The 71,256-nt window shown below is 46.8% G+C and overlaps 2 protein-coding genes and 1 long non-coding RNA gene across 4 annotated transcripts in view; 2 read left to right on the top strand and 1 right to left on the bottom strand.

Annotated features, from left to right (window-relative positions):
• Nucleotides 1–22,697: 22,697 nt before the first annotated feature.
• On the bottom strand, nucleotides 22,698–27,479 carry LOC124230748 (uncharacterized). Its single transcript, XR_006886283.1, has 3 exons — nucleotides 27,374–27,479; nucleotides 24,915–25,106; nucleotides 22,698–23,377 (listed from the first exon to the last, which is right to left on the bottom strand). It is a non-coding gene; the product is annotated as an uncharacterized LOC124230748 (long non-coding RNA).
• Nucleotides 27,480–34,145: 6,666 nt separating this feature from the next.
• On the top strand, nucleotides 34,146–52,214 carry SERPINA6 (serpin family A member 6). The gene is made up of 5 exons (XM_046647086.1): nucleotides 34,146–34,247; nucleotides 42,311–42,939; nucleotides 47,815–48,085; nucleotides 50,195–50,312; nucleotides 51,642–52,214. The coding sequence occupies exons 2-5, from the start codon at nucleotides 42,330–42,332 to the stop codon at nucleotides 51,858–51,860; spliced, it is 1,218 nt and encodes a 405-aa protein (XP_046503042.1). The 5' UTR covers nucleotides 34,146–34,247; nucleotides 42,311–42,329; the 3' UTR covers nucleotides 51,861–52,214.
• A 9,698-nt stretch (nucleotides 52,215–61,912) lies between these two features.
• The window catches only part of SERPINA10 (serpin family A member 10), an 11,728-nt gene continuing 2,384 nt past the window's right edge, over nucleotides 61,913–71,256 (top strand). The window contains exons 1-5 of one of the 2 annotated variants that reach the window (XM_046647658.1): nucleotides 61,913–62,132; nucleotides 64,325–65,131; nucleotides 66,381–66,654; nucleotides 69,350–69,500; nucleotides 71,214–71,256. The exon at nucleotides 71,214–71,256 is cut by the window's right edge and continues 2,384 nt beyond it. In XM_046647658.1, coding sequence (XP_046503614.1) covers nucleotides 64,372–65,131; nucleotides 66,381–66,654; nucleotides 69,350–69,500; nucleotides 71,214–71,256 — 1,228 coding nt within the window. In that variant the 5' untranslated portion in view covers nucleotides 61,913–62,132; nucleotides 64,325–64,371. Of the gene's footprint in view, nucleotides 62,133–64,320; nucleotides 65,132–66,380; nucleotides 66,655–69,349; nucleotides 69,501–71,213 lie in introns of both variants that reach the window. The other variant, XM_046647659.1, reaches the window with a different exon arrangement.

Below are 71,256 nucleotides of genomic sequence, written 5' to 3'. Positions count from 1 at the left end.
CACTGTGGGGTTTGGGGAGCTGGGAACTGACCACGGGCTAATGTTTGCCTTAGGAAGATGTGAGTGATAATGAAGGGAAGTCATTGCCCATTGGAATCTAAAGGGCAGCTAATGTATAATAACGGGGCTATAAACAAAGAGCTTTGGCACTGTTAGCTTTTGACCCCCAACGCTATTCTACGAATAAAGACACAAGACAAGGTTGTTTAAAAACCCACAGGAACCCAAGAAACCAGGCATGGCAAAGAGTGGCTGGAGTCTGGTTCTGATCCTGGCACTAACCACTCACAAGATACATCATCCGGGTAAGCCACTGGAACTCAACTTTCTCATTCACAAAGACACAGGTTGTTGGGAGGATTAAATAAGGTGCCACATGCAAAGCTCTAAGCACACAGTAGGTGCTCAAGAAAAGGGGGCAAAAATCCAGAGTGAGGATCGAGATGAGCCTCATGAGGACTGATAAACAGGCTCAAAGGCTTGTTTGTTCAATCAACAAATGGCTATAGGTGAAGGTCAGCAGGGCTGTGAATGTCAAAATCAATACTCGCCTGATAGCAGGTGTTTATTCCCATGAGACTCTGTGAGAACTGGCTATGATCTCTTGCCAATCCTGAGAGAATGCATGGTACAGTAGAAAGAACACTTGCTTTAGAGGCAAGAGAAGGGATTCTAATTCTCACTTTGCCCTGGCCTATGTAACTCTTGGTATGTCTCTCTTACCTCTCCCGACCTCCACTTCCTCATCTGTCAAATGACAGCATTGGACTAGACTAACAATGGTAAACACACGGCTATGGGCAACTCCTTCTGCTCACATCCACAGCAGACATCGCTAATCAACCATGGCCCTGTTTTCATCTTCATTCGGACACAGTCTCAGAATCCTTCTCAAGATAATATGCCAGGAACCACTAGAATACATCCAAGATGGCAGCTTAGATGAAAACCATTTACTGTCCTGTCCTAGATGATCTTTCTTTTTTTAAAGATTTTATTTTTTTCCTTTTTCTCCCCAAAGCCCCCCGGTACACAGTTGTATATTCTTCGTTGTGGGTCCTTCTAGTTGAGGCATGTGGGATGCCGCCTCAGCGTGGTCCGATGAGCAGTGCCACGTCCGCGCCCAGGATACGAACCAACGAAACACTGGGCCGCCTGCAGCAGAGCGCGCGAACTTAACCACTCAGCCACGGGGCCAGCCCCCCTAGATGATCTTTAAAATATTTTCTAGTTCCTGTGTTTGCTGAGCCTGATTCCTTTCTTGGCCAGACATACCTCTATTTTGCATCTTTCAAGACTTTCGTGTGGCAATTATTCGAGATGTCTCACTGTCTAGGGTCTTATATCTTGTTTTATTGTCCTACTGCTCCACATGCCCTTCTCCCAGACCAGATGTCCAATATCCTCACCAGGGCCCTAGGTGTTGGCAACTTCATTATTTTAAGTAACCTGGCTCCGAGTAATAATCCTCTCTCTTTCTCTCTCCCTATCTCCTCTTTCTCTTCTCTCTCTTTTCTTTTCAAATCTCCTAGACACCTCATAGCAGGGTTAATTCATGACATTTATTTCATCGCTTCCTCTGCCCATTCTGAAGACAGTCATGGTTAGCATATTAAAGCGCTCTCAGACAGCAAGAAGGAGTCACAACTGCCTTCTCTACTCAGTCTCCCAAGCAGCCCCACCAATAGCTTGAAACTGATGTATCAGGTAAAAACTATTGCCCATTTCATCCCGTGAAAGTATGCCCAGAGAAACTTTCAAACAAATTATTAAACCAAGAAAAAACTAGCTCTGTGTGTGTGTACGTGTGCATGTTTACAAATAGCTTCAAACCAGTGCCATAGAAATAGCTTTCTTTTCAATGCTCAAGACTAAGTAAGCCTTCAAACAACCCTTCCAATTCTCCTCCTACCTCTGTGGCAACCTCCGAATGTGCCTATTCCTAAGAAGTCGCCTGTCATGGTAGAATATAGATCCGGGCGTCACGTACTTTGCATGCCAAGCCTGCCTCAATCTCTACAAGCTGTTTGCTTTGGATTGAGTAACTTTACTCAATCTTTCCTGGGCTCATCTGCAAAATAGGACTAATGCCTCCTTATTGGGTCATTTTAGCACGTAGAACATATTCTACCATCTAGAAGACATTCAACAAATAAATAACATTGGCTGTTATCCTCGCGTGTATTACTACCATTATTAGTATCATATCTATATTGATCTGTTGGTCCTTAGGCTTTTGCATGGAAAAATAAGATACTGTTCATGCCCTGGAGAAGTGCAAAAGGGAGCAAGGGCAGATGAACAAACTGGAGGAATACCGCTCTGGACTCTGAGCCCTCTTGAGGCACCGCTCAGAGGTTGCTAGGCCAGTGTATCCTCTTCCCTCTTTGTGGCTGCACAAATCCTGCCCACCCTTTAGGACCCAACTCAAGTCCACATCCTTACAGAAGCTCCACCGAGTACTCAAGTCTCTGCTCTATCTGGTGGAGAAGCTTAATCTCTGTTAACTCTAGTTGAATTCTACTAGTTCAACATAAACCTTGTCACCTCAGGGTTCTTTTAGTCAATTGAGGGTTTCCCCAGTCCAGAGTTTCATACACTCTACTACTCGTCCCTGAGGTATCTGAGTATGGAGACAATAGGTATCCATGGCCTCAAGTGAGACACGCATCTTGAAGGCAGTGATCAGATCGCCCTAAATCCTCCCTCAATGCCACCCCAGGCCAGCAGCACAGACTCAGGTCCTGAAGGGTCTGGGGTTGAGCCTTGCCCAGGTCCTCGACGACAAGGTTCACACGCACTATAGTCAGCTGCTCTGTGCCCTCCTGCTGCCCCCTGGGGAGTGCCAGCCAGACGTGGGCAGCATGCTGTTTGTGGATGAGAAGCAGAACCTGCTGCAGAACTTGGTTGATATTTCCCAGAGTCTGTGCCACACGGAGGTCTTCCTCATCTGCTTCGGGAACCACGAGATAGCCAGGGAACGGATGGATCACGTCACGAGGGAGAAGAGCCACGGCAAACTTGGGAATCTTGCTCAGCAGTTGAAGGAAAACACTGTCTTGATTCTGGCCAGTTATATTTTCTTTAAAAGTAAGTAATTCTTGGGGCAGCCTGGTGGCATAGTGGTTAGGTTCGTGTGCCCCACTTCGGCAGCCCAGGTTGGCAGATTCAGATCCCGGGCACAGACTTATACCACTCACCAAGCCATGCTGTGGCAGCATCCTGCATACGAAATAGGAAGATGGGCACGGATGTTAGCTCAGGGCCACTCTTCCTCACAAAAAAAAAATCAAACTAACAAGTAAGTAAGGCTGCAATGACCCCTTTGCAGTTTATTACAAAGTTAATCCATCTTTCGTCCAAGATAAATTTTTCCTCCTCCCTCACACAGCATCACATTCCCTCCTACCTCCCCGCTCACCATTCTATCGATTAACCTCCTCCCTCTCCCATATCTTCATCCTCTCTTCTGGTGCCTTCATGGAAACATTAGAATCCAGTTCCCTCTCTAGCTATATTCCCAGCTCTCTCCTTCCCATCGCAGCCAAAGTTTTAGGAAGGGGTGCCCCTCCCGGACCAGCTACATGATTTGTGGGCCTTAGTGCAAAACCAATGTGTATGGCCCGTGTTCAAAAATCACATTTCAGAGTGGTGACAGCAGAGCGTTAAACATCTTTCAGAGCCCTTGTGACAGCCTGGGTGGCGCCTCCTTGAAGCCAGCCCTGCCCACAAGAGCTGTCCCCACTTGCCTTGGATCCCACCAAACACAAGTCTTGCTCCTGGGCCCATGACTCGTCTCAGATGGTTTTGTCAAGCTCCCTCCCGTCCACCCCAAAAAGAGACTCCTTGTTGAGTCCAGGAGCCTCGTCCTTCTGTATCCTGCTTGCTTTGCTGCCTTTAACTCTGTTTTGTTGACGTCTCCTCCTTGACGCTCTCCCCTGTGGGCTCAGTCAGCATGGCTTTCCTGATCCCCCTTCTACCTCGACTCCTTGGCACTTCTCTCTCTCCTGTGGAGCCATTAAATGTTGGCATTCCGTAGAGATCGTCCTCAGCCATCTTCTTTTCTTATTCTACACAATCTCCCTTGAGCGAGCTCGGCCCCTCCAGCAGCCTCTAACCCTCCAGTACGCGGAAGACTCCCAGCTCTCTATGCTCAGCCCACATCTCTCGTGAGCTCCAGACTCACATCCCCACCAGCCATCGGGTCACCTTCATCCAGGGGTCCAAGAAGCACCTCAACTCAGCACATTCTAAACAAGAAGTGTTTCTTCCCACTATCTCCCCAACCCCCCAAAAACGCCCTCCTCCTGCTCCTTTCCTCTAAGTCCCAGTCAATGACCCCCACTCCATGCACCTGCCCCAACCAGAGACCTTGGGGTCACTGCTCGTCGCTAGCTGGGCAGATCATCGGTGTCTCTTTTCTCTCCCGCACTACGCATCTAAACAGGAACCGCATCTTGTGGATTTCGCCTGCCTAATCTCTTCAAGTTGTCCACCATTGTCCCTCTCCATTGCCACTCTCCTAGCTCAAGAAACGTTACCTCCTACGCGAAGTACTGCAATTGCTGGGCTGGCCTTCCTGTCTGCAGCTTGCCTCTTGCGCCCCACCCCCAATGCATTTCCCACACTGCGGTCAGGGGGACCATTCTGCAGGCCAAATTTGCCTGTGTAACTCCACTGCTTAAAACTTTTCCAAAGCCCTAACCCAATTGTAGCCCTTAGGATCACGCTCCACATCTTTAGGATGGGCCATGAGGCCCTTAAATAACCTGTTCCCAGACAGTTTCTTCAACCACATCTCTTGTCACCCTCCCTACTGTTCCTCTATCCTGAGGTGCCACAAGCTAGCAGCATGAAACAACTCCCCTTTCCTGAATTGCACCATCCCTCTTGCCTATGGGTCTTCACAAGGACCAGCCCTTTGCTTCCCAATTCCCCTCCATTTCCCCATCCGTCAGGTACCCGTCCTTCAGGGCTCAGCTCAGAAGTCGCTGCCCCCAGGAAGACCTCCTTCACAATCTCTGCCACTGGGGCTGCCAGATGCAGGAACAGGACAAAACAAAACATAACGTACGCTTACGTTAAAAAATTATTTGTAGTTTCTCTGGAATTCAAATTTAACTGAGCGGCCTGTATTTTATCTGGCAACCTTACCCATCCCCCTCAAAGTAGGTGTTGGTGGGAAGAAATGTTCTTTGTTTTGAATGTGCTGAGCGTGTGGTGCTTCTTGGACAGTTGGATGGAGGTGACCGGATGGCTGGTGAGGATATCCACCTGGAGCTCATGAGAGGTGTGGGCTGGGTATAGAGAGCTGGGAGGCGTCAGCGTACAGGAGGGTTAGAGGCCGCCGGAGGGGACCAGCTCGCCTCTCCTCTGTATTCTGGTAGTACCACTTCATCTCTGTGATCTGAAGACTTAACACGCAGTGTTATCATTTTCTGGTTATCATCTCTCCCCCGACAAGACTGTGGGCTCCTTCCCACGGCAGGGTGTGTTTGTGTAAAACCCACCTTCACTGGAATCCAGACGCTGTCAAGATGGCAGGGCTCAGAAATGCTGCTCCCGGTTCTCCTCAGTACCAACTGCAGTGCAAAGTTCACCAAGTGGCCCTCAGAGCTGGGCCGCCCAGCTTTTGACCAGGAGCCTCAGCAGCCAGAAGAAGGCAGCTTCTGGCAGAAGCTGCCAGAAGGAAGCACACCCCAAAGGAGGAGGAGGAGGCTCGCCCCAGCCTGCCGAAGCTGCTCAGGCTCTGGGAGCCCGCAGCTGACTTGTACACTGCGTTCAAGCTCCTCCAGCAGGCACCAGGGACGACTATGGAATCATATTTTGTAGACTTGCAGTGAGCACTGTAATGGTAAAATGAGTAGCTAACAATTACTGAGCAGCAATGTGCCAGGCATTGTGGTCAGAGCTTTACTTAGAGCATCTCATAGAATGTTCACGGATACCCAGTAAAGTAGATGTCAGTAACCCTGGTTTACACCTGAGGACATTGAAGGTCCCCATTCCCTCTCTACCTCACCTACCACTACCCTCTCCCTCACTCCTTCTGCTTCAGGCTTCCCCATGTCCCTCCAACATGCCAGACCCATTCCTGCCACTGGGCCTTTGCACATACCATCCCTTCTCTCTGAGATATTCTCCCTGACACACTGTGGGTCATTCTCTTATCCTTTACTCTTTACTCCATGTCACCATCTCACATATTCACATTTTTCATATGAAGACTCTCCTTCCTTGGCATAACTCTCCCCTTGCTTCATTTCTCTCCTTAGTTCTTATCACCTTCTAACATATGGTTTCTCTCTCTTGCTCCTTGTTTCCCCTGGTATGCAAGCTCCCTGGGGACAGCAGTCTTTCGTGCATGGCTGTATTGCCCACACCAAGAATGGTGCCTGGCACATAGTGGCCTCTCCCTAAGTGTCTTCCAAAGGAATGAAATATCCGACATCCGGAGCCCTCTGCCGTGAACGCTGGTGGCCTCCTCTGACACTCACCGTCTCTTATCAGGGCCATAGAAAATCCTCTTTGAGCCAAGACTCATGGAGATCAGACCTTTCTCAGTGAGCAAGCGGGCCACGGTCCTGGTGCCCACGATGCAGCGGGTGGGCTGGTTCCAGCCAGCTGCACGGCTATGTCCTCCGGTTGCCCGGCAGCTGCAACACCACCGCGGTCTTCATTCTCCCGACTCAGGGAAGACCAGGCAGACAGAGGAGGCTCCGATGAGAGGGGATTTGGACACGTGGACCCAGCCCTTCCCACTAAGGTGACACCCCAGCTCCCTCCAACCCTGCGAGCGATGAGGCCTCTCAACAACCGCCCGCTCAGCCTCAGCAACTGGGAGGCTGTGACCCCTCTGTCTTTGGGGCCCATGACGTGAGGGGATGGGGCTAGACTACACCCTAATTGTCAGGCAGGATTCAGCTAACTGCTCCCGCAAGAGATGGAAAGAGGTGTGCCATCACAACAAAATCTTCATCATCCTCTTCCATCTTCCCCTGAGAGATTTATAATTCATCGTAGCATCTCACAGCACTGAGAAGTTGTAAGGGACTGCACGACATTTAACTTCGTTTTTGGGAGTTGAACATGGCACGCATTTTAACAAATGCCCTATAAACAAACGACTGTTCCGTGAGAGCCAGGGTAGGAGAGTCACCAAGGATCTGTCTTCCCACCTCATAAACTGATGCAATCATGGCGACCAGTAAGCCACCCAGCAGGAGCCAGCCCCAGGCCTCTCCACACCTGGTCACGCTTTCCAGCCACCTGCCCTTCCCTGCTCTCTGCCGCACCCCATGATCAACTTGCTCCTTTTCCTGGAACCCTTGAGCTCCCTGCTATTCAAACTGTGGTCCATCGACAAGTATCATTGGCTTCAACTGGGAGTTTGTCAGAGATATGGGATGTCAGGCCCCACCCCACACCTCCTGACTCAGCATCCTTATTTTAACAAGACCTCGGGGGGATTAATATGCACATTAAAGATTGGGAAGCCCCAACCTGGGTCTCAGGGCAGTCCCACCACAGCCAGGGAGAACCGCACTGACCTGAGAGTTGAGGTTTTTGCCAACAGAACTCTCTTGCCCTGGATGCCTTCCCCTAGAGAGGACTGAGGGGTGCCAGCCCTCCTCTCTGTTGCTTGGTTCACGTGGAAGACACCCGGGGCTGTTAGGAGGCCGCTGGCCCAGCGCCTGGTGGAGGGATGGAAGCCAAAGCTGGGAAGACACATTCTCCGCGCTCAGTCTCCTTGTGGCTGTGAACCCAGCGAGCCACAGTCCAGCCGCCCTGCAGGGAGAGCCCGTGTGCTTTTGAGGTGCAGTCATAGAAAGGTGAACCAGAAGGAAACAGGGGATGCTGGACCTCAGCCCTGCCCAGGGCCAACACGCATGCGAGGAAGGAAGCAGGAAAAGCTGCATGTTGGGCCACAGATAGACAGACAGACAGAGATGCTCCTGTTCCGCGGGGCCCAGTGGCAGGCTGCGGTCTTAGACGCAGCAGCACGGCTGGAGGGAAAGGTTCTGCTGTGGGTGCAATCCTTGCTTCTTAGGAACCGTGTGACTTTGGGAAAATCACTTACCCTCTTTGACTCTCCATTTTCTCACTCATAAAGTGGATATCTTTAGCACCCAACCCCCAGGACCACTGTGAGGATGAAATTCAATTAGCTTATAAAGTACCTGGTCCAGATGTGTTCATCGAAGCCGGCCAGTAAATACAACTGATGCTGATTTGATTCCATTAACCTACGTGCAGCAAGGTCGCGGGCCGGGGCCATTTATTAGATGACACTCTTTCAGCTCTGTTTCCTCCTCTCGTTCCCCTGAGTAGCAGGAGAAGGATGTATCTTCCAAAACTCTCTTTATCTGGGAACAATCAACTGGACCAACTCCTGCCCTCATTGGGCATCTCGGATATATTCACGTCCTGTGCAGGCATCAGGGGAGTTTCTCAGCAAACCATCCCCGTGAAGATCTCCATGGTAAGCTGGAAGCCGCCAGTGTCTGGGCCCCTTGTAACACAGCACGCATCTCCTCTCTTCCTCACGCATTCAATACACTGAGGGGCCCTGGCCGCGCCGTTCCCTGTGCTGGGCCTGAGGCACACAGGGCCGGGCCATGAAGGGCTCCCCATCAGGGGCGGAAGCCAAAAGAGGAAATGGCAAGTTATAACACCCAGTGGTGACTTGGGGACTGGAGGGTGCTAGGAGGGTAGCACTGCTTTCCCAAGCTCACTGCTCAGGCAAGCACTGCTGCTCTGGGGAGGAGGGAAGGAGCTGTGGCGAGCCCGAGGCCCGCTGTGTTCCTGCAGTACTGACCCCTCCTGGGAGGGTAAGGACCCTTGTGGCTACAAAGGATGGTGGGAGGTTTCACAAGAATGGGGGCGTACACAAGGACGAGGGGCTGAGGCCTCCTAGATTGAGTACTGAAGTCTTAACACCACTGTGGAATCTCTGGGGAGTAGAAAGAGGAAGTAGCCGGCTTTGGGAAAAGGCAAGTTGGAAGGAGGAGGAGGAGGGAAAGGGGGATGGGGAGGATGGGGAGTGTGGCTCTGCTGTGAGCTGGGTCCAGTTGCAGAAGGGCCTTGTCTGCCAGGCACGGGTGCTCAGTCACGCTGTGAGCATCACTCTGTGACCTGGGGTGGGGGGTACCACCAGCTGGCTTGAAGCAAGGGCTAGATTGGATCTCTGCATCAGGGAGCTCAGGCCACTATCCCATGGAAGGAGACTGCAGAGCCTGAGGGTCTGAGGGTGGCAGGTGGATGAGACAGCAAGTGACAAGCAAGGCAGGTCTCAGAGAGAGGCACTAGAGACCGAAAGAGGGGCTGGATGGGAGAGGCGTTTTGGACATGGAGACGCCAGGACTTGTGTGGCTGGCTTAGGGGTGGGGAGTGATTAAAAAGAAAACATTTCTGAGAGGCAGGGGGGAAAGTGGTGCAAGCCATGTGCGTCACACAAACACAAATGGTGGAGGCAACGGTGAGTCTCAGGGAGCAGGGGGGACCCCGTCATCGATGAGATAGAACAAGACAGCGTGCCCTTCTCACTGCAGAGTGAGGGGAGACCAGCCAAGGGCACACAGCCCGACCGGGACAGGCAGCATCCTTGATCTCTTGTGGATGAAGAAACTGAGTCTCCACTGGAGACAGGATGCCCCAGGTCATGCATCCAGTCTGAGCAGAACCAGCACTCCTGGGCCCAGGCAGTGCTGTCTCTCCACCTGGCTTTACTCACCAGCGTCCAGAGGGTCTGAGCTTACAGCGAGGGTCAGTGTGGTAGCCCCAGAGAAGGGGCGGCTGCTGCTCTGATAAGCGCTCTGAATCTCGGGCCCTCGCAGGCGGTGCACAGGGCAGAGCTGAGCGTGAATGAGGAAGGAGCAGAAGAGGAGGACACCACGGACCCCCGGTTCCTTCCCCAATCCCATCTCCCTCCCATTTCTTTCAACAGACCTTTCCTGGTGTTAATTTTTGAGGAAAACAGCCGCAGCCTCCTCTTCATGGGAAAAGGGACAAATCCCACAGCAAAGTCATAGTCAGGGGACGGGATGGGAGGCCGTGCCTCCCTGCCCCCACCCTCATCATCCTCCCCATGCTGTCCATGTTCTGGGCTCCTGAAGAAAAAGGGAAGCCATGGCTGGAGCCCACTGGCACAAGCACACAGCTTATGAGTCTATCTTCTGGTCTTTGCACAAAAGCCCTCTGAGTTATTAGCCTCGTTTCACAGATTAGCAAACCAAGATCCAGAAGAGTTGTGTGATTATGAGCCAAACTGGTTGCCCCAGTGCCAACCGTCCTGGGAAGATCTCTCTCTCTCAAGATCTTCCACCAGCTTCATGTTCTCTGCTGGCTTCTGGACTTTGACTTCAACTTTTAGTTTTCACATTCCCTTGCCACCTGGAGTGTAGCAGAGCTGTGTTCCTTCAGAGAATCGGCTCAATAAAGAGGCAAATGACAGCCTTGTGTGAGGGTGTTTGGGCGCCACTAGGCAGGCAGTCCCCCCTGGAGGCCTTGGGGAATCCACTGAGAGTGGCCTGGGAGCATGTTTGTGTGGGGTGGAGGGTACGACCACCCTACCATCGCTGCCTGCTGCCATCTGACAGGCCCAGAGGTTTGCAAGGTGTCAGCCGGGTCTCGGGTCCCCTCCACAAGTGGCTGAGAAGACAAGCACACAGAGAACTCCTCAGGGTCTCTTTGATAAGAAAGGCTGCTTAATGTTACTTTGTATTTGGAAGTATTTGTGTATCTCAGCCGCGATCCTGCAAAGGATGACCCAGCACAAACCCTCCCCAAACCCTGCCCAGGAAACTCTCCATGAGGGAGTCCTCCTCGGAAAGAGGCTTGGGGAGCAGCGACTGGAAGTCTCCATCCGACATTCAATCTGTGTGAATGATCTGCGTGAGCATCCTCTGAGCACTAGATGTGCGCCAGGCAGCATCCTCAGGCTGAAAGAGATGGAGGAGACGGTCCCATCCTCAAAGAGCTCATCGTGAAGATGTGCACAGCACACTGCCCACTGCAGCCCCTCCTGGAGTGGGGGCTAACTGTAATCAGTGCAATATATTCTTTCTTGCTACAAAAGTCGGTGGGATGGAATTTTAAGCTGAATGGGCGAGGACCCGAGACTGACAGGGTCTGAATTACTGTGAGAGACGGAGCAGGGTGCAGCCTGATGTCCACTTGGTGCCAAAGAAGAGCTGCACGTTGATGGGAATCCGTGGGAACTTGGTTTTCACGACCGTTCCATAGACACCGTCCCTGCGGCCACAACCTCCCCACAATCTCAAGGATCCCCCTCTCTGTCCACCGCCTCCTTTCTTTCCAGCTCATTCTTTTTGACACCCAACTCCAACAACCCTTCAAGCCCACTGGGATGCACAACTCATTGATCCCACCAGCTTCCACCTCCCTCTCTTCCTCCTCTCCTGGCTTCCTCCTTGAATTCCATGGCCAACCATAGCCTCAGCTCCTTTGCCCTTCTCTGCCTTTTTCACAGCTGCTTGGCAAGACCCTCCCGTCCTCCCTCCATTCCACACCTGTGCTCAAACTGCTGAATGTAGCTAGGGAAAAACACTGACTAGTCTCGTTTTAAATTCGTGATCACTAAACCTCAAGAGAGCCCTGGATCCTGGGCGGCAATCACTCTCTACTCAAGCCCTTTCATGCTGCCACTGTCTTAAGTAAATACTTCGTAGTTTCACCTCTTATCAAACCTCCGACAGCTCCTGCCCCAAATCGCTCTCGGATGGCGGCCTCACTTCCTTTTTCACTGGCAGAATATAGGCAATCGTCCACCCACCCACCCGCAGCTCTGCTCCTGTCTCCAGCTTCCCTCCCATTGCAATGACAGGAGCACCTTGTCATGATCCTGGCTGAGGCCACCCCTCCACCTACGCCCTTGGTTGTATTTTATCTCATCCACTCAGGGACGTCACATCAGCAATCCTGCACTCTATCCCCTCAATCACAAATCTTCCCCGTGTACTAGACTTTTCCTATTAGGATGCAAACGTGCTCTTGTTCCTTCCATCTTAAGGTAGGTAGATGGATGGACAGGTAGATAGGTAGGTAGATAGATAGATAGATAGAGAGCTATGTCTAGGGGCAGATATAGATAGATAAATCACTTCCTCCTCCGGCTGACGCACCATTGCTTGAAAAAGTGGTTTATTCTCCTGTCTCCAAATTAGGGTGACCAGTTGTCCTAGTTTGCCTGGGAATGAAAAGGTTCTAGGACATGAGATTTTCAGTTTTAAAACTGGAACAGTCCCAGGACTTGGATTTTCAGTGCTAAAATCAGTAAAGTCCCAGGCAAACCAGGAACATCTGGGCATCCCACAAAATCCTCTCCTGTCATTCTCTTGAACGTATTCTGATCAGGCCCCCTTCCTCCCCCACGCCCCCTATCCCACCGCTATTATGCCAAACTACTCTTGGCCAGTCACCTGGGGTCAATTGCTAATTCGTCTGTCAATTCTTGTTCGTCATCTTTTCCGACTTATTAGCATTATTTGACATAATTTATCAATTCCTGCTCTAGAAATATTTGCATCATTTTGATTCCAGGACCCCTCTCTGTCCTGGTTATCTGGCATTATCTTGATAGCATCCTTGCTGGTTGCTGTTTCTCAGCCTCCTTTACCGCTCTGCCTCGCCTCCCTAACTTCTCAACATCTGATGCCCCAGGACTCAGTCCTTCAGCCTTTTTTCTCTTCTATCTACATGTACTCCCTAGTTGACCTGATTCAGTCTCTTGGATGTAAAAACTATCTGCATGTTGATGCTCCTAAATTTGTATCTCTAGCACCAAAGTCTACTCTGAACTCCAGAGTCGTACATCTAACTCCATGCTGGCCATCTCCGTTTGAATTCTGATAGTCAACTCAAACTTAATATGTTCACAACTGAGCTCCTGATGCCCACATCCCAAACTGGCTCCACTGACGGTCTTCCCATTGTAGCTAATAGTGATTTCATCTTTCCAGTTGCTTGGGTTCAATCCTTTGGAGTCATCCTTGACCCATCTCTTTTTCTCACACCACACATTGCCTCTCTCAGCAAATACCATCATCCTGACCTTCAAAATACACCTGGAATCCAACTGTTTCTCACAACATCCACCACTGCCCACTGGTCCAAGCCACCATTCTGTCTCTGCTCACCTATTATTACAATTGCCTAAACTAACTCCCTAAATGTGGGAGCCTTAGGTAGGGAAAAGGGAGAGATGAAGGATGTTGAAAATGTACTAATCCAATAAATACCATGTAAAGAACTAGAGGATCAAGTGCAGCTATAAAATTATGCTTATAAGAAATCAACTCATACATTTATGCTCAATTAATTTTCCAAAGAGTTGCCAAGAAAATTCAATGGGGAATGGATAGTCTTTTCAACAAATGAGACTGAGACTGTTGGAAATCCATACACATACACACAAAAAAGAACTTAAACCCTTACTCTACACCATACACAAAAATTAATTCAAAACGGATCATAGACCTAAATGTAAGAGCTCAAACTATAAAACTTCTAGAACAAACCACAGGAGAACATTTTTATGACTTCAGGTTAGATAAAAGTTTCTTAGCTATGACACCAAAAATGTGAGCCATTAAAGAACTTTAAAAAGTGATAAATTGGATTTCACTAAAATAAAATGTTTACACTTCAAAAGATGCAGTTAGGAAAATGAAAAGACAAGCCATAAGTTTCTTACAAAGCTAAACATTGTCTTATCATATGATCCAGCAATCATGCTCTTACATATTTACCCAGCTAATATGAAAACTTTGTACACAGAAAATCCTGCACCCAAAGGTTTATAGCGGCCTTCTTCACAATTGCCAAAAACTGGAAGCAATCAAGATGTCCTTTGACATCTTGGATAAGCAAACTGGTACATTCATACAATGAAATATCATTCAGCGACAAAAAGCTGAAGTGATAAAAAGAAATGAGCTGTCAAGTCACAAAGAGACATGGAGTAATCTTAAACGGACAGTGCTAAGTTAGAGAACTCAGTCTTAAAAGGCTACATATGATAACGATTCCAGTTATACGGCATTCTGGAAAAGGCAAAACTATAGCAACAGTAAAAAGGTCAGTGGTTGTCAAGAGTTTAGGGAGAAGAGGAAAGGATGACTAGGTAAAACACAGGATAATTTTTAGGGTGATGAAACTATTTTGTATGACACTGTAATTGCAGATACATGACCTATGCATTTGTCAAGATCCAGAGAACTTTACAGCACAAAATATTAACCTAAAATATGCAAATTAAAATGAAAACTCATTTAGGAGATTTGAGAATGCCAGAATGGAAAACAGAACATGATAAAACAATCTAACTGGATTCAAATGTATGAAATAATTTCACCGAAGGGAGCAGTGGGGCAGGGTGCGGGGTGGGGAGCAAGGTGCTGACCTAAGCACCTTGGGAAACAAATGAAATGTGTATCACTACAGGCAAAAGAAATTGTTCATAAGCGCTGTACTGTGGTTTGTAAAGTCATTTCCCGCAAGAGCACAGGTTAACAATTCAGATGCTGCAATACATGCATACAGGGAGTGAGCAATTAACCAAATGAAGTAAATGGATAGTGGATGGTGGGAGCCAGGTTGGAGTGGGAGGTTATAGATAAGCAAGAGGAAACTAAAATGATCTATATATTAGAGTTGCAGACGTCCATATGAACTCATGTTTAACTTAATATAGATACAATGGTTACATAAAAAATGTTTATAGATATGTATATATACATGGGTTAATGTACATACGTATGTTCCCCTGCTCTGTCAGCTGAGAGGGTCCAGAAGCAATGATATCCCAGTAATAATGAGCTTGTGTAGTGCCCAGATCTGGGTTTCTAATACCATTCTCCAATGAAAGAAACCAGGACTCCTTGAAGAAATGGCTGATTCTGTGACTGCGGCAGGATATATACAAGATGAGCCTGGAGCATCTTGTATGCCAGAAAGTGAACATGTGATTTTTAAAAACCCCACAGTGAATGGTGGGGGGTATGTCACATCAGTACGGGAGCCAATGGAAAGAGCTCCCAATGTCCGAAGTTGGATCAATTTGAACAAAAAAAAGAAATAATTAAAGTAGATTATAGATTATAATAGCACAGCTACAGATTTCAGGTTATAAGATTATAAGCCAAAGTATAAAATAAATATCCATGTGTCCATACTGATATAAATAAATAAATAAACAAACGGTGGAGAAGAGGCAAATCTCCCAGGAAGACGAATTCCAAAGAATTTGCGTAGGCCCTCCTCCCTCACGGAGGTGGAGCGTAACTGCCCCCTGCTCAAGTTTGGGCTGTGCGTAGTGACTTCCTTCCAAAGAGGGCAGTTCGGAAAGGGGAGGGAAAGAGTAACTAATTTACAGTGGAAAAACAAACCTGACAAGCACGACCTCAGCCGGGGGATCAAGGCCAACATCAACAGTGGTAAGTCATGCTGATGGAATGTCCCCTTGATCTGATGTAATGAAAATGGTAACTCTTTGATTTTCCTCTCAAAAACCCATAACCCCAGGATAATCATGAGAAAAACATCGGATAAATTCCACAAAGGGGCATGCTGTAATATACTTAGCCAGTTCACCTTAAAACTGGCAAGGTCACCAAAAACAAGGAAAGTCTGAGAAACTGTCTTAGCCAAGAGCAGCCTAAGGTGATAGGATGACAAAATGTAATGTGGTATCCTGGATGGGATCCTGGAACAGAAAAAGGATAATAAACAGAAAAGACTCACATTGAAATCTGAGTATAGAGTTCAGTTAAAAATAATGTATCAAGGGCTGGCCCAGTGGCCAAGTGGTTAAGTTCACATGCTCCACGTCGGTGGCCCAGGGTTCATCTGTTTGGATCCTGGGTGTGGACCTACACACCACTGCTCAGGCCATGCTGTGGCAGCGTCCCACACGGAAGAACTAGAATGACTTACAGCTAGGTACTGGGGCTTTGGGGAGAAAAAAGAGAAGATTGGCAACAGGTGTTAGCTCAGGGCCACTCTTGCTAAAAAAGAGAGAGAGAGCAACAGTCTCAAAAAAAAAATTAATGTATCAAAATTGGTTTATTAATTGTAACAGATGTATCATACTAATATAAGCTGTTAATAACATTGGAAACTGGATGTGGGGTTTATGGGACCTCTCTGTAATATCTGCAATTTTTCTGTCAATCTCAAACAGTTCTAAAAAATCCATTGCAAAAAGGGCAAGTTATAGATAGGAGGAAAGATATGTAAATTATATATCAGGTAAAGAACTTGTATCTAGAATATAAAGAAATCTTATAACAACTTAACTCTTATAGCAAGTTAACCCAAATTAGAAAGGACTTGAACACACGTTCACCCAAGAAGACATATGGACGGCTAATAAGCATATGAAAATGTCCTCCAGCAGGTCACCAGTGAAATGCAAATTAAAGCCACAATGAGATACAACTACACACCCACTAGGATGTCGACAATCAAAAAAGCAGACAACACTGAGTGTTGGCAAAGACGTGGAGAACCTGGAACTCTCACACATCACTGATGAGATTGTACAATGATGCTGCCACTTTGCAAAACAACTTGCTACTTTCTTAAAATGTCAAACATAAACTCGCCATGTGACCCACAATTCCGCTCCAAGGAATCTACTGAAAGAAATGAAAACATATATTATACGAAAACAGACTTGTACATGAATGCTTCTATGAAAAACAGCCCCAAACTGGAAACAATCCAAACGTCCATCAACTGATGAGTGGCTGAACAGAATGTGCTCTATCCAGACAGGGGAATACTATTCAGCAACAAATAGGAACCATGTACTGATACGTACTACAACATGCACAAACCTCCAAAACAATATGCTAAGTGAAAGAAACCAGACCAAAAAGACGCATACTATATGATTTCACTAAACGAATCATCCACACAAATGCGCAGAACCACAGAGCAGATCAGTGGTTGCCTTGCTGGAGAGGGGAGTAGGAATTCACTGCAAAAGTGTTTGTGGGATTTTTTGTGATAATGGAAATGTTCCCAAACTGGACTATGGCGATGTTGGTACAACTCTATAAATTTACTAAAATTCATTGAATCGTACACTGACAATGGGTGAGTTTTATGGTATGTACATTATATTTCAGTGAAGCTGTTAAAAAAAGAACTTTGGAGACACATCTAACACTGCGCCTGGAGGAAATTTTGCAGCTTCAAATGCATATATTAATACATAAAATTTAAAAAATCTACGAGGCGATCATCATCTTAAGAAGTTAAAAAAGAACCACAAATGGAGCAAAACAATGAAGAAGAAAGGAAATAATAAACACAACAGAAATTAACGAAATGGAAAGCAGACATAAATTAAGACGGATCAAGAAACCGAAAGGTTGGATTTTTGCTTATGCAACAACCTTAAGGACCCCTTGGTGCGACTAATCAAGAAAAACAGAAAGGGCGCACAAATAACCAAGGTCAGGAATGAAAAATGGGCCATTGCTGTGGATTTGGCTTACCGTTGCTAAAAGGTAATAAGAGAATGTTATGAAAACTGTATCCATAAGTCTTACAGCTGGATGAGGGAGGGTCTTTCTGCTTGCTAGATGGGATGCTGCCAAATTCATGAATCATCCAATAAAGCCAAGTAGATCTTAAAAAAAAAAAATAAAAGCTAGATGAAATGGAAAAATTTTAAAAAAATACTACTTGAAGAAAAAGAAAATCTGAGTAGTTCTCTCACTACAAAAGAAATTAAATCCAGAAATAAAAAATTTCTCCCAAAGAAAATTCTAAGCCCAAATGATTTATCTGGCAAATTCTGCCGAACATTTAAGGAAAAAATAATGTCAAGCTGACACACTTTTCCATGTTTTAGAATAAGAGAGTGCACTCCCCAACTTGTTTAATGAGGCCAGCTTGACCCCATAGCCACACCTGCTAAGAAAAGAGTAAAAGGAAAACCCGTCAACCATTGTGTGTTAAACACGTTAAATTATTTCCACTCATCACCACAATGACCCTCTTAGGGGAGTGAGATTTTTCACCTCATTTAATGAACCAGAACATCGAGCTTTGCGGTGAGGAGGGAGCTTGCCAAAGTCACACAATCAGTAACTGGCTGGAGCAATATTGGAGAAGGTCTGACCGACTCAAAGGTCCTGACAGTTTCTCTCTTACTGACTTGATTCTAATCTCCTGCCTCCTCTGCCCTCAGGGAAGGCAGGAAGTTAGGAACCGAGCCCCAGAGAAGTCAAGTGTCTTGGCCAAAGTCACAGAACAAGTTTGTGACAGAGCAAGAGGCAGAGCTGGGCCCTGAAGCTTCTCCCGAGGGAGATGGTGCGGCCGGAGCTTCCTGCCCTGCCCCATGTTTCCCGGACTTTTTCAGGCTAGTGCCGGCTTATGAATTCATAGACCGTGCCTGGACCAACAGGTGGCATCCACATCACCTCTCCAGACCCCGACCCAACACCCCCAGTGACCCCTCAGCCCCAGAATCTGCCCTGCGGAATTCCTCTAGGTCGAGACGGGAGTGCCCATAACCTCTGCTCTGATGTGGGACAAGGCAGGGAAGGGATGAGCGAAGACGGAAGCAACTGAACTGTGTGGTAAGGGCTTTAGCTAAGGTCCCTGGGTTCAAATTCTGATTCCTCTACTTAGTAGTGTGACTTTAGGTGAGCCTCCTAACCTCTCTCTGCCTCAGTTTCCCATTCTGCCAAATGGGAACAGCAACAATCGTTAGCATTCTTATAGCACTTAGAATATATTGGGCACTGCTCTATGCTCTCTCCGCATATGCAAATGCCATCTTCACAACAACCTAAAGAGACTCTAGACACTGGGATCTCCATTTCCCAGCTGAGGCCTAGAGAGCTTCTGTAACTTGCCCAACATCACACAGCTAAGGTCCGGATTCGAACCCAGAGTCCATGCTGTTGACCGCTATACTATGCTGCTTGATAATAATACCTACCCCATAGGGTTCTCATGAGGATTGAATAGGTCAGTACACATAACATGAGAGCTGGCACCAAGAGAAGGCTCAATAAATGCCAGCTTCCATCCTCCCTTGGCACCAGACCCAGAGCTCAGTGCTTTACGTACGGCTGTAAAACCAGTACAGAGCAGGAAGTGGCAGGTGGCAGTGAGAAGGGAGATGGAAGAGGTGAGCCAATGCAAAACCTTAGCAGCAAATTAATAGCCCCCTCGAGGCTGTGTTCCTGGATGCCGGGAGGCGGAGGGCCCAGAGGGGCTTAGCATCCTGCTTGGTCCAGGAACTGCCCAAAGGCTGAGCTTGCAGGTGGGACCCCAGATGCGAGCCAGCAGGGCTGCAGGAGAGGCAGCCAGGCCATTCTGCTGACACACAACAGCCAGAAAGCAGGCCCTAGGGCCAGCGAGAGCCAGCTCAGGTCCAGCCTCTGAAGCCAAAGATTTAGCCCAACCTACCCACGCCACCCCTATGCTGGCCACAAGAACTGGCAGGCAAACTTCCTTGCCAGCACAGCTCATGATCCCTTGGGTAAACAGCCAGCCAGGCTCAGCAAAGGCCAGCCAAGACTCCTCCCTGGTGATTCTGATCACTGTAGTTCTCTGGCTTGATCTGTCCTGTCCCACGCCAGGCAAGGCCCAGGCCCTGTTTTCCTGGGGACAAGATTTCAGACCACGCTGCCTTATCCACACGGCCGGAGAAGTTAGGAGGCCCTGAGCAACCCTCCCAGTCCCAGCTTCTGTGGTCGGCAGAGTGAGGAAAGAGGAGCCCAGGGCAACACATGTACCTTGGGGTGATTTCAGAGGAGGAAGGTGGTCATCCTTAGAGGGCTTCAGCCAGAAGCTCCTCTCAGGATTTGGGGTGAACCCTGAAAGACTTAATCATTCTCAAATGAGACCCAGATGCAGCAGTGACTGGCCCAGAGAGACCCACTGAACTGGGCCTCCTGGTAAGCGGGGAGCAGGTCTCACTCACCTAAAGGCCACTAGCCAGGGCCTGGGGGGCACAGACCAGTGGTTCTGGGAACACGCAATAAACAAATGGACGTCTGACGCAAGAGTGCTTATGGAAAACTGTTCCTTTATTTTAAAGAATTATTTTTCTATTTTCAGGGGCTAAGAGGTTGACGATTAAAGAAAAGGTCTTCTTGTCAGAAACCGGCTAAGCAGAACTTAGTACTTGGTGGGCGTCAGTCACGAAACAGGTCAACCACAAGTCGAGCAAAGGGCTTCTTCACTGAGGCCTTGTGATGCACTGCCGCTGTGCTAGGCTTACCGTTCCATCCGGGCTTCACCGCAAGCCCGTGTGTGTGTGTGTGTATGTCTGTGCATATGGATATAGTTAACGTGTCTATCCTCTCATATAGATACAAAAAAAGAAAAAAACAATCTCTCCTTGTGATGATAACTCTTAGAATTTACTCTCTTAACTTCCCTATAAATCCTACAGCAGTGGCCGCTATAGTCGTCATGTTGTGCATTACGTCCCTAGTATTTATTTATCAAATAACTGGAAGTTTGTGCCTTTTGACCACTTTCCTCTATTTCCCTTTCCCTCCACCCCTGCCTCAGGTAAACACAAATCTGATTTCTTTTTCTACGAATTTGGTAATTTTTCTTTTAGGTTCTATGTATAAATGAGATCATACAGTATGTGTTTTTCTCTGTCTGACTGATTTCACTGAGCAGAATGCTTTCGAGGTCCATTCATGCGGTCTCAAATGGTATGATTTCCTGGTTTTTTATGGCTGTAATATTCCATCGTATGTACGTACCACAACTTCTTTACCCACTCATCCACCAGCGGGCACTTAGGTTGTCTGCACGTCTTGGCTGTTGTGAACAATGCTGCTGTGAACGTGGGGTGGCAGATATCTTTCTGAATTAGGGTTCTTGTTTCTTTGGATATATTCCCAGAAGTAGGATTGCTGGATGATATGATAATTATATTTTTAATTTTTTGAGGAAACTCCATACTGTTTTCCATAGCAGCCTCATCAGTTTACAATCCCACCAACAGTGCACAAGGGTTCCCTTTTCTCCACTTCGGTACCAGCATTTGTTAGCTGTTGTCTTTTTGATGATGACCTTTCTAGCCATCCATATATCCTCTTTGGAAAAATGTCTATTCAGGTCCTGTGTCCATTTTTTTAAATTGAATTATTCTTTTTTTTGCTATTGAGTTGTATGAGTTCTTTATATATTTTGGATATTAACCCCTTTTCAGATATATGGTTTGCAAATATTTATACCTATTCCATAAGTTGTCTTTTCACTTTGTTGATGGTTTCTGTTACTATGCAGAAGCTTTTTAGTTTGATGTGGTCCCACTTGTTTATTTTTGATTTTGTTGCGTGTGCTTTAGGTGTCATATCCAAGAAGTCGTTACCAAGATCAATGTCAAAGAGGTTTTTTCCTATGTTTTCTTCTAGGAGTTTCATGGTTTCAGGTCTTCTGTTTAAGTCTTTAAATTATTTTGAGTCAATTTTTGTGAATGGTGTAAAGTAGGGGTCAATTTTCATTCTTTCACGTGCGAGTATCCGGTTCTCCCAGCACCATTTATTGAAGAGACTGTCTTTTCTCCATCGAGTATTCTTGGCTCCTGTGTCAAATATTAGTTGACTGTATATGCCTGGGTTTATTTCTGGGCTCTCAATCCTGTACCATTGGTCTGTTTGTCTGTTTTTATACCAACACTCACATTTTGAAAGAATGCAATCCCTGTTGTCACTAAACGGTGTCAACAAACATATGGCAAAAGATAAATTTGACACCAACTTCATACCACACACAAAAATCAAATCCAGATGGATTAAAGATCTACATGTGAAAAATAAAGCTATAAAGGCTTCTGAAAGAGAACATAAGAAAATATGTTTCACAACATTGGGGTGGGCAAAGATTTCTTAAAGAAAACATAAGCAGCACTAACTATAAAAGAATAAATGGAAGAATTGGACTCAATTGAAATTGTGAAATATGTCCATCAAAAAATTCCATAAAGAGAGTGAAAAGGCAAACCACAAACTAAGAGAAGCTATTTTGCAATATAAAGTTACGCGTGGCTTAGCAGCGGGGATACATTCTGAGAAACGCATTGTTAGGCAATTTCATCACTGTGCAAACACCATACAGTGCTCTTACACAAACCTAGATGGTGCAGCCTATTACACACCTAGGCCATATGGTGCTAATCTTATGGGATCGCCATCGTGTATGCAGTCTGTCATTGACCAAAATGTCATTATGTGGCACATGACTGTATTCTCATCTATCTGGCGCTGCTATAAATCAATAAAAAAGATGATCTGACAGAAACAGGCACTTCTGTTCAATCTTAAGCAGGCACTTCTCAAAAGATCATAACCAAATGGCAAAAAACCCAAAAGTTAAAAGGTGATCACCTTCATTAGTCCTCAGAGAAACGCAGTATAAAACTATCATGTTGTTGATCCAAATGAGCAACTTTATGAGGCAAAAATGAAATTTTAAAGAAAAAGAGGCTTTATTTAAAAAAAAAAAGGTTTGCAAACCGGGGAAGAACACCTCCACCTGAAGGTTGATAGATGAGCCCCCCACCTCGGTCTTTGGTGGCTGGTTTTTTTTTTTTTTTTTTTTTTGGTTTTCCTTTTTCTTCCAAAAGCCCCCCAGTAGATAGTTGTGCATTTTTAGTTGTGGGTCCTTCTAGTTGTGGCATGTGGGACGCCACCTCAGCGTGGCTTGATGAGCGGTATCACGTCCGTGCCCAGGATTCGAACAAACAAAACCCTGGGCCACCGAAGTGGAGCGCGCAAACTTAAACACTCGGCCACGGGGCCCAGCCCCAAGGGTGGCTGGTGTTTAAAGGCAAAAAGCGCAGAGTCTGTAAGGCTACAGCTGAGCCCAGTTCTGAGTGGTCGCCCTTCCCAGCTACAGTGTGTCTGTGTCTGGGGCTTTCTAAATATCCTGACTGCAAGGAAAGATGACTGCATTGTTCTCTGGCCATCTGGTGACAGACAAGGTTAAAATGTGATTTTTTATTTCTGCCCATAGTTCTTCCTTGCGGCGATCATGGTAACCATCAAGTTGACTCTGGCCTCACTGTGTTTTTTTCTTTTATCATTTTCGTCTCTTGATCATAGGTTCACCAAGGCAACACCTTCGATCAACTCAGAGAGTGTTCAGGTCCCTTGAAGCCCAAGTGTCCCGTCAGCTGCTTGGGTTCCATCTAGTCCCAGGCGGGAGGCATCAGAGGGTGGCAGGGCTGAACGTAGGCGGTGGCTTGAATCACAACATGTGGGGTGCCAGTGGTGGGGTGGTATCTGGAGACGCTGCACGATGTTTAATCAGCAAGCAGGGGGAACTGTTAGCAAGCTGTTCTCCCACCAGTGGTCCTCCTGTCGTTCTGCAAAACAAGCTCAGAAACGTTGGTTACTTTGTTTCTCGTGTCAACCTTGTGGCTATGAGGCATGGTTTCACCCTAATCCAGGGAAAATTTCAACTCTTTTGTTCTCAGGGGTTTTTTGCTGCTTTTTCTCCCCAAATCCCCCCAGTACATAGTTGTATATTTTAGTTGTGGGTCCTTATAGTTGTGGCATGTGGGATGCTGCCTCAGCATGGTTTGATGAGCGGTGCCATGTCCACGCCTAGGATATGAACTGGCAAAACCCTGGACCACCGAAGCAGAGAGTGCAAACTTAACCACTCAGACACAGGGCCGGCCCTGTTCTTGGTTTTAATCCCAATGTTTTACGATCATTCTTCAATCTTGGGGGTGGGGGCGAAGACCTCTTTAGCCACTTCCTCCTATGAAAGGGCAAAGAGCTGGGTCAGAGGAGTGAAATTGTTCTACTTTTATTTCAAAATATTTTTGGTACCAGGTAGGGAGAGCAAGAAATGCTTTGCATGACTAATATTTTAGTACTCTGGTCAGTGGCTTTGGAACAACATTTAAGTCCATATTTTATAATTATATAGATGACCATACATATTGGCAAAATAGATAGTCCAGATTTTAGAATCCCCACCATAATGAACCTCAATCCTTGGGGAACCCAAGAGAAGAGGCCTGTAAACCAATCAAGATTAGGGCCTGGAAACTCAAGCAAAACCTGATGAAACAAAAAGAAAAACAAAGTTAGTGGTTGGAACAAATTATAAATTAATTCTTGAGCCCAGAAGATGTCTGGTCAAGAAGATTTCTAGATGTCAGGGTTGAAGCATCTTTTGCAGTTTGAAGTGTCTGTGATGATGTCATTTGGTATTCAGGTAAGCTTTTTCAGTGGCTTATACAGTAATGGGCATGAAGGTTGTCTAAACATAGGCCGTCGTGGTGATCTCTCTTAAGTTTATACAAAGCAATCCAGTTTCAGTTTGCAGAGCCTCAGGAAAAAGGGTGGCCTTAGTCCTCAATGATTTCAAATGAAAAGGATGGAGAATGGTACCACATATTTGAGGAAACTAGAAGAATTCAGGATCCAGTCTAGTTTACAGGTAGAAAACTAAACACTCAAAGATGATTAATACAGCTAGAATCCATTATCCAAAAATGTGTACTATAGTTTTTATATGTGGATTATAATTTTGAAACATAATCTTTTTCTCTATAATTACCCTTATTTTTACCCAAAATAGCCAAATTAAGACTATTGGTTTGCAAAGTAAGCCTAGTTTTAATAAACTTGGCACAACTATTTACATAAGTACAGCAAGAATAGTAATTGATCATATACACTCATTGAAATCTGCTTTGCTGGAACTTTTAATAAGGAATCTCAGATTGAACTTTAAAGGCCTCTCAAGTCCACAAAAGCCAAGCCAAGGACTTATCATCAGACTCCACCTGCAATACCTACAGATTTGGGTGAATTTCTCTCTTCTCGAGGTCTCCAAAATATCCTGAGGTTCTTACACCCGCCAGGAAAGTGACCCTCTTTACTCACCTGGTAAGGTTGCCAGGAACTCTGTAAGCAAGGCATCAGGCCAATATTTCCAAGTGGCTTTATTTGTTCCGTAAAATCAATCCTTGTTCCTCAAAACTATTTGGTCACATCTGAGTTTATGCATGTTTTTCTCAAATATGATATTCCAGTAAAAGCCTTGGTAATATAGCCAGTGTCTCCAATTGTGTCCTGCTATAAGGAGAACAGATTTGTATTGAACTTATGCAAACAATTATATTGCCATGAAAATAGGGATACTTACTTATCAAAAGTTTTCCAACTTTGGAAGGATCAGGTAGGCAGAAAAGTATAAATGCTTCAATTCTGTTTACAAATTGCTATAAGTCATAGTTATCTTAAGAGAAAAGATTTCTTTAAATCTGGAATAACAAAACACTAGAGCATCTTTCCCAGTTCATGTAGTCCCAGGTAATTTAATTTTTTTTGCTTGAATCCCATTTTCTCTTTTTTTTTTTTTTAACTTTGATGATTGAGGATGATAAGAACCAAGAATTTTGAAAGAAGTTTAAGAGTCTAAAAGTCCAAGAAGTTTAAAAGGCTTTTGTTAAGGTTCATATGATTTGCCCAGTGACATGAGTGCCTTGATAACTAGAGACTATGGAAGATATACCTCAAGTGGGAAATACATTTTTTAAATAATTTTTTTGCCAAAGTGAGGTTATCAGCTTGTGGCAAGGGAGGGCTTTAACCCATCTGGAAAACAGGTGCAGGTGTTCAAAGGACCCAGAGGGAGGAGTTCTGAGGCCTCTGGGGACAGAAATTGTTTTTCTTAATGCACTATGGTGGGTGAAAGAATGTAAAAATGAAAAAATAGGGCTTGTTGGGGAGCCAGGAAGAACACAATGACTGTCTTGGGTTTCCCATACCCTTGGCTGTTTGTTTAACTTACAACTATTGCTCACTCATCTTAATTTCTCTGATCTAGGAGAAGACTGTTGCCATGTTACAAGGACACCAGGAAGGTAAAAGTCTAGCAATGAGGGGTCAATTTGTTTTTTGGAGAGAAGCAGAACAGACATCATCTACATGTGTCATAACTTTTATAGATTTTGTTGTTGCTCAAAATTGAGTGTGAGCCTCAATTTTGATGACAGACCACATTTTATACAAGGACATATTAGATTTTCAGGAATTTTCATATAATTTCTGGAACTCATATATTTATGAAGATATAACAAAATGTAATTTAACATATCTAATAAGTCTAATTAGTTTAATATCTCTCTGTTTACAGAAAGAGAGAATAAATTCTTTGAGAAGTCTTAGGGCTGTTTAGAAACTCCCAAAGCTCCTTTTTAAGTCAAAAGAAATATTTTAGCCAGGATTTGAACCTTGGGTTGTAGTTTGTTAAAAATATCCAAAGATTTTAAAATATTTGATCAAAAAGGATCACAGATTTTTATGAAACAATACTTAATTATCTACTTAATCAAAGTGACAAAGAAATTTTAGGCAAACATAGAAAGTTGAATAGTTCTGAGCAAAACCCAGCTTGTCTAAGTAATCGAAGACTTGGTAAAGACAAAACACAGAATCTTTATTTCCTAGGCAGATTACACCAAAGGTGAAGAAACTTTGTTTAAAATTTCTTACTAAGAGCAACCAATAACCTGAGAAGACTTTGTCCCTTAATAGAGAGAAAAACCAAATTTTAATTTTTGTACCAGCGTACTTTTGATTTTAAAACACTTTAAAATAAATTTATTTTAATCTTAGCCACCTCAACCATGCACAAAACTCTTTCTTTGGGCTTCACTTCCATAAACCTTTTGTCACGTCTTTTTTACATTCAGAATTTGTCCCATGTCTTTTTTTCTTTTTCTTTCTTTGCTTCCCTAATGCTTGAGGACGAATTTATCTTTCTTAACAAAACAAACAATTCCCATTCCTTATACCTTCTTACTGAAACACCTGTTTTATTGTCTACCTTTCATATGCAGTCATTCTTTCAATTTTAAAACTCAGAAAGTTTTTCTAGAAAAGAAATGATGCAAAGCAGTTGTTACAGAATAATTACAGATTGTACTTTTAGAGGCTAGCACAGTTTCCTATGCATTACATTAAATGAATATAAATTTCTTTTACATGATATAGTTAAAATGGACTGTATACCTTTTGGAAATTACAGTGTGAGATTCACCTGCGTCTATAGGTTTATCTTGACATTGTTCTGCCAAACCAGGAATGATAGAACAGGCAGAGGCAAGAAGATCCCCACATTATTGTTGCAGGGGATTGCTCTAGGTGGAATAAGCAGAGAAAATATTTGAAAGGTGGAATAACAACTTTTAAACTTACGGCAGAGCTACAAGTATCCGGGAAGCCACCACTGGAATTTTTTCTGCAAGCAGCCATAAGAAATGGGGAAAGTTCTTTTAAACCAAGATTGTTGCTAGGTTGTAAATCTGAAAAGACAAGGAAACCGAGTTTGAGCCTACCAGAGAGTGATTATAGCCTGGCCTTGAGGGGTTATCATTGTGTGTGTACAGCATAGAAATGGTGATCGTCTTTGTGCTGGTTTCTCCATCTGGCTGCATAGACCCTTCTGTTGTTCAATTTACTGTGGTATAAGAGCAGTGGCTTTCAAACACATTGTATCATTCTATAGGAAGAAATATACTGTATATTATGATCCAGTATATACCTATATATATACAAGACTCATATAAGTAACAGAAATAAAAGTTTAAATAAACTGACGTATTTTTTATTTTCATTGTATGCCATAAATGGATTTTATTTTGTATTTATGAAATTATTTTCTTTTATTTAAACACACAGATTTTATAATAAATTTGTTATAAATAAAATTGAAAATATATATTATTCATTTATCTATTATGATAAATGTAGATATCATGTACACTTTTTATTTAAATAAAGGTTACTCATAATTTATCAATGGGCTGTGACCATAGTTTGAAAAATAAGAAGTCGCAGTAAGTCCTTCCATAGTAGGAGAAAGCTTTCGTGGCAGCTCCATTGTTTTTATCTTTCCAAAGGGCTCTTGTTGCTTTGCCCCACTCTCTCAGCATCAATGTTTAGGGTTAATTTACGTTATTACTCTAAGTGTTCTGGCATTCCTTCTTGGATTCCTTTTGTAGTTTTAGCTCTTTTTCCAACTTTTTTTTTTAAACTACTCGTAATTGTTGTTTTCCAGTGAAATCTAGGAAGCAGGCAATTGTGAAGTGTCTATCATACATTAGCATCCTGAAGGAGAGTGGCAAGCCCACAAACACATTTCATAATTTCCAGAAACATATTTCTCTTTACAAAAAGACTTTTCAGCGTGGCACAAAACATGTCTATTGACATATTGTTTGTCTATGTAAAAAAAAATTAGAAAGCCAAAACTAAACAAACTTATGTTTAGTGATCAATGTCTCAGTTTATCGTCTTATCCAGAAAAGATTTGGATATTTAATGAACATCCATTATTTAGTTTAACTTGGTATAAGCTTTTGTCTTATTTACATTTATTTAAACATTTGTTTTTAACAGTTTTGCTTGGATTAGGCATTAAATAGTTAACCATTATCCCAAGTTATTTTCCCTGATGACAAATTCCATAACAAAAACGGCATGACCATCCAACCAGTAAACCCAAGAAGAAAGGGTCGTATGTTTGTATTATATTCAGTATTGATAATTCTGAAGACATGCCTGTTTTTGTTAAACCAACAAACTTAAACAAGCTTTTATTTACCAAAGATCATTTTTGTATCATGTTAACTGGAAAGATATCTGGGCTAGTTTCTATTATATTTAGAAATAATTTATGTAAGCATTTATTCTGAGCCAATTAAATAGAGCTCCTTTAGAAATTTTTGCTATCCAGGGGCCGGCTCCGTGGCCGAGTGGTTAAGTTCACACGCTCCGCTGCGGCGGCCCAGGGTTCGGATCCTGGGCATGAACATGGCACAGCTCGTCAGGCCATGTTGAGACGGCGTCCCACATCCCACAACTAGAAGGACCTGCAACTAAGATGTACAACTGCGTACATGGGGGGTTTGGGGAGATAAAGCAGGGAAAAAAAAAAAAGAAGATTGGCAACAGTTGTTAGCTCAGGTGCCAATCTTTAAAAAAAAAAAAGAAATTTTTGCTATCCAGAAGCAGACAAATATATAGAGACTTACATACAGAAACATACACATACACATGGACACAAACAGAGATCTTCAAAATGTTAGCCACGTCTCAGGCACAAAACTCAGAAGAATAGTTGGAACCAAATTGCTCCCTGGCAGATGGACTTGCTCAGACGGCCAAAGATTTTTATTAAAATTTTTTTCTTTTTGTTGTAAGGATCCTTTTTAGAGCTGTTTTTGAAGTCATTTGTCTAAAGAACCTTCTGCATATTAATCAAAGAACACATCCCATTGCTTCTGAGAGGTTTTGAATCCTCTCTTTTCCAACGGAGAGTGCAAATAAACCAATTTGGGAGTATCAAGGGAGCTCCATTGTGGCCAATGTATTCTCAGATCATTTCTAGTAATTTGGACCCAGGTGACAAGGAACTTGCAAGTATTCGGCCCATAATTTTTCTACAGAAAGGCTGCAGGAGTGGCAGCAGGTGGCTAGCCATTTGCAGTTTCTCTAGAGCAATTTTAGAACAAAAGGCCCACATCCTGAGTGGAGAACCCTCCCAGTAAACCAGCTGCAGCTGAACCTTGTGAGGAAAGCCCCTCCTTAGAAATTGAGGGACCCCCTCCTTAGAAATTGAGGGACCCCCTCCTTAAAAATTGAGGAAAGCCCCTCCTTAAAGAGCCTCTAGACTTCTACCAAAGCACGGGAGCTCGAGGCTATGCGAGGTCCGCACCTTGCTCGTCCCCCTGAGGCTGTTGGAGATGCAGAGGAGCAGTGAAAGGGCTCCGAGTTGTGCGGGATGCAGTGTCCAGTTGACCCCCAGGAGGAGATCAAGTGGCCTCTTCACATCCCATCCTCGTCACCGGAAATGTTGACTGAAAGGAGCTGCTTTACAAGGCAAAAATGAAATTTTAAAGAAAAAGAGCCTTTATTAAAAAAAAGGTTTGCAAACTGGAGAAGTGCACCTCAACCCACAAGCTGATAGGTGAGCCCCGCCCCCCGGACCTGGGTCTTTGGGTGGCAGGTGTTCAAAGGCAGAAAGCACAGAGTTTGCAAGGCTAAAGCTGAGCCCAGTTCTGAGTGGTCGCCCTTCCCAGCTACAGTGTATCCGTGTCCGGGGCTTTCTAAATGTCCTAACTGCGGGGAGAGATGACTGCATTGTTCTCTGGCCATCTGGTGATAGTCAAGGTTAAAATGAAATTTTTTATTTCTGCCAGTAGTTTAGGCTTGAGGTGGTCATGGTGACTATCACATCAATTCTGGCCTCATTGGGTTTTTTTCTTTTATCAATGTGGTACCACTACACACCCACCAGAATGGCTAAAATGAAAAAGATGGACGACACCAAGTATTGGCCAGAAAGTTGAGCAACCGTATCTTTCATACACTGCAACTGGGAATACAAATTGGTCTGATCACTCTGGAAAATTGTTTGACAGTCTCTACTAACGTAAGTTTATGACTCAGCAATTTTGGTTATCTGTTGCTGTATAACAAACTATCCCAAAAGTTAATGGCTTAAAAGAACAATCATTTTATTATAATTTGCAACGTTTGGGTCAGGAACTCTGGCAGAGCATGCCTGAGTGATTTTCTACTCCACGTAGCATCACCTGGGATCACGCAGAAGGATTCAGTTGGTGGCTGGGCTGCTCTCAAGGATCCAAGATGGCGTCACCCACCTGTGTGGCACGTCGGTGGGGATAGTGGGGAAGCAAGACTCAGCTGGGCCCCTCTCCCTCCACATGTTGTTGAAGGGTCTCTCTACAGAGTCTGTCTAGCAGAGCAGTTGGACACCCTACACAATGGCTCAGGGCCCCAAGGAAGAGGGTTCTAAGAGGCCAAGAGAGAAGCTGCGAGATTTCTTACGAACTAGACTCGGAAGTTGAGGACATCACTTCCTCCACACCTACAGGTCAAGAAAGTCACTAAGACAAGCCACGATTCATGAGGAGCGAGGAACAGACTTCACCACTTGATGAGGGCACAGCAGGGAGAGAAGGAACAGATGGCAGCCATCTTGGAGAACGGGGACCGCTGTCCACACTCTGACCCCAACAATTCATTTCCCTCACACATGAGAAATACACTCACCTCCCCTGGGACTCCCCAAATCTCACCCTGTTAGAACATCGCCTTGAAATCCAGGATAACTTCATTTAAATCGTCACAGATCATTTAGGTTAATGCAGCTGAGGGGCCTTGGGTATCATTCCTCAGTGTGTACAGCTCCTCAAGGCCGGCTCCTCTTGGTCTGAAGACCTAAGAACTAGAGAGATACGTCATCTCTTCCCTCCACAGCACAGTATAACACGGTGCGACTGTGATACTGTCACACCATAGGTACTCCCATCCCGCTCCCGGGAGTAAGTCTCTATGACCTTTTTATTAGTCCCTTCAGATCTTGGTTCTCCTCTCGGGTCGTCCTTCCTTTTCCAGGAGAAATGCCCGCGTCTGTGACTGAGCAGCTTCTCAGCCTGTTTCCTGCTTGTAGAAGTTTGGGGTTTCAAAGGTCTCTCATCATTTTGCACTATCCTGTCCCTTTCAGACTACGCTGATAGCGTTACTTTTCTTAGTTGTGGGTTTCACATGAATTAACTTATAATCCTTTCCATTAGAATGAAGGCCACACCCACCAATCTCTTCAAGATAACCTTTTCTCTACTTTTGGCTTCCTGTAAGGCCACGAGGAACACTGGCCTGAAAATCCTTGCAGTTAGAGGGCCTTTTTCTCTGAGGCAACACTTTAGCTCTTTCAGAAGTCTACATCAGGGCCCTTACTGTCCCACGCGAGATTTATCATTGCTTTGAAATCCCTCCTTAATTTGAGAATTTTGGAGAGGCTGAGGAGCCAGAAAGTCCTTGCTTTTTATATTTAACAGAGTGTTTTAAGCTTGTCCATCTCCTCTCACATTTTACTGTAAGAAGCAAGAAGAAGAGGCCAGCTAGACCTCCAACAGTCACCCTGGAATCTCATCAGCTCCCAGCTCATTTGTTACATTTTCTGTTTTCGTGTTACCGCAGGTGACAGTGTTGCTAAACCTTCTGCCGCTACATCATAAGCATCCTCTTTCCTCCAGCTTCCCGTCACCTGGTCCCCACTCTCCTTTAAGTCCTTCAAGTCTTAACTAAGTCCAACAGCCTCCTGGAGGCCCACGGGGCCATCCACCAACAGTCCTTATAGGGCCTTCCAACTCCCATTGGCCAAGTGATCCCAGAGCTGAACCCACGCTTTTAGGCTTTTGTGACACAGCACCCCACTTCCAGGTACCCAAAGCTGTCCCAGGGGCTGTGGCCTAATCAATTATCCAAAAACGTAGTAGCTTAAAACAACCATTTAGGGGCCAGCCCCGTGGCCGAGTAGCTAAGTTCACACACCATATATGAGTGCAAAAAATAACAAAAGAGTAGCCTAAAATTCTAAATAAACTAAAAGTCATATTACTAAATTACCCTTGGGTTAAAAATGAAACCATAAAGGAAATTAAGAAATACTTAGAAAATAATGACAAAGAGAAGAGTAAATATCAAAAATTGGGGGACTAGCTAAGTCAGTGTTTAAATGAGAAAATTTAACTTTAAATACATTTCTGTAGATAATAGAAATGTTAAAAAAATAGGAAAGTTAGGCATTTAACTCAAGAAAATAAGAAAGAGCAACAGAGAAAAATCCTGGGAATTTGAAAGGATGGTAAAAATAAAGATAAAGGCAGAAATCAGTGAAATATAGATTTATAAATCCAGTAAAGATTAACAAAACTAAAAGCTAGTCCTTTGAAAAGATTAATTAGTTAGATCTCCCTAACAGGACTTCCAAAGGAAAAAAAAGAGAGAAAATACATAAATAAAATATAGAGCCAAGAAAAGTTAAAAATAATTACTGATATGACAAGGATTTAAAAATAATAATGGTGAGGCATTAGGAATAACTCTATGGTATTTAACTGGAAAACAGATGAAATAGATAAATTTCTAGATATAAATTCCAAAATTGGCTTAAGGATGAAAATCCTCGAAAAGACCAAAAAGGATCAATAAAACTGAAGTGCCCCCAAACTCTAGACCCACCTGTGGGCCCTACTATCCTCTTTCCTCCTGGAAACAGCTCCCATTATCCCTGGCGGGAAGTAATGGTGCTGTTAGCCCAGCAGAAGACACAGGACCCTGGCTGGGCATCCACACTGCACACTGTGATCAGTCCAGGGATGGGCAATCATGCCCAGGGTCCTTTGGGGCACTGATAGGAACACTGAGAAAAAAAACGTGTCTCTCTCCTGGTGTCAAATAACCAGTTAGAACCACCTGCAGTGTTTCTCTGCACTGCAGAGCTGTGGTGGCCACCACAAGGAGACTAAAGCAGGAAAGCAGAAGAAAGCAGAGCTAAGAACAAATTTTTAAAAAGAGACAGAGCTCTGATAACCAACTTGGGACCCCTGGATCCAGCCATGCCTGAAGCCCTCTCCACTCTTCAGAACTCTCATTCGTGAGACCCAATAAACATGTTTTTTTTTGCTTTAAAGCAGTTTGAGTTTGGTCTCTGTCTCCTGCCAGCAAAAGAGAATTGATGAATAAAAATGTGGGGTAAGTTAGAGTTGCATAGTCTTGGGTTTGAATCTCAAGGGCAGCTCACTTAGGCTTCATGTGCCTCAGTTCCCTCATCTAAAGAAGAGTGATAATAACAGTATCCCCTTCATAAAGTCATTGCAGAGATTAAATGTTAATCCATGGGAAACTGGATTATTTGGTCGTTTTTATTCCGTGTCTATCTCTCCCACCACATGGAGGTCGCCTCAAAGGCAGGACCTTGCCAGACCCATCACCAGTCCAGGCTTTGCACCTGGTTCTTCACAGGTGTCAGCGCCATTGTGCTAATTAAGGGCAACTTTGGCTCCTGTGCCAACTGCCATGGGGCGAAAACAAACACTGACGCAAATCCAGCCACATTTTGATATTAAAAAATAAAACTTCAGGGAATTGAATTCAGGGGAAAGTTAATTTGTGGCATTGCTGTTTACTCAAATTTCCTGGAATCCTCTCATTGGTTAAGGGCTGGGGGAGGGGGCCACTGAATGGTGGAAGCCACTGGCCCCCCTCTAACCATTAACCAGCAGGGACGCTGGCAAACAAGATTTAGCCGCGGAGCCCCGCCAGCATTTACTGTACGCATGTCAGGCCCTGGGACAGCAGGACCCGGCCAGCAGTTGCAGCCTGAGCCCACAGCAGACCGTGAGTACCAGCTGAGGACGCTCCAGCCCTCTCTCTCCTGCGCGGCCTCCAGAAGGAAGCTATGTCAGCCGCTGGCTGATTTAATTTTTTTGTAATGGGGCCTTGAGCATGCAGGCAGCCAGCAATGATAGAATGGAACCCTGGGGAAGGTTTTCCAGAGTCTGTGGGTCACCCACAGGGGTTTGATTTCCTGCCTTGCAGGGGTTGACACTCAGCTAAGAGCCATTCCCCTCCATCACCGTGGTGATGCTCCTAAGCCCAGCCAAACAGCAGGACAGCTTCAGGCTTGAGCTAGGATGGACCAGCGCAAGGCAGCACCCTTGCTGGGGGACTCGGGGGTGGGGGTCGGGAACAGTGCAGACCGTGCATTCTAGAGTTGTACACACCTCCGTGCTCAGTGACCCGGGGCAAGGAGACTGCGATTGGGAGGGAGTTATGCATGTGCATTACGCCACATGCTCTGAGGTTTAAATGCAGAGGGCCTCGCACTGCACCTGGCACAGGGGCAGCGGGGAAAATAGAGAACATGGTGGGTGTTAACAACACGCATCACTTCAGAAAGGAAGGACAAGGAGGACTCGCATGAAATGAAACCCCTGAACAATATTGATACACTGCATTTTTACGTCACTGGGTATTTTCAGAGAGCTGTTTGCCTCATTATCTTGCTCTCTGTAGAGAGAGGCAGAATGGCGGGGGCCGGTTCTGCAGTCAGACTGCAGGGCTGGCAATGGCAGCTCCAACTCCCCGGGCCTCAGTTTTCTCATCCGTACAAGGAACCCAGGATGACCCATTAAATAAGGTCACATAAGAAGCCCCGCTCGCAGCTGTGGCTGAGGTTCACAACAGTCTTGCGAGGTGAACACAGGACTTTAATCTCCATCTTGGAGGATTAACACAGGAGTGGATAAGGCATGAGATCTCAGAGATAGCAGGAAGAGAAGGAAGAGAGGCGAGCTCAAATCTGGGGCCACTTACCTCACTCCGGGTTGTGCACTGCAGGGGGTCATCATCCAAGAGAGGGTCAAAGACAGGCGTGGAGGTGACCAGGGCTAAAGCAAGGATTTCACTGCAGTCCGACAGCGGCAGTAACAGAGAGAAGCACAGAAGAAGGGCTTCCTGGAGGTGGTGACCTAAGGACCTAAGTGCCAAAGGACAAGAGGGAGGGAGCCAGGCAAGGCAGGGAGGGGAAGGGCCAAGAGTGGAGCCACACAGGGCAGGACTGGGCAGGTCCATCCTCGTCCTCAGTTCCCAGGCCAGAGCCGGGCTCCACAAACATTGGGGAATGACCTGCCCTGCCCTGTCCTGCCCCTGGCACAGAGATGGTGCATGCCAGGGCAAACCCCCAAGATGCCCAGCAGTGCCATGACTGAAACTTCAAGGGGCCAGATTTGAGGCTGAGGGCAGGGCTGTCACCAGGACAGGGTCACGAGGACCCCCTGGGCCACGTTAGTGAGGATCAACCGTGCCTGGGAGGAATGGGCCGCTGAGAGATTTTCAGCAGGAGAACGGCCATTCAGCTTGAATTTTAGAAAGATACCTGTGGCTGCAGAGGGGAGAGAGGGTTGGAGGGAGCTGAGCTGGAGGCAAGGAGACCAGGTAGGGGGGCTGCTAATCCTGGGGGAGACGACAAGCCCCCAAATTGAGCCGTGGACTGAGTGAGACCGGGGAAGAGGAGACAAACCCCGGGAAATCAGAAAGTCGAACGGACCAGGCCAGAGGTGGGCATCATTATTAGCTCTATCTTACACTGAGGAAACTGAGGCAGAGTCTAAATAGTCCACCCACGTCACCAGTTCATAAATAGGGATGCTGGGATCTTAATCCAACGTGGTCTGCCGTGAAACCCAGGAAAATGAAAGAATCATCCAGAAAGCCAGGCAGCCAGGAAGGGAGGGGACAGGGCTATCGTCAAAGCCCAGAAGCGCGGGGAACTCAGGATGGCAGTTCCAGCAGGAGATGTTTTTCTAGCACATGGAGGAGGACACGCCGGGAGGGTGGGGAGAGGGCTCAGGGAGCAGGGGATGTTTGCGCCTGTCTCCCAGGAGGTTCTGGTTTTGGAACACGCCAGGGAAAGGGCCTCGGGGACGTTCCGGAACAGACCAGTGGCCCCCACACTCCAAGTGCACCACGCTCTCCTTAGGGGGCTGGTCTCCCTGTGGGTTCCCGGCCCCCTCCGTCGTGGCTTCGTCCACAGGTGGGGTGGGGCAGGGGCACCTGTGTCTGCTGCAGCATCCCTTCGGAACTGGGATGCAGGTGGCTCCACGAAGCACAGGACCACCGGCCTTGCCGACAGAGCGTCCACTTACTGATTCTGACCTTGGCTGCATTTTTTTTTCAGTTGCTCTTACCAAACATTTTTTAATGGTTTCTATTTAATTTTTTTCCTGAAATTTTTACTGTGGTAAAATATACAAAAGACTGATTATTTTAACCATTTTTAAGTGTACAGTTCAATGGTACGAAGCGAATTCGTGTTATTGTGCAACCATCACTGCCATCCATTTCCAGAACATTTTCATCATCCCGATTAAGTGCTGACTCCCCACCCCCCTCCCCCCACCTCTGTGAACCACTGGTCTACTTTCTCTTTCCATGAATTTGCTCTCGGTCCTTCATACGAGCAGAATCGTACCATATTTGTCTTTTTGTGACTGGATTATTTCACATAGGATAACGTCTTCAAGTTTCGTCCATGTTGTAGCACACGTGAGAATGTCATCCCTTTTGAAAGCCGAATATATTCCATTGTGTGTATATACCACCATGAAATAAAAGAAAAAAGACATGTTGGTCTCTGCCTCCAGTCCCAGGCACAGAGCTCCTAAAACCCTCGTAATTTCCTACATGATAAGAGCACTAACAGCATCTTTTATTCTAATATTGGGTCTTTGACCCCAGGTCCTGACGGGCACTTGGAAACTTCCGCCCCACCCCTCATCCTCCAGGAAGGGGAGAGGGGCTGCAGATTGAGGTAACCATCCGTCCTGCCTTCCTGAGGAAGCCTCCATAAAAATCTCAAAACACGAGGTTCAGAGAGATTCTGGGTGAGATGCCGAGGGGTGGTGCTCACCAGCTCCGCAGGGACTGGGGCTCCTATGCTTGGGACCCTTCTGGACCTCGCCCTATTAATCTCTTTATCTCGCTGTTCATTCATATTCTTGACTGTGTCCTTTATAGTAAACTGGTAAAAGTGTTTCCCTGAGTTCTGTGAGCCATACTAGCAAAATACCCGACCCGAGGAGGGTTTATCCTTTCATCCCTTCATGGACATTTGGGTTGTTTCCATTTTTTAGCTATTGTGAATAACACTGTTGTGAACATTTGTGTGTACAAATATCTGTTCAAGTCCTGCTTCCGATTCTTCTGTGCAGATAGTCAGAAGTGGAATTGTCGGATCAAATGGAAATTCCATGTTTAAAGATTTGAGGAACTGTCACACTCTTTTTCTACACAACTGCACCATTTGACATTCCCACCAGCAGTGTACAAGGTTTCCAACTTCTCCACATCATGCAACATTTATTTTCTGTCTTACTGTTGTTGTTATTGTTTTATTTTGTTTTTTTTTTTTAATAATAGCCACACTAATGGGTATGAGTGGGATCTCATTGTGGTTTTGATTTGCGTTTTTCTAGCGGCTAATGACGTTGAGCATCTTTTCACGTGCATTGGCCATTTGTATATCTTCTTTGGAAGAATGTATACTCAAGTCCTTTGCCCATTTTTTTTGAATTGGATGGTTTTTTTGGTTTTATGGACTGGAGTATTAGGAGTTCTTTATATATTCTGAATATTAATTCTTTATCAGATATGTGATTTGCAAGTGTTTTCTCCCATTCTGGGGTTTCCTTTTTACTCTGTTAGTAGTGTCCTTTGATGAACAAGAGTATGTAAGTTTGGTGAGGTCCAATTTGTCTAATTTTTCTTTTGTTGCCTGTACCTTTGGTGTCATATCCAAGAAATCACCAAATCCAATATCATGAAGCTTTTACTCTATGTTTTCTTCTGATTTTTATTTATCTCTTACGTTTAGGTCTTTGATCCATTTTGAGTTAATTTTTGTATATAGTATAAGGTAAGGGCCCAACTTCATTCTTTGGCATATAGATGTCCAGTTTCCCACTACCATTTGTTGAAAAGTCCTTTCTCCACTGAATGATCTTGGCTCCCTTGTGAAAAATCATTTGATGATATACGCAAGGGTTTATTTCTGCCCTCTCTATCCTATTCCATTGGTCTATATGTCTGCCTTTATGCCAGTTCCCCACTGTTTTGATTACTGTAACTTTATAACAAACTTGGAGATCAGGAAGCGTGAGACATCCAACTTTGTTCTTTCTCAAGGCTGTTTTGGTTATTCTCAGTCCCTTGAGATTTTAGATAAATTTTAGGATGGATTTTTCAGTTTCTGCAAAATACATCATTGGGATGTTGATAAGGATTACACTGAATCTGTAGATTTCTTTGGGTGGCATCGACATCTTAACAGTATGAAGCCCTCCGATCCATGAACACGGGATGTCTGATGTCTTTCCATTTATTTATATCTTTTTTATTATCAACTTTATTTTTTATACTATTTATTTTGTATTAAGGTAACATTGGTTTATCACATTGTATAGGTTTCAGGTATACAATATTATAATTCGACGTCTATACAAACTACAGCCTGCCTACTACCAACAGTGTAATATCTATCCTCACCGTATAATTGGCCCCTTTGACCCATTTCACCCTCCCCCACCCCCCTTCCGCTCTGGGAACCACCCATTTGCTGTCTGCTTCTATGACTTTGTTTTTGTTTTGTTTTGTTTTTTACATTCCACATATGAGTGAAATCATACAGTATTTGTCTCTCTCCATTTGATTTATTTCACTTAGCATAATTCTCTCAAGGTCAATTTGGTGTATATGTGTGTGTGTGTGTGTGTGTGTTGATTTCGTACCCTGCTATTCTGTTGAATTTGCTTATTAGTTCCAACCTGCTTTTTTCATGAGATCTTCAGGGTTTTCTACCTATAAGATCATGTCGTCTGTGAACAGAGATAATTTTACTTCTTCCTCTCCAATTTGGAGGCATTTTTTTTCTTTTTATTGCCTAATTGCTCTGGCTAGAACAGCCAGTGCCGTGTTAAGTAGGAGAGACAAAAGCAGACATCGCATCTTGTTCTAAATCTTAGATGAAAAGCTTTCAGTCTTTCACACTGAGTATGATGTTAGCTGTGGGCTTTTCATATATGGCCTTTATTATGTTGGGGTAATTTCCTTCTATTCCTAGTTTGTTGAGTGTTTTTATCATGAAAGGGTGTGTTGAATTGTGAGATGCTTTCTCTGCATCAATCGAGAGGGTCATGTGGTTTGCTTCCTTCATTCTGTTAATGTGGTGTGTTACATCGATCAGTGTTGCATGTAGAACCACCCTTGCTAAAGCTTCGTCAATTTTGTTCATTTTTTGAAGATTATGTTATATTATATTTTGTTATATTACAGGCATACCTCAGAGCTGTTGTGAATTCAGCTCCAGACCACCACAATAAAGCAAATATTGAAATAAAGCAAGTCATGTGAGTTTCTTTGTTTCACAGTGCACATAAAAATTATGTTCAGGCCAGCCCCAGTGGCTAGTGGTTAACTTTGGTGCACTCTGCTTCAGTGGCCTGGGTTCCCAGAAGCAGACCTACACCACTCATTGGCAGCCATGCTGTGGTGGCAACCCACATACAAAATAGAGGAAGACGGGCAACAGATGTTAGCTCAGGTGCCGATCTTTAAAAAAAATAAACTTTATTGCTAAAAAATGCTAATTATTATCTGAGCCTTCAGCAAGTCGTAATCTTTTTGCTGGTGGAAGGTCTTGTAAAGAAACACAATATCTGCAAAGTGCAATAAAGCAAGGTATGCCTGCATATTGTATTATATTATTAGGCTATATTATACTCTATTGCTTAGATATATTTTGCTTTCATTGGTTTCCTCTAGTTTTTCTACTCTCTACTTTATTTATCTGTGCACTAATGTTTGTTGTTTGCTTCCTTCTGCTAGTTTCCGGTTTGTTCTTTTCTAGTCCTTAAGTAGTAAAGGAAGGTTGTGATTTGAGGTCTTTCTTCATTTTCAGTGTGTTTACAGCTGTCAATTTCCCTCATAGCACAGCTTTTACTGAATCTCATACATTTTGGTATGTCGTGTTTTCATTGTTATTCATCTCTACACATTTTCTAATTCCCTTCGTGATTTCTTTTTGATTCATTGGGTGTTTGAGTGTGTTATTTAATATCCACGAATTTGTTAATTTTCCAGTTTTCTTTCTGTTATTGATTTCCAGCTTCATCCTCTGATGGTCAGAGAAGACACTTTAGCTAATATCTCTTTTTAAAATCTACTGGGCCTTGACCTGTGCCCTAACATATCCTGCAGCCGGTCCCATGTGCACCTGAGAAGCTTGTGTATTCTGTTGTTGAGTAGAGTGTTCTGTCTATGTCTGAAAGCTCTAGTTTATTGTTCAAGCTCTCTATTTCCTTACTGACCTTCTGTCTGTTCTATCCATTATTGAGAGTGGGGCATTGAGGTCTCCAACCGTCCTTGTGGAGCTGACTATTTCCCCCCTCAGTTCTGTCCATTTTTGCTTCATATATTTTGAGGATCTGTAATTAAGTGTGTAAATGTTTAGAAATGGTATACATTGTTATATCTTCTTGCTGTATTTAACCTTTTATTTTACATATATACATTGTTATATATATACATATATACATTATTATATTATAATGTCCTTCTCTGTCTCTTGCAACCTTCTCACTTAAGATCTCTATTGTCTGATACCAGTATAGCCATTCCCACTCTTTTTCAGTGACTATTTGCATAGAATATCTTTTTCCATTCCTTCACTTTTATATCTGTGTCTTTGGATCTAAAAATCAGTCTCTTGTAGTCAGCATGTAGTTGGATCCTGTTTTTTCGTTTGTTTTTTTAAGCCGTTCTATCAATCTCTATCTATTGATTGGAGGATTTTATTCATTTACATTTAAAGTAATTACTAACAAGAAGGGACTTCTGCCATCTTCTATTTGTTTTCTATATGCCTCATAGACTTTTGTCCTTTGTTTCCTGCATTCATGTTTTCTTTTGATTTTTTGTAGTGAAACATGTTAATTCTCTTTTCACTTCCTTTTGTTTACATTCTATAGCTATTTTATGTCTGGTTACCATGGGGATTACATTGAACATCTTAAAGTTATGACGTTTAATTTGACTTTATGCCAGCGTGACTTCAACAGCACACAAAAACTCTGCTCCTCTGTAGCTTTGTCCTCACATCCCCACAAATTACATCTTTATGCGTTGTGTGTCCAAAGAAATGTAGAGTAATAACTGCTTTTATGCATTAGTCTTTTAAATCACATAGAAAATAAAAAGTGGAATTATAAGCCAAAATTACAGTAATACTGGTTTTTATAACTGCCCATGTATTTACTTTTCCCAGACATCTCGTTACTTCATACAGATTCTAGTTACTGTCTTGTGTCCTTTCATTTCAGCCAGGAGTCCCTTTAGTATTTCTTGCAGGGTGGGTCTAGTGGGAATGAACTCACTCAGATGTGTTTATCTAGGAATGTCTTAATTTCTCCCTCATTTTTGAAGGACAGTTTTGCTGGATATAAAATTCTTGGTTGCCAGGTTTCTTTCTTTTGGTACTTTGACTGTGTCAGTTGGGTGAGTATTTGATCTTTCTGAGCCTCTGTTTCTGCCTACCTAAAATCAGAATAATAATATCTACTTTATTCATTTATTGGTGGGGATCAGATGAGAAAATATTGGCAAAACACCTAGGTCAGTGTTGGGCTCCTGGTAGGTACTTGATAATTCACAGCAGGTATAATTTATACTTTCAGGTGAGGAAACTGAGGCCCAGGGTCCTGACCTGCCCCAGGGCCCATAGCCAATGCAGAGGAAGGAACGGGGGCTTGAATAGGGTCTTCAACGGGGTCTTCTGGCTACCATTCCACTATGCCCCACTACCTTGGTGACTCCATGTCGTCTAACAAGCCTTCCCAACTTTTCAGGGCCCAGGCAACCTCGACAATGCTGCTTGGCCTGTCCACCTGTCTCCTCTGGCTGTCCACCAGTGGCCTCTGGACCATCCAGGCTGAGGATCCTGATGGTGATATGAGCATTAGAATCCCTCACCGGGACCTGGCTCCAAGCAATGTTGACTTTGCCTTTAGCTTATATAAGCACCTAGTGGTCTCAGCTCCTGGCAGGGACGTCTTCATCTCCCCTGTGAGCATCTCCACAGCCTTGGCCATGCTGTCCCTGGGCACCCGTGGCCACACACAGATCCGGCTTCTTCAGGGCCTGGGCTTCAACCTCACCGAGATGTCTGAGGCCAGGATCCACCAGGGCTTCCAACACCTCCACCATGTCCTTGTGGAGTCAGAGACCACCTCGGACATCCTCATGGGCAATGCCTTGTTCTTTGACCACAGCTTGGAGCTTCTGGAGTCGTTCTCAGCAGACACTGAGCGCTACTATGAATTAGAGGCCTTAGCTACAGATTTCCAGGACCAGGCCATAGCCAGCAGACAGATCAACGAGTATCTCAAGAATAAGACACAGGGGAAAATCGCGGACCTGTTCTTGGAGCTGGACAGCCCAGCCACGCTCATCTTGGTCAACTACATCTTCTTCAAAGGTATCCCATATCCATCCCATTCTGACAAGGCCCCATCCACCACTGCCAAGAATAGTAGCAGCTATCCAAACCCAGGATGCATTCTTGGGCAAAGCCTTTGATTTTACAAAGCACAGGCATGTCTGTGAGTCTCCGTCTTTCCCCTAATCCTATTAGGAAGGTAGAACTAGATAATCTTACAAAAGGTCAAAATGGCCCCAGAAGAGTTGCGCAACTTGCCCAAGCTCTCACAGGCTGGTTCAAGGCCCAAACGTGTAACCAGGAACAGCCTGGCTGCCTCGCAGTCTAGAAATATTGGCTGAGTCTTGGCTGTGAGTCAGGCACTGGGCCAAGGGCTGGAAATGCAGCCTAGAACCACACAGATCCCCACCCTCAAGAGCTCCTAGACGGCCCTTAAGCTCTCCTGCACGCAGTTTCCGAGTGCTCACAGCCAGCTCTGACCAGGTCCTGCCTCAGCCCAACGGCAGTCCCTCAACACCAGTTGGGAGCAGGGTTTTCCAAAGCACCTGTTTATCAAAGTCACCAGGGAGACTTGTTAAAATGACATATCCAAGAGCCCGCACCAAACCCACTGAAGCCACACCTCCTCAGGAAAGGCCTAGCATTTGTGTCTTTAACAAGGCCCCTTCCTCCAATTACTCGTGTGAGCTGACAATTCGGGGATACGTTATCCTTGAGAATAAAGTCTCAACTCCTTACCATAGCAGTGGTTCTCAACCCAGGGTGGTCCCCTGCTCCATCCGCCCTCAGGGACGTTTGGCCATGTCTGGGGACATTTTGGGGGGCCACAGCTAGAGGTATGGGCACTATTGGCATCTAGTAGATGCCAGGGATGCTGCTCAACATCCTACAGTGCACAGGACAGCCCCCCAACAATGCTCTCTGCCCCTACATGGCTATATCCCAAGGTTGGGAAACCCCGGCCTAGAATCACCTCTTCTCTGTCCTCTCCAGCCTCATGTCTCAACATTTTCCTTCCTCCAAGTCCCCAGCGCACAGCAGACACACACACACGCACACACAGTGTCCAACCACAACTGAACTCCTTTCACGTCCTTGAGCCTGACTGTCCCCATGGAAGCCTGTATGAGTTCCTGATTGCTGCTTAAAATGATGCAAATTCATTATCTTACAATGCGGGAGGTCAGAAGTCCAGAATGGGTCATGCTGGGTTAAAGTCAAGCTGTGGGCAGCTTCTGGAGGCTGCGGGGGAGAATCTGTTCCTTGCCTTTTCCAGCTTTTAGAGGCTGCCTACATTCCTGGGCTCACGGCCCCTTCCTTCTTCAAAGCCTTAATCGCCTCTCTCTAACCTCTGCTTCCATCACCACGTCTCCTTTCTGTCTCTGATCCTACTGCCTTCCTCTTCCTCTTTGAAGGACCCTTGTGATTACATTGGGCCCACCTGGATAATCCGGAATAATCTCCTCATCTCAAGGTCAGTTGGTTAGCAACTTTAATTTCCTCTTACCACGTGACATAGCATATTCACAGGTTCCAGGAATTGGAACATGGACATCTTTGGGAGGCCATTCTATCTGCCACAAAGCCCATGCCCTTTCTGTCCCCTGAGCCCTCCCTCAACTTGTCTGACTGCCTCAAACTTTTTCTTACCCTACAAATCTTGACTCAAAAGTCACCTCCTCCATGGAGCCTCCTCTGATTCCCACAGGCAAATTATTGTTTCTCATAGGCATCCTCAGCACTTTTCCTGCCTCTCATTTGAACAATCATCGTGTTAGGACAGGTAGCCGCGGACCCAAATTGTTTCAGTTAAGCAGTCATATTCAAAGAAATGCAGGTGGACTAGCACCAAAAAAAAGTAATTATAATATTTAACATGAATCTCTCAACAACATTAAAGATCACCCAAATCATAACGCCCAGCAAAGACTCTTCACGCGCCCATCTCTCTCCTCCCAGCCCTCGCTCAGGGCCTCCCATTAGCCAACTGTCCTGCTTCCCTCCCCCAGCTCTTAATACATTACCTGGACTGACCTCGCCTCTCGGGGAGTCCACCTCCTCCTGCCTCGTGGTCTTTCTCTGTCCATTCTCCTGCACAAGCCTGGGGACCCACCTGGCAGAGGCCTCCCTCCTTGGAGGGAGTGAGGGTGAGGGATAGATAGTTTGCAAACATTTTCTCCCATTCCATGGGTTGCCTTTTCACTTTCTTGGTGGTTTCTTTTGCTGTGCAGAAGCCTTTTAGTTTGCCGTGGTCCCATTTGTTGATTTTTTGTTTTTGTTGCTTGTGCTTTTGGTGTCATATCCAAAAAAAATCATTGCCAGGACCAATATCAAGGAGATTTTTCCTATGTTTTCTTCTAGGAGTTTTATCGTTTCAGGTCTTTCATTTAAGTCTTTAATCCATTTGGAGTTAATTTTGGTGAGTGGTGTAAGACTGGGTTCTGGTTTCATTCTTTTGCATGTGGCTGTCCAGTTTTCCCAGCACCACTTATTGAAGAGATTATCTTTTCCCCATACAGTATTCTTGAGTATTCTTGGCTCTTTTATCAAATATTAGATGACCGTTATATGCATGCGTTTATTTCTGGGCTCTCAATTCTGTTCCATTGATCTGTGTGTCTGCTTTTATGCCAGCGCCATAGTGTTTTGATGACTATAGCTTTGTAATATAGTTTGAAATCAGGAAGTATGATGCCTCCCACTTTGTTCCTCTTTCTCAAGATCCTTTTGGATATTGGGAGTCTTTTGTAGTTCTAAATGAAAAGTAGCCTTCTCAGCACCTGGCAGTGGGAGGGCCAAGGAGTCTGGGAACATCTGCCCAGAAATGGTTCTGAGTGCTCCCACGAATTCCAAAGGCCATCTCTCCCACTAGATTGTGCACCCTTGTGTATGGCATCCTTGTATGTTTGGGGGCCCCAGTGCCTTTGCATAGTGCTTGGCACATGGATGGAGCTCAATAGAGGTTCTGGCAACACAGTAGAAAGACGCAGTAAACCCAGGTACAGGGAGGGCCCTCCTGATCCCAAGAGGGGCCCAAGCACCTGTGGGCAGGCTGGTGGGACAGGTGCTGGCAAGGCATCATTTGGGACAGGGCTCCTCTCTCACAGTTTGCCAGCATCCTCAGGACCAGAGTGGGGCAGAGTTGATGGGGAACAATAATTCCTGGTAGTAACATCAGAGGGGCTTTGAACATCGGCAGGTAGGGAGAGGCCTGATCTGTACTCAGTGGGCTATCTTGACGGGTCTTTGTAAGGAAATTAAAAACATTGTTAAAAGATTTTCCAGAGGAATCACCCTTGCTCTCTCAGACACGCCCCCAAAATTCTTAAGTTTCTCTACCACGAGTTTCCCTAGCCCAAGAATTTTCAAGAAGAAGTCCCTTAAAGTAGAAGTTAGACTCCATTCTGTATGTTGGTTTGTGCCACACTGGATGTATGAAGAAATTCTCAGTATAAAACAAGCAGCAAACTTTTAAGGAGGAAAAACTTAACACTGAAAGGTGTTTTATCCACATTTTTTTTTTATTGTGAGTTGGACAAGTTAGCCACAAAGCGCCACCCCCTTCAGTCCTGAGGATCCCTGACGTCCTCTGGGGGATAGCTCGAGAACTTGCAAATTATCTCACTTGCTGTGAGTCAGCGAGACTGTGACCTTGCACTCAGTCATGAGGGATGGACCAGGCACAGCTCCTGGGTCTCCAGGATCCACGGCCAAAGCTCTTTTCCCTATATCCTTTGGCCTCAACCTGTTGGCGCCCTTGGCAGCCCTCATAGGGGGCTTGAGGCTGGCTCAGAACCGAGAGTTTTGGCCTCACGGTCTACAGATCCCGCAGGCGGCGGGATGGAGAAGGGTCCGCCTGGAGCTACGCTCTGGCCACCTTCCAGCAGCCTCAGTTGGGAAAAAGTGACCTCACAAGGACTTCTGGGCTTGAGGTCAAGGGCAGCCAGGACACCTGGGAGCTGCTGGACTCAGGGTCCTCAGTCATCTCCAAACCTGGGGAGACTCAACCTGGAGCAGAGGAGGCCCTGGTGAGACTCAACCCATGGCTTTAAATACCCAAAGCTCTGTCGCCTGCAAGAACACTCGGGGTCCCGTGGAATAAGCCCAGAAGGGCCGGAGGGCTCAGCAGGCAGGCTTTGGCTCCATCTAAGGAGCAATTTTCTTCCCATCAGAGCTGACCAGCAGTGGAAAGTCCCGTCTGTGAAGTAGTGAGGTCCCTGTCACAAGGGGAACAAACAGATTGCATGATGATATCGCGGAACATGATAGGGGGCATTCGAGTCCAGCTGGGGGGTGGGAGCCTGAGACTTGAAGGGATCTTCTCACCCTGACTCTGCCCCTAAGAAATGCGGTGGAGCCCTCGGGCCACGAAGGAGGTCAGGAGCCTCCCACAGGGGAGGGGGTACTTCACTGGGCAGCCAGACTTCCTGCTACGCTTCTGTGGCCAGGACATCAGGGGGTGGGGATGGAATGGATGGTCCTGGTCCCTGAAACCGACCAGGGACCTTGAATTCACAGCCTGAGGTCTGGCAGCACTTCCAGAGCCCTCCCATCCAGGGTCCACTCCAGGGTGGGGGCGGCGAAATGACGTCTGGTTTACTCAATCCTGCCGCCAAATCCTGGGGCCAGCATTCTCTTGTTCCCCACCTCCTTCCATTATCGGAAGTCAATCTCAGAAGCAGAGAGAATCCTCAATCTATTCCAAGGGCGGAGGAGGATGGAACAGGCTTCAAAACTCTGGGAATTTCACCTCTGACCAGGAAGCTCTAGCAGCTCTGGTGGGGACCTTCCCGGGCAAGGGGGCTGCTGTGTAACTTGCTTAGTACTTACCCCTGGCGCTCTGCTGCCCCCAAGCTGCATTTTCCTCTGCTCTCACAGTCCCGTCTCCTGCCTTCCTCTCCCTCCTTTTCCCAGGCGCGTGGGCACAACCCTTCAACCCCGAAAGCACCAGGGAGGAGGACTTCTATGTGAATGAGACAACTGTGGTGAAGGTGCCCATGATGTCCCAGTCAAGCACCATGAACTACCTGAATGACCCCGTGCTCTCCTGCCAGCTAGTACAGCTGGACTACACGAGCAACGGGACCGTCTTCTTCATCCTTCCAGAGAAGGGGAAGATAGACATCGTCATCGACGCGCTGAGCCGGAGCACCCTTGGGAGGTGGGAGATGTCCCTGACCAGAAGGTAAGCCTCCGTCCTTCTTCCCCCAGACTCAGGGCTCACTGTTTTCCTGTCTGCTGGATCCTGAAAGGCCACAAGATTCTCTGACCTAGAGGTCACACTTATTTATCCATGGGTTGATTGACACTGAGACACTCAGGGGTAATCCACAAAGAGGTCCCCCTTCAATGGAAGGTTGATAACCACCCTCTGTACTACCACATTTTTGCATCATTTTCTTAAACTGAGTCCACCCACCACCCAGCATCCCACTTATCCACTTTATTATCTTGCTTACCCGAAAGCCAGCACAGCTCAAGATTCATGAAAGACCTCATAAAAAAAATATAACAAAAATGGCCACTCTGTCCATCATGGAACCAACATAAAGCCTGTGAATGGTTCTTAAGTCACTCAGAGGGTCTAACTCTTCTTCAACCCATCGGTAAATAAGCAAGAAAGTAAGGACCTGCCTTAGTAATAAGGGAGCCAGGAAGAAGAGTGAGGGGTGGGCGCTGACCGTCCGGTGACCAGGAGGAGAACCAGCCAGTGAATCCCAGGCCCAAGCAAGGGGCCGGCTAGGAGCACACGCTCTGGGACAGCTGACTGAGCGCATGAACCAGCAATGCACGGATGAATGACAGAATGAACAAACGCGCTCATCTTCCCCCAGGCACCTCTGAGCTAGAGGACAATCAAAATTATGGTCAAGCGTGTGCCCCACCCTGATCCTCCCATTGGAGGAGGGAGAGACCTTCCGTGCAGAGCCTTCAGAATAATGCCAGCGGGGGTGGGGGGGGTGGGAGGGTGCAGAGTTAAAGGGCTGAGGGGATGCAGGGGAGGGAGAGGGCCCTTGGATCAGGAAGGCTCACGGGGCAGGTGCCATTTCATTCATTCATGCATTCATTCATTTACTATAAAAGGAAGCCCCTGCTGTGTGCCATGCACTAGGCTAGCCACAAGAATAGAATGGTGAATAAGACAAAGAGCAGATCTCAAAGCCACGCCTTCTGGAGTGGAGAACAGATCCTGGTGGGGTTAATAGTGGTACAATGACGTCAGCCCAGTCAGAGCGAGAGAGGGAAGGAGATGTGTAAGTGGGTGAGATGCTGGTGGCGGTGGAGGGACGTCTGACTGTGCCCCAGGGCCCTGGGGCAGGGGCTGCGGGACACAGTGCTTGCCAAGGCGCGCACATTGCATGAGATAAAGAAGGTAAAGAACATCCGCCAGGCTCTTGAAGTCAGTCCGTCTCCCTTCTTCTCAGCTGCCATTTCCCATCTAGAAGAGAAGGGACAGACACGTCCCGCTCAGCTTCGAGTCCTCCTGGGCTCCCCTCGGGTAGTAAGTCTTCAAATTCAGCTTGGCTGTTTGCCAGCCTCCAGGCCTCCCAAAACGACTTTTGCTCATTGAAGAGAAGGTTTCTGCCTTCTCTCCCCGTGCTGGCCAGCCCATGCCCTTTCGCTGACACCCCTCACTCAGCTGCAGGGTTTCCGGCATCTTCTCTTCCTCTGGAGATCAGGCAAAGGAAGAAATTTTTCAGTGAAACTGCTGCCTTGATATGTAAAAAAGTGCAGTACCCACCCCAGCCCAGGCTGACTCCACTTACCTTTCTAGAAACCTGCTTTAGCCAGTGGAAACTGCTGAAGGACCCTGAGGGAGGCACTTGTTGTCCAATGTGGAATTGCTGTGTGGATGAGGACACCAGCACAGAGAAGGACAAAACTTGGCTAAAGCCACACAGCATTGGTGGCACAGTTGGGGCCAGGACCCCTGCTCCCAGCCAGGTGCTCCCTCAGCTCCCCAGCATCTGCCAGGGGGTGCTTGGGGGACCACAAGGACTCCTTTAGGGACCCTTTTCTTCAATGTCCAGTGGTCCAGCTGTATCACAGGTGGAATCAACTCAAAGAAAGATCTGAGAAGAAAAGAATTTGCAATTCAGAGGCTCAAAGAGGAAGCTGCCTGTGTGGTGGAGGGAGAGGCGAATACTGGCTCTTGTCCTGTCCCTTCCCCGTCCCCAAAGAGCATGTCTGGCTGGGAGGCAGGGTCTGGAGGGATCACAGGGTAAATGAGAGTCGGGCTGGCCAGGCCCAGCCCGGGAAGGGCTAAGCCCATCTTCTTCCCACACCCGAGCAGCCACGTGGACCTGCATGTCCCGAAGCTCTTCCTCTCCAGCACCTATGACCTCGGGGACATCCTGAGGGACAGGGGCATTGCAGACTTCTCAGGCATCAGCCAAGAGGGCCGGCTGAAGGTAAGTGCCTCTAGAGCCCATCTTTTTTCCCCAAATTCACAATATAAATAACAATGAGCAACACGGAGCCCATTCATAAGGAGGCCTCCAGGCCCCAGGCTCAGAGCTCCAAGGCTTGTCCAAGTCTTAGAATGGTCTCAGTGCAGGCTCAGCAAGAAAGTGAGACGTCCCCAGGGTCACACAGGAAGCTAGTGACAAGGGAGGGCTGCAGCCCGGACATCTACCCATTCTGCCAGGCCACACAGAGGGGGCACTGTATAAAACAAAGTCATCATGGCAGGCCTGTGAGCAGCTTCAGCTTTACTGAAGATGATTCATTCATTCCTTATGAAAGCATTTATTGAACGTTTATTGTGTGCCCCAAACTGTGCTAGGCACTAGGCATGCCTCCCCTTGCTCAGACGTGGCCTTGCCCGCACAAGATCTTACAGTCTCATGGGTGACAAAATGAGAGGGGACAGGAGAAAGCTGTAGTGGCGGCAACCCCTCCCTCAAGCACTGACCCTAACTACTGTGCAGCCTGGCACATGGCGTGTGCTCGGGAAAATGCACGGTGTGTGAAGGACTGAGTCAGTACAGCCACCTCCTTATAAGGTGAGTGTTATCCCAATTTCTCAGAGGAGGAATCTCTGGCTCAGGAGGGTAAATAACTCACCGAGCTAGTAAATATCAGCCTGACATCTGAGCTAGGGTCTATTTGACTCAAAACCTCACATTCCTAAAACACGCGGCAGGGGTTCCTATCCCCGCTTCTTCCTGGAGCTGTGTGCCTCTTTACGGAGCGGCTCAGGGCTGTCGAGGGGATGAGAGTCCGCCCCCATAGGGTGGTGTTTATTTAATTAGCTAGTTCTGATTCTGATCCAAGGCTTTTGATGCAAGCTACTCAAGCGTTTTGCTGATTTCCTTCTAATTTTGATCACAACAAGAAGCGTTTCAACAGTCAGAGATTACCCTTTTCCGTGCACAGTCGGCACGAGCACTTTGCATAAATGGAACCCTAGCATTTACCCAGCAGAGGGGAAGGTCTCCGTCTGCCAGCCCAGGACCCAGTGAGGGACCCTCCACATGGAGGCTTAAGCCCAGTTCGGGCGGCGACACGCTTAACCTCCTTGCAGTGGGCTCCCCCTGCCGGCTTTCCAGGGAGGGAGTCCAGATGCAGCCCGGGTTCTGGAGGCGGTCAGCCCTCGGCTCTAGCCCAGCAGGTGACCTTCTCTGAGCCTCAGCTTCGCCATCCAGAAAACAGAGGGTGGGAGGAGCCAGAGCGAGGGGGCGTGGAAAGCTCCCAGCGCGCGGCAGGTGCTCATCGCCACCTCCGTCCACACGCAACAGGTGGTCCATAAGGCCGCGCTGCACCTCGATGAGAAGGGCGAGGAGTCAGCTGCCCCCACCGGGATCCCCCCAAACGTGGGGTCCAAGCCTCTCACCATCCGCTTCAACCGGCCCTTCATCATCCTGGTCTTCGACCATTTCACGTGGAGCAGCCTATTCCTCGTCAAGGTTGTGAATCCGGCCGAGGGCCGCGCCCCCAGGAGCCACCCCGCCGTCTGACTTTGGGCACTGAGGACCCCTCAGAAATGTTCTGGCAGCGGGAGACTCCCCCCAGTCTTCTCCAGGTCCTCCTCTTGTAATAAACAACTGTCGCTGTAACTGATGACAAGTGTGCTGCAGGAGAAGGATGGGACAATTGATAAAATTTGAATAATATTAATATAATATAGGGCCAATGTAATTTCCTGGTTTTGATCCTTGTACTTATGTAAAATGTGGAAGCTGGGTGAAGGGCATATGGAAACTATTATTTTGTAAGTTTGAAATTATTTCTAGACAATAACTTTAAAAAGAAGAAATCATACAAGCCAAAACATAATGGAAAGACGTCTTTAAAGTGCTGGGGGGGGGGGGGGGGGAAATGTCCTGTTATCGTTCAAGAAGCAAAAAAAACCTACAAAAATAAAAGCAAAATAAAGTTTTTTTCAGACAAAGACTGAGAAAGTTTATCAGCTTCACTAAAGAAATGTTTTGTCTTCTTTTTCTCCCCAAAGCCCGCCCCCCGGTACATAGTTGTATATTCTAGTTGTGAGTGCCTCTGGTTGTGCAAGAAATTTTTTAAGTAGTTCTCTAGGCAGAAACAAGATGATTCTCGATGGAAATTTGGACCTATACAAAAGAATGAAGAGCACTGGAAAGGATAAATATATCGATAGATATAGAATATTTTTTAAATATCTTTAAAATATAATTAACAGTTTAAATCAAAAATAATTCTCAACTTATTGCTTCTCAACTCCAAATTCTCCCTTCATTGCTGCTTTTTGCAAAAACGGCCCTTTACATAACTTTTGCTTTGCCACCTGGACATGATGTTACGATTTGTCAATAGAGGGCGCTAGAGAGACATTTCCGAAGGGAGAGACCGGACCCTCCTGGTTCAGGGTAAAAAGCATTAAAGGAAATAAAGAAGAACCAGATGCCTAGAAGGATGGATAGATAGATGGCAGATACACACATGTACTGCTAAGGTCGAGAGCAAAACAAGGCCACTTCATTACATCCACCGCCGTTTCACATTGTCCTGGGGTATTAGACAATGCAATTAGAGAAAGCAGACCCACAGAAATGGAAAAAAGGAAGCAAAACTCTCTATTTGCAGGTGACGTGTAATATACTGCATAACTTTAGCAAATCAATGATAAGCTCAAACAAAAGAATACAGCAAGATATGAGGATACAGAATTAACATGCAAAAACAATTGCCTTCATATACACAAATAACAGCTTAATAACCTAAAACGCACAACAGTAGAGAAAACCCAATAGCAACCAAAAAAGATACATTTAGAAATAAACAGGAAATGTGTAAAAATCTATATTGAGAAAATTATAAAATACTCCTTAAAGATGAAAAATTAGACTTGAGCAAATGGAAAGACATTCCTCTTGAAGAAGATGCTTCAACACCATCTAGATGTCAATTTTTCCTAAATTAATTTAACAATTTGATGGTATTACAATAAAAATACTAACAGTTTTTTTTTTTTCCGGAGATAGACAAGATGATACCAAAGTCCATGTAGAAAAAATAAACATGAAAAGCCAGGAAAGTGCTGAAAAGGGAAAGCTATTGGGGGCCGAGGGGGAGCATAGTGGACTAGCCCAACCAGATATTAAAGACACAATAGATTCTTTCATTAAATCTGTGGGACTGCTACATGAATAGATAGGCAGATCAATGAACTAGGTTCCAATGTCTGGAAATAGACTCGAGTACAAGTGAAAATTTAGTATTTGATAAAGGACTTTTAAATAAATGGTATTAGGACAACTGGATAGCCATCTGAAAAAAAATAGGATGAAATTAAATCCATTGCTCACACTATATACACAAAAATGAGAATCAGAGATCTCAATGAAAAAAGGAAAGAATACAAGTACTAGAGGAAAACATGGGTAAATTCCTCTATAATTCGGGTGTAGGAAAAGGTTTTCTAACTATGCCTCAGTCTGGATGAAATTAAAGATCGACAAGTTTGACTACACACAAAAAATTCTTTTATTGGATGGTCACAAATTCATAAGCAATTTCATTTCAAAAGAAATGAAAACTTGAGAGAAATATTTGCAAACTATGCCACTGATAAAGAGATAATATCCCCAATAGATGGTGCTTAAACAGATAAAACTACGCTCAACTTCACTTATAATTAAAGAAGCCAATTAAAACTACACTGAGATATCATTTCCTATCCATCAAAATGGCAAAAATTTGAAAGCTTCACAATACACTCCATTGATTGTGTGGAAACAGTCATAACGGGGATGGGAAAATTCCTCTGAGAAAGGGAATCTGGCAATCTAAATGTGTTCGCTTCCTAAGACCGATGTGACACATTGCCACACACTAAGTAACTTAAAACACAGAAATAAATCCTTTCACAGTTTTGAAGGGCAGAAGTCTGAGAGCAAGGGCTCAGTAGGATTCGTTCCTCCCAGACTCTCTGAGAGCGTCTCTTCCAGGCACCCCCTCCTGCCTCCTGGCGGCTGGCGGCAGTCCTTGGCGTTCCACGGCTTGTAGACCACGTGCTCCAGTCTCGGCCTCTGTCTTCACATGGCCTGGTCCTCTTCTGTCTCTGCATCTCAAATCTCCATCTGCCTTTCTCTTATAAGGTTAACTGCCATTGGAGTTAGGGCTCACCCTAAATCCAGGATGACCTCATCTTGAGATCCTTACCTTAATTACATCTGCAAAGACCCTTTTTCTAGATAAGTTCACATTCATAGGTACCCAGAGTTGGGACTTGTTCATATCTTTTAGGGGGCCACTTATCAATCAAATACATAAAACAAAAATATAGATATATTTAATTTTGATCTAGAAATCCCACTTGTGGAAATTTAGCCTAAAGACACACTTCCAACATTTTTTTTTAAATAATCTGCCCAAGGTTACTAACTGGAGCATTATTTGTACTTGCACAATATTGGAAACCACTGAAAGGCACAAACATAGGCCAGCGGTGGAATAAACAGCAGAGTACTACGAAGTCATAAAGAAAGAGGAGGAAGACCTCTATGAACCAAGTTTACAAGGAAGAAAAAGAAATAAGAAAGCATGCACATAAATGCTTGTCCTTGAAAAAAGAAATACAGGAAGGATGAACCGGAAACTAATTAGATGGTCATCTGCAAGGAATGCGGAGGGGGACAGAGGGGAAGGGGGGCAGGGAATGGGCTCCTCTTCGTGTCCCTTTTTATATGGCGTACACTTTGGGATAATGTGAGTGTTCCATATACTCAAAAATAAAACGAAATGACCAAGGTGAGGAAAGCCCTGAAACCAAATGAAAAGAAACACTGGTGAATTCAGACACATTTCAAATAGATAACACAACCACACGGAGAAGGAAAAAGAGAATTAATCCAAGGAATTTCGAACACAGTGCTTGGCCAATATACCCTCAGTTTGAAAAATAAAAGGCTGCAAATATATCTTGAAGCTTCTTTCCAGGTTCGGTTTTCATGCTAGAATGGGTATGGCAGATGTGACGTTATTTATGTTTTGTAGGATTGAGCAAGAAGACAGATGCAAATACGGACAGGGGAGGCAAGGAAGAATCCTGAGGGGTAGGGTGTGAATTGGGGGTATAAACACATGGTTTCTCGTACATTTCTGATTTACATGTGTCCCTGGGACAATTTGAACATCTAAATACATACATACACACTTATACATATATAATAAGAACAGTAATGGATTAAAATGCATTGAATAAAGTCAAGAGTCCTTGAATCCATAATGATAATGCTGATAAATAAATATGAAAGGAGTGATGGATTTAGACCATCATAGTAAAAATCCATTTGGACAAGCGTATTCAATGGACAATAAATCTGGGAGCACAGGGAATTTGATGAGAAACAGGATATTTCAAAGTATCTCCTCACCAATTACTTATTACAAAAGGAGAAGTGGCAGCCATATGTTGGAGAAATGGACATCACCTTAACCAAGTCATTAGAATTAGCATCACCAATCAGGGACAAATGCAGGTCAGGTGTCTCTGGATGTGATCCTTTGGGAAGGACCCAACATCATTTCTGTGATATTCAAGCTGGAACCATATAATCTGAGGCTGATCGTGGGGATAATCATCAGCCCGAATTGAGAGAACCTATAAAATAGGGGCCTGAACTTTTCAAAATGTCACCATAATGAAAGACAAAGGAAGGGCTGAAGAGCTATGCCAGAGTCAAGGAGACTGAGGCGACGTGGCACCAGCTGCAAAGGATGGCCCTGGACTGAAGATCAAAATGCCGCAAAGGAGATTGTGGGGGCAACTGACGAAATTGGAATATGCTTGTAGCTTCAGGTATGGTAACAATATCGAATTTCTTGGATTTGATCATTTGATACTATTTACATAAGAGAATATTCTTATTCTCAGCAATGCCTAATCATTTCAAGTGGTTCAGAATAAGATAATGGAGGGGAGCAGGACACAGACATAGATAGATAGAGAAAAGAGAACTGTAAAACATGTGGGAAATGCTTTAAAAATAGGATAGAGGGTTGTAGGAGCTCTTTGTAACTATTCTTGCAATTTTACTTTGTTTGAAATTATTTAAAAATAAAATTTTTTAAGTTAAAAACTGAAATAAATACATAATGACCAGCAGCACAAAAGAAAAACAGGGAAAGGATACAACCAGACAGTTTACAGGTGTGTGCACGCATAATGGTGTGTGTGTGTGCGTGCGTGTGTGACACTCGCACCCCAACAGTGGTGGAGAGAGCCCAGATGCCAGTGAACCGCCTAGAACAGTGCCCCAGTTTCAGGCAGTCTGGTTCCTGACTGACCTAAAGGCTCCTTCCTGCCCCGCTCGGGGTCCAGGACTGTGTCCCTGTGTCCCTGGCCCTGAAGCCGGGACCAGAAGCCGCGTGGCTGGAAGGGCAATTTCCAGCCGGCCTTGGGAAGGAGCGTGTAGGATCCAGAGTCTGTGATTCTGCTGGGCGAGCTCCCTCAAAATCCGTCGGTGACTCAGCAGCCATTCACGCTCACACCACCCCGTCCCCACCCTTGGTCGTAGCACTTGGAATCCCGAGCAGTCAACCAGGCGGTCCCTCTGCCTCATGCTGGGCCAGAAAGAATGCCGACAGCGGTTCCCATTTGCCATGTGGGGCACTGGGCAGAGTGTCACAGACATCTCACTTACTCTTAGAACAACCTGCTTGTGACATGGGTACTTTTGCTGTGTCCATTTTACATTTTTCTGTCTTGGAGACACAGAGAGGTTAAGGGACCTGCCCCAGGACAGCTGGTAAGACCCTGTGCTTGACTCCAGTCTGACTCCCAGCTTTGTGCTATTATGATGAAAGCAAACCTCTACTCCTGAGGAGTTATTCCAGGAGGGAGCTCAGCCTTAGCCCAAGCTGGGCCCTCAGCCAGGATTTAGCCAGGACGGGTGCGACAGGCCCTGTACAGCCGATCCGGGAAAGAGGTGTGAGCAGGAGCGTGAAGGAGCGTGGGCCACACACGGCTGCCTGCCTCCCTGGCACAGGAGAGATGGGCGCCGGCACATGCGGTGGGAGATGCTCTCCCAGGCGCTGGGTGGAGAAGGAGGTTGAGGCTCCCGTGACAAGTGGCACAGAGTGGGGAAAGGTGCCCCCTGCCCTAGCTGGACCTCGGATAGCAGCCTCACTGCAGGAACTCCAGAGACCAGCTCTGCATGGCGCCGGGGGACTGGCAGCTTTGGGAACACCGGGAGATGGCACCTTGGTGTCTGTTCCTGTGGTGGCACAGCAGCTGTGCTGTGCTGGGGCATCTAATACGGGTCCCAACCCGCAGGAGACCTCACTGAAGGCAGACAGGGCTGTTGGGCAGGAGAGGAGTCATGAGGCAGACGTCACAGGGCAAAGGACCGTTCACAAATTCAAGGGACACATCTGTGGGGAGAGACCTGGCCGGGACTGGAGCTGCAGCAGGAGCGGGTGGAGGCTGGGCTGGGGAAATGTGGGTTGTCACCGTCCATGGCTGCAGAGGCCTCCAGGGAAGGACATACTCCACCTCACCATCTGCCCCTTCCTCCTCCAACTATGATCCCTAATTGAGAACCTTTTTTTTTTTTTAGTTTATAATCTAAAATCCATTATTTTTGGCTCAAAAAATAAATAATAGGGCTTCCAGGATCAGATTCCTGAAGCCCACTTCTGATCTTGCCTCTCCGCTGCTCCAAAACCTTCAATGGCTCCCTACTGCCCCCACAGCCAGATCACCACACCCCAAGAGGAAAAGGATCCTTCTCCCTCCACCTGCCTCTATCCTGGATCCTGCCTCTGTTCCAGATCCATTCAAGTCCTACCACCTGCACAAGGTCATCCCCAGCAGCCTGAGGCCCTCCCAGGTAGAAAGCCCATTTTCTTAGTTAAAATGCGTTGTCCCAGTGGGTGGTTGTGCTGGTTAAGTCAGGGGCTTAGGAGACACACCACTGCCTTCAGAGCCAGAGGTCTGGTCCAAATCCAGAGCTCTGTGCTCTTGAACCAGTTGCCTGACCTCTCTGGGCATCTGTTTCTTTAGACCCTCTAAGGAAAACATCGTTTCTCTCCTATTCAAAGGTTCTTTTGACTCCACCAAAGAAAAAACCCATGTCGAGGAAAGCTTGGTTCTTTAGCCTTCAGGGCTCGGCAGACTATAGGTGCCAACCAGTCAAACTCCTGGTGACCCAGAAGTTACCCTGCCTCGCGGACCACTGTCCTGAGGACGGCTTCTCAGGGCCACCGTACGACGCCTGAGCTGTCAGCAGCACTGCACTGGGGACAGAACGGCTCAGTCTGCAACCTTGTTAGGTGTCCCTGAGGCGGGTGAGGTGGGTGGAGCACAGTCTGGAGCAGAAGCAGAGGATCAAAGGGCCAACCGGGAAGGGGCAGAAAGAGAGGGCCTGGCAAACAGCGGGACGTTGACCTCACGCGGGGCATGTGGCAAGGACTCGGAAGCCTTTCCGACCTCCTTGCTGCCCCGCTGCCCGAGCTTTCCTCTTGATCTGAGCCACGCAGAACAAACTGCCCGGTTCTCACTCTTCCCTGAAGCCTGACGATGCCAATCACCGGCCCCAGTAGTTTCTCAGACACATAGCCCTCTCGGTGCGGGACATATTTCCTTTGGGGCCCCTTGATCTCGTCCTGCTGGGCGCCTTCCGGAAGCCTTGTGCTTCTGGCCGGAGGGGAGTTCGAGGAGGGACTGTGCTGTGTCCCCTGATGTCACTGCCGTCCCCAGAGCCCTTCCTATCAGATCTTTCCCAATCTTTCTCTGCGGGGGCACGGGATGAGCTGCAATCGCGTGCAAACTGGAGGTCAGGTGGCCTGGTTCTCTTCTGGCTCCAGCGCTGGCGGGAAAGGCCTCAGTGGGCGTGGACCTGCATTGCCAAACTCTAGAGCCCAAGCCCGGGCTCCACGTGACCTCTAGGTTCATTCTGGCTCTAAAATCACGCAGCAGATGCCATCCATCAGAGCTTCCTACCAGGTACCAAGCTCTTTACCCCACTGAATCCTCACAACCATGCTCACAGCTCAGCCTTGGGAGCCCCATTTCACAGATCAGGAAACTGAGGCAAAGAGAGGTTAGGGAGCTTGTTGAGGGTCACACAGCTGGTGAAAGAGCTCGAGCTACAGGGGTAGGCCTGGTGTTTGACCTGCCGAGAGCCTGCAGGACTCATGTCCTCGCTGGCGGTGGACAGTTCCGAGCCACACTTCCTGGGGTCCAGGGCTCACGGCCTTAGAAACGGTGTTGTCCATCTCCTTTCTGGTTCCCGGGTGCTGCTGAGATATTTGTGCCTCCCAGAGAGGGGAAAGCAAGCTCAGAGAGGTTAAGTCACATTCCCAAGGTCCATCAGCTGGGGCTCTGGAGTGGAGGACTTGGGTCCCAAGCCCAGGGGGTGTCTGACGGAGGCCTCATGCTCTTTTCTATACGTTCTGCTGCCTTCCCTTGTAAAGGACCATCTCTGAAATCCAGCAGCAGTTTGAAGAGCCTCCTGAATGATCGAATGCAGCATGATGACTTGTATGGCGCTTCTGAAGTCCCAGGGATGCCCTGCTCCCCCGTGTTCATGTTCCCCGGTTCCTCCCAGACATTTGGCGAAGCTGACACTCCCTCAGCCTGCAGGACCAGCCCCTGTCTCCCAGGACAGCAGGGCTGCCCCGAGGCTGCAGGACAAAGTGGATGGGAAGGCCAAGGCTGGCTCCTGTGCGGTCTGAGCCAGGAAGCCCCCACACAGCCTTGCCCACGTGCACCCCTTGCTTTGACCTCTTCAGGCAGGGCTTTGCAACAGAGCAGCTACTGCCCCAAAGGAACACTCTGGAAACTTGCTGGAACACTTCTGCTTTTCTCAAAGATTTGGGGGAGCACTATTGCATTTAGCGAGTGAGGGCCAGAGATGCCCAGACATACTGGAACCCTCAGGACTGTCCACCACTAGGAGTGAGCTGGGTCCCACATGTCCCACGGCAAGTCCATGTGGGTGAAAAACCCGCTCATAAATTATCTGAGCCTAGGCCCTTCCGGTCCCATAGTGTTTTATTTCATATAAAAGCACTATTTTCCCCCAAGGGTTTAATTCCCGTTGAATTTTCTATGAAGACAACTACCGTGTAAATCAGAGGGAGATTTATACTTTGCTTTTTTAGAACTGTACCAAGCGTGATTCACCATTGTAGAAACCCACATGGCTGGTAGTGATTCTGGTTGTAGCATCGAATGGCAGGCACAACGAAGGTGCAGGATGCGGAGGTTCTCTAACTGGGCCCACATCTGACTGCATCACTGTGTCTTCTAACTGGCTAGGGCATTTATATACTAAAAGAAACGTTATTTTCTTAGAATTTACTTTTATTTCCCCTCCATATTATAGTTAGAGCATGATTTCATTTTTTTTTAAATTTTGTGAGTAGCATTAGAATGTCAAAAATAACCAAAACAAAAGTAACAAATGTTGGACAGGTTGTGGAGAAAAAGGAACCCTCATATGCTGCTAGTGGGAATGCAAACTGGTGCAGCCACTATGGAAAACAGTATGGAGATTTCTCAAAAAATTAAAAATAGAAATACCATATGACCCTGCCATCCCACTACTGGGTATCTATCCAAAGAACTTGAAATCAGCAATTCCAAAAGTCCCATGCACCCCTATGTTCACTGCAGCATTATTTACAATAGCCAAGACATGGAAGCAACCTAAGTGCCCATAAACTTATGATTAGATAAAGAAGATATGGTATATATATATACAATGGAATACTACTCAGCCAGAAAAAAGGATAAAACCATCCCATTCACAACAACATGGATGGACCTTGTGGGTATTATGTTAAGTGAAATAAGTCAGACAGAGAAAGACAATCTCTGTTTGACTCCACTCATATGTCGAAGTTAAACATGTGGACAAAGAGAACAGATTAGTGGCTACCAGGGGAAAGAGAGGGTGGGGGGTGGGCACAAAGGGTGGAGTGGTGCACCTACAACACGACTGACAAACAACAACGTACAACTGAAATTTCACAAGGTTGTAAACTATCATAATCTCAATAAAAAGTTAAAAAAATTGTGGGTGGGTTATATTAATTGTAAATTTCAGTTGAGGGCTGTAAGGGGCATGTAACAAAATGTTTATATTATTAAAAAGAGAGTCTTATAGGTCTGAGAATTTTTGTGTTAAAGGGTCTCCTCCACCTGTCTTCGGGTACTGGAGGACTCGGTCTCATGAGTCCATCGACATCGTGAAAGAGTAAGTTGACCCTGAAACAGGCTTCGTGTCGCTGATAGCAATTCACCTGCCTGCCTCTCCCGCTGGACTGGAAGGTCCTCAGGGGGTGGCGGGGGGCAGGTCTTCATTATCTCTGTCCTGCTTGCCACGCGGTGCCCAGCCCAGGACTCAGGAGGCCCTGTGCCATCCACCGCTGCCTGACTTCCCCCCGACCCCGCCATCCCCCACCCCCCACCCCCACCCAGGTGCTCAGCGCCTGGAGCAGCTCCTCCCACAAGGAGCTGGGTCTTACTAAGGCGACCCCTCCAGTCAGAGGCAGAAGTTCTCCTGGTGGGATTTCGGTCACATTCAGAGTTGGAGGAGCAGCTGGGAAATGTTGGAAGCCTCTCTCTCTGTCTGCTTTTCCAGAAATGCCACCATCTCCAAGCAGGATGTTAATCAGTAACAGCCCCACCGGGGAGCATACTTTGGAACAGCAAATATTTACTGCAGGCTTTCGGCTGCAAACCCCAACCTTCTGTCTTTGCTCTGAATGAAGGAACTTCCCAGGCACCAGGGGGCCACTCACTGGTAAGAAGCAGCGGATTAAAGGGAGACCTTCGTAGAAGCCAGCGAGGGATGGGGAGAGAGGTTCTCCTCGTCTGGAGTGGGTTCCAAGGGGAGAGGGTGGGTGTCTGGGCAGCGCCGTGCCCTCACTCCCCATCTGGATAGGGCAGGGTGGGGTGAAAGGCGGGTGATAGACACAGGGGCTTCCTCTGCAGGGAGAGGCTCCTACGGCTTGAGATTTCATGCCCAGCACACTCACTGTGCAAGCCATACTCAAGTCCCTGGCTTTCTTCCCGGGGACCCTCCTGCCAGGTGGGCCAGCCGTCCCTCCCAGGGCCAGGGTGGGGGTGCTGCTCCGGGTACCTTCAGGCGGGAGAAGTGGCAGGTGAGCACTTGACTTCTTACCACTCAGGCTCCCTTTAGGATGACATATCATTGATGGCACCTAGTGCCCGAGGGGGTGCCCCCCTGTGTATAATCTGTTCCATCAGTAGATGAACAGAGACCTTCGGGGATACACAGGGCTGCCCAGTAAGCAGCGTGCGGGGGCACCCGTGTATTCCTGGGCTGCACGCCATGCTGGAGGAAGAGCTGCAAGGTGACACTCAGCCATCAGAAGGGGTGACATTTTTGGTGTGCTGGGATCATTTCCTGATGACCGTCACAGAGAGAAGTGACTCTGAATTCGGGAGTATCCTGCCGTGGGATTAATTTTTTAACTTACAAAGTAGCGCTAAATACTGTACTATAATGAAGGCATGAAGTTGGGGTACGTTTGGTCCACTGCAGGACGTACTCACCCAGCATTTACAACCCTGAGTGGCCTGCTGAACGCAGGCTTGTCTTCAGAATTGGACAGGATGCCCGAAACACTGACACTTAGGAAACACAGCAGAGGTATTTCACTAAGTAAGATAGTGATGCGGGACAAGTGAGGCCCTGAATTCTAAGGTGCCACTTAGCATAAGCAAGGAGCAGTGTACTGAGTCCCAGGACAGGGTACATTTTGTACCAGGCGTGGATGAGGACACAGCCCCCTGCACCAGGTAGAAGAGGCCTGGAACTTGACCCTGTCACATCTTGCTCCAGGGGGCCCGGTTCAGAATGAGGGTCTCTTTTGATGGGAACTGCGTCTGCTCTGCTCCCCACTGTCCTATAAGAGGGTGAGGGTGCATTTCAGTGACCTGCCCAGCCAGCTTCTGGGATGCAGGTCAGGTGCCATCAGCTGAACCTCAGGAACTGACTGTGAGGCCAGGCGGCACAGCCCAGCCCGTGTTCATTCGGACGGAAAACGTGCAGCTGCTCAGGAGCCAGGGTCTGTGCCCTGGATGCGAGGGAGCCCCGGGAGGTGGTAGGGGCGGGGGCAGCTAGTGGGGAGGAGCCTGGAGTTGGAGACCCACTCTGGGGCTGGAAGGCTGGCTCCACTAGGATAGGTAACCGGGGGATGGTGAGAAGTGGGACACACTTCACAGGTCGCTGTGAGGATCAGATGAGATTGTCCAGGTGGAGCTGAGCCCAGGCCACGGGCGGGATGAACTGGCTGGTCATCTGCTTCTATCTCGAGAACTCCAGGTGTACTGAAGGCAGGACGCCTGGAAGGAGCAACTGGGCCCAGGGCTGGGTGGGGAGCTGCACGAGAGGGGCCGCAGGGGAATTCTAGCACCATGTCAGGCCATCTGGGTACTGGCCCTTTTCCTTGCTCTGATTGCCACCTAGACCCCCTAAATGCCCAGCCAAACACATCCCCAGACCCAGGTCCCCCCAGCCCAGCATGCATGGGCTGCTGTACGGCCCAAGGATCAAGGGCAATGAATGAAGCAGATCAATACAAGGTCTGTGAAGTCTCCCGACTCCGGCCCCGCTCTGACCCACACCCGGTCAGGGCCGGCGCCCAGACCATGCCCTCTTTAATGTCCACTCCTTCTGGGAGGAAGTGGAAGAAGTTTGGGGGGACCAGGAGCTGCCCGAGGGCCTGGCAGGCGATGGGAACCAGAGGTTTGGCTCCATGAATGAATCCCACTCTTCCTTGGGTGAACAAATGGTGCCCCTTCTTGCTCCAGGTCTCCCTGAGGCAGCGCCCAGCTGCATGAGCCCAGAGATAAGACCCCAACTCCCACGGAAGGAAGGGGGGTTGCTGGTGGAATTGCACCACGACACAGGGAGGAGATGTTGTCCTAGGCATTAACGACAACCTCTGCCCTTTTCTCCCGAGGAAGTCTTGCTGCTGAACGGACGCGCCCCTGTGGCCTCCACGGCTGACCAAATGAAGCTGGCACTGAGCCTCCTGCTCCCCTGCCTCCTGGCCGAGGCGTGGCTGGTGCTCAGTTCAGCCCCTGGACGCCAGTCGCCAGAGGCCCAGGCAGGGCTGGAGACTCTGCAGACCCCCACTGCCCAGAACCACACCAGAGAGGGAGTGCGGGCTTCAGAGGAGGAGGAGGTGGTGGAGGCGGAAGTGGTGGAGGTGGAGGAGGAGAGGGTGCAAGAGGAGGAGGAGGGGGAGCCCCTGCTGAGGGCCAGCGGGCAGAAGCTCTCCGAGGAGATCTCCAACCTCGGGTTCAGCCTGCTGCGCAAGATCTCCATGAGGCACGACGGCAACGTGGTCTTCTCCCCGCTTGGCCTGTCCTCGGCCATGGCAGCCTTGATGCTGGGGCCCAAGGGGCAGACCAAGGCCCAGCTGGAGAGTGCGCTCCACCTGCGGGCGCTGAACCAGACCAGGCCCCCGCACCTGCCTGACCTGTTTAAGCAGCTCAGAGCGAGCCTCTCCCGCAACCCCGAGCTTGGCCTCGCCCAGGGGAGCTTTGCTTTCATCCACAAGGATTTTGAAGTCAAAGAGACCTTCCTCAATTTTTCCAGGCGGTATTTCAACATAGAGTGTGTGACTCTGAATTTTCGCAACGTCTCACAGGCCAGGGGGCTCATGAATCATTACATTAACAAAGAGACTTGGGGGAAAATCCCCCAACTCTTTGTTGAGATCAATCCTGACACCAAATTAATTCTTGTGGATTACGTCTCGCTCAAAGGTACCATGATGACATTCTGCTCTCGCAAAGCCACGGGTGCTGCATCTGTCTCCTCCTTTCCTCTGACCAGTGTACGGTGATTGCTGAGTGATTTTCTATGAGTGTGTTTTCGGGTTTCACAAACAGGTTGAAACACGCACTGAACACGTAGGACGTTCTTTAGGCATGGTGCTAGATGACATTTCATTTGATGCCCCTGCCCTGGTGACCCCACATGCTTGGTAGTCATTACAGTTTTCCAAGCACCCCCACACAGCTCCCCTCTGACATTCTGACACCATGACTTTTCTGGGTCATTTTAAAAAAAGGCACATTTTTTGAGAGATTTAGGGTTACATATTTGCTCCTTCATCTACTTTTGTGACCTGGGGCAAGTGACAAAGTGTCTTGTCCTCAGATTCTTAATAAGAAAATGGGGACACTCCCACCTACTCCACAGACCAGAGTGAGGCTTAGAGAGGTTAGCTTGATCAAGGTCACGTGACAAAGGGCAGAGGCCAAACTCAAATGAGGGGCTCCTGACACCCTCATCCCAGGCTCTCTCCATCTGCCTCACTGGACTTGCGTGGCCACCGTTGTACTAGACAGGTGACACTAGAGGACTTGCAAAGTCCAGGAGGAGGACATGCTTCCAGTCAGCCAGGCCATGCACCCAGGACAGAGGTCTGTGTGGAGTTCTGCCCCTGCATGCTGGTGGCCTCCTCTGGATCCTGTGGCTATTTGCCAGCAAGGGGCCCTGTCCCTCTGAACCACCCTAAGCAGTGGATGGGCAGGACCATCCTCACTTCTGCCGCAGTGGACTGTTTGCACGTGATGTGCCCTAGACAGAGTGGCTGTCAGACAGTGAAGGGAGAGGCCCAAGGTCTTCTCTCAGCTGGAGCCGACACGGGGAGGGAGTGCAGAAGGAAGTGGGTCGCTAGAGCACCGAATGGAATCAGTGCATTTGTTTGGGTCCAGAATGATGGAGGAGCCAGGGATCCTAAGGCAACACCTCCTTGCTTTTGTGCATGATTCCAATAGGGCCTGCAGGCAGATCCGAGTTTACAGCTGGGAAAGAGGCCTGGGAAAGGCTGATCTTTGGGCGATTCATTTTGCCTGCCTGCGCTGTGGTCAGAACAAACCCGACAGGGGAATGCCTTTCCGAGTTGGGCAGGAAGGGGGACGGAGCCCTGGCGCTCTACTACTTTAGCAAGAATGATGCCTTCGAGAAGGGTGGCTTCCACAATGTGTTCTCTTCTCGCCCGTTTAGGGAAGTGGCTGGCCCCCTTTGACCCTGTCCTCACGGAGACAGACACTTTCCACCTGGACAAGTACAAGGCGGTTAAGGTGCCCATGATGTACAAGGTGGGCATGTTTGCCTCCACCTTTGACAGGAATTTCCGCTGCCATGTCCTCAAACTGCCCTACCGAGGAAACGCCTCCATGCTGGTGGTCCTCACGGAGAAAATAGGTGACCACCTCGCCCTGGAAGACTACCTGAGCACAGACCTGGTGGACACGTGGCTCAGAAACATGAAAACCAGGTACGGCTCTTCCCCTCGCCCTACCCGAGCTCAGCCTTCTCATCCTTAGGAACACTCACCACAATTTTGTGGTTCTAATGCCTGTCTCCCACATGAGAGGGCCAGGGCTGCATCCGCCCTGTTTTCCACTCTCTCCTGGCATCGATCACAGCGCCTGGCTCGTTCTTTCACTCAGCCAGCATTCAGTTACGTTCCCCCACGTGCCAGGCTGTGATAATGCACGATGCTTACATCGTGTAGGCTTCCATCATGGAGCTTACATCCTCGGGAGGGAGACAAACAAGTCTTAGTGCAGGGAAAGGACAGGAGCGCCAGCAGGATGCGGGTAGGTGCCAGGGAAGCCTTCGCTAGGAAGGGAGCGGTAAGCAAACATGGGAAGGAGGAGGGTGCCTGTGTGGCCATCTTGGGGGAGAGGAGAGTTACAGGCAGAAGTGTGGAAGTTCGGAATAGGTGTGCTTGCTGGGCTGGAGGAACAGCAAGGTGGCCAGTGAGGCTGCAGAGGGTGGAGATGAAGTCACAGAGGAACCAGCAGCCCGGTCATCCAGGACCGTGTGTTACAGACCCCGGGAAACACTTGGGCTTTTCCTGAGGGACGATGGGAAGGCACTGAAGACAAGCAGAGGACTAACATTGTCTGACCTGTGCTCTACAGGGCTACACAAGCCCCTGTGCTTGGAAAAGACACCAAGCGGACGAGAGGGGAAGAGAGACCAGTCAGGCGGTCACTGATGCAGATCAGGATGCTGGGCTCTGTGGTGGCAGTGAGCTGATGAGAAGCAGCTGGATCCTGGACCTACTAGGAAGCTAGAGGTGGCAGGCTTTGCTAGTGAACTGGACATGGGTGAGACAGAGAAAGAGGGGAGTCAAAGATGATTGCAAAATTTTGGGCCTTAGCAACCGAAAGATGGACTTGTCATTTACTGAAATGGGGAGACTATGGGAGGGACAGGTCTGTGGCTAAGTGAAAAAGTTCAGTCTGAAACATTTGGATCAGAAATACCTATTTATACATCCAGGTGGAGATGTCAGGAAGGCAGTGGGATCTGGAGGTGAGGTCCAGGCTGTAGATACAAATTTAGGAGAGTCATCAGCATAGAGATAGGCAGCCTCAGTGGTCTTGTGGTTAAGATCCGGCGCTGCCATGGCCACAGCCTGGGTTCGTTTCCCAGTCAGGAACCACACCACTCGTCTGTCAGCCGTCACACTGTGGTGGCTGCATGTTGCTGTGATGCTGAAAGCCGTGCACTGGGACTTCAAATACCAGCAGGATCACCCATGGTGGACAGGTTTCAGTGGAGCCTCCAGATAGACTAGGAAGAAGGACCTGGCCACCCACTTTCAAAAATATTGGCCATGAAAAGCCTGTGAATAGCAGTGGAGAGCTGCCTGATATAGCGCTGGAAGGTGAGAGGACGGCACCAAAAGAGAGGCAAGACTCCACTCTGCTATACACTGGGTCGCTAGGAGTCAGAACCCACTTGACAGCACTAACAACAACATATAAAGGGAACTGAGAACCATGAGACTGGATGAGATGACCCGGGGCGGGGGGCGGGGGGAGCTGTGCGTAGAGAGGAGTCGGAAGCACAGAGCAGGCCCTCAAATGTTTGTTGACTAAATTAATCCACCTCCTGGGGTACAAGGAAGTCAGCAGCAATAAGAGTCCCAGGGCTCTGCCTTCTGGATCCTGTCACCCCAGAAGGTGGCGCAGATACAGTCCAGCTAAGAGTCCCAATGTTAGCTTTATCTTCATTACTCTTAGGGCCTAGAAAAAGGACCTCAAACATAATAAGCCCTCAAGAAATGTCTGACTGGATCAATACACTTATAAATCAATCTTCAAGACATGTCATATGCTCAGTTATATTCCAGTCTGACAGCCTGGCCCAACTCCGTGCAAGAGAGAGAATGAAGGGGGATAATAACGTCCCCAAAAGGAAATTAATATGCATGAAGCCCCTACTGTACACCAGACATTGTTCTGGATATTTATGTATTATTTCATTTAATCCTCTGAACAACCCTGTGAAATTGGTATTGATTGGCATTTTTGGGTATACTTCACCAATTAAGAAATTAGGATGTCTTTAAGACTAATTTAGTATCAATTAGTACTTTTCATCCTTTTTGTGTTTGAACCACAGAATTCATCTTTCCAAACGAAGTATTTTCATAGAACTCCAATACATATAAAATTGATAATATCAGAGTTTCTCAGGCTAAAGATAGGTAGGGGTTGGAAATTTCCTTCACTCCCCTCCCCCTGTCCATCCCCAGACTCCTAAGCTTCTTCTGGAACCTGGGGGTCTGCAGAATGCAGGGACTGAAAAAAGCCACCATCCAGGAGTCTGCAGCATCGCTGGACACAGCTATTTGGCTGGTTTGGGTTGTTTTTAAAACATAGGGAAATGGATGCAAAGTATGGCATTCTTTGCTCAAGAGAATGGGAGTCATTGGCCAGGAAACTAAACTGGTTAAGTGAGGCTGAAGTGAGACACATTTCATAAGCCAGAACTCTTTTCTCCGAGCTGGACCATTACAGAAGAAGGGAACGAGCCACACACACCGTCACCTAGGGAGACGCGTTAATGGAAGTAATCTTGGAGGAAGGAAAAAAAAGAAACTGTGATCTTTTTAGTGTTCAGAATCTATGGCTTTTATCTACATTTCACCATTATATGTACTTGTACCACAGAAAAACGGAAGTTTTCTTTCCAAAGTTCAAGTTAGATCAGAAATACGAGATGCACGAGCTGCTTAAGCAGATGGGGATCAGAAGGGTCTTCTCACCCGGGGCTGACCTGAGCGAGCTCTCGGCGGTTGCAAGCACTCTCCAAGTGTCCAAGGTGAGCCAAGGTCTTCCACGCGGGCCCAAACCCTAAGGATGAAACGTGACCCAACCAACACATAGTTTTGCAAACCATTCAACGTTGATAAAATAATAAGTTGCAGTAGAAAATTAGGTTTAAAATCCAAAAGACTTGCAATAGCACCCAACTTGCATGTTTTAAGAATTCTGAGCCACTTTATTAAAACATTTGTTCAACTAATTTAATTTCTCTTATGTAGAGCTTTCCCTTTTCTTTCCCAAGGCTCTCCCGAAATGGAATTGGTTCACAAAGTCATTTAAAATTCATGAAATTACATGACTTTCCAAATGAAAGGAACCCCGAGGTCATCTGGCCCAACTTCCCACCCCTCGTGGAAATCTCCTCTATAACATCCCTACAAAACAGCTCTCTAGTCTTTTGTTTTCAAGTGACAGGGAACTCACCACTTCTTTGAAAAGCAACCCAATCCACAAATGGCTAAAACTGTTTTTGTTTTATACAAACACACACACATACACACACCCCTGTAACTCCTCCCTCCCTCACTCATAACTCTCTGGTCCTAGTTCTGCCTCTAAAGCTAGTGAGAGCGAAGTTAGTCCCCTTCCATACGGAACGCCTTTGGCTAACCCATTTCTCAGTGGAAGTGCTGCTGGTTTGGGGAGAAGCAATCATCTGTTGTCACAGCTGTCCTGTGCTGCAGGGAACTGGTTAGCATTCCCACCTGTGTTCACTAACGCCAGCAGCCAACCCCCAGTCATATTACAACCAAGAAAACACTCCAACATTTCCACTACATTCCCTACATCTCACTACATCCTTTCTTAGCTGTGGAGTTTGGTTATTATTTTCCCAAACAATTGTATTTTCCAATTCCAAGAGAGATTAAAGATGGCCTCCACTGAGGTGGGACTGGGTAGGGTAACCCTGGCCCACAACCAGGCCTCAGCATCTCAGGGAAGGGAAGACAGATAAACTCGAGAACGCCGCAGACCAGCACCTGAAAAGCTCTCTGCTGTGCACACATTAAAAAATGCTGCTGTTTTACAGTTTAAATCGTGAACCATGAAATACATTCTCCCTCTGTTTACCACGGGCAGTAAATTTTCACCCCAGGAAATTAGAGAATTTCCAGGGGTTATAACACTGATGCTTTCATTTTCTCCTCTTATAATATTTATATAGTTACATCACTCACACCACATGGGGTTCCTGGACAGAAGGGCCTCCCAAACATGACAAGCGACCTGAGTACAGGCAACCAGAGTTCAGGGACCCCGGCTTGCCCTGGGGACTGCCTCAGAGCAGTGACAGGTGCCAGGAAGCTGGTACAGAAGACTAACCATGCCCCTGCCCCCACCTTGCCTGCTAGAAGGAAGGTAAAAGGATCCAGGGGTTCTAGGCAGCTTGAAAATCTTCTGGGAGGAGCACCAGCTCAGCACAGGAATCAGGAGCACAAAGTACCTGCTCAATAAGTATTTGCTGATTTGATGCACCTGTGCATAAATTGGCCAGCCAGAGTCCCTGGGTCCACGCCCAGAATGCATTGCACATCTGGGTGCCTGGGGTCTCCTGGTATTGTTTTGGACTTCTGGGCAGTCCCTATCAGCACAGATGAGCCCTGGACCGCCAAACCCCAGGATCAGACAAAAAAATGTCAAGGGGCCCAAATAATTCCCTCCTCTCCACCGCCACACCAATGGTCTCCCACGTTGTTTCCTTTTCTAGGTTTTACAAAGAGCAATAATTGAGGTTGATGAAAAAGGCACTG

Source organism: Equus quagga, chromosome 20 (assembly GCF_021613505.1).
Source record: "Equus quagga isolate Etosha38 chromosome 20, UCLA_HA_Equagga_1.0, whole genome shotgun sequence".
Taxonomy (NCBI): domain Eukaryota; kingdom Metazoa; phylum Chordata; class Mammalia; order Perissodactyla; family Equidae; genus Equus; species Equus quagga.
Note: the sequence above shows the minus strand (reverse complement) of the source record. Positions and strands in the feature narration are given on the sequence as shown.

Excerpts from the sequence above, each read along its gene's own strand:
- SERPINA6 (XM_046647086.1), top strand. The coding sequence starts at position 42,330 with ATGCTGCTTGGCCTGTCCACCTGTCTCCTCTGGCTGTCCACCAGTGGC. Across the intron at positions 42,940-47,814 it reads CAACTACATCTTCTTCAAAG|GCGCGTGGGCACAACCCTTC; the intron begins GTATCCCATATC and ends TCCTTTTCCCAG. Across the intron at positions 48,086-50,194 it reads GAGATGTCCCTGACCAGAAG|CCACGTGGACCTGCATGTCC; the intron begins GTAAGCCTCCGT and ends ACACCCGAGCAG.